This window comes from Piliocolobus tephrosceles, chromosome 21 (assembly GCF_002776525.5).
Source record: "Piliocolobus tephrosceles isolate RC106 chromosome 21, ASM277652v3, whole genome shotgun sequence".
In the NCBI taxonomy this organism is placed as follows: Eukaryota; Metazoa; Chordata; class Mammalia; order Primates; family Cercopithecidae; genus Piliocolobus; species Piliocolobus tephrosceles.
Window position 1 is genome coordinate 13,576,260 of NC_045454.1, and position 60,948 is coordinate 13,637,207.

Sequence of the window (60,948 nt, forward strand, 5' to 3'; positions counted from 1 at the left end):
TCAGAGTTCTTTCCTGCAAATCCTTTAAAAAAATTTTTTTGATTATTACTCTTGAGCATCCCCCAGTCATTGCCTAAGCTGTGAAACCATTTCTTTTCCTCTTTTTATTTTTTTCTTTTGAGACAGACTTTCATTCTCTTTTCCAGGCTGGAGTGCAGTGGCATGATCTCAGCTCACTGCAACCTCTGCCTCCTGGGCTCAAGCGATCCTCCTACCTCAGCCTCCCGGGTAGCTGGGACCACAGGTGTGCGCCACCACATCCAGCTAATTTTTAAATTTTTTTTGTAGAGATGGAGTCTCACTATGTTGCCCAGGCTAGTGTTGAACTCCTGGGCTCAAGCCACCCTCCTGCCCTAGCCTTCCAAAGTGTTGGGATTACAGGCATGAGCCACTGCACCCCCATGGGACTGACATTTCTCAGGGCTTAAGGAGAGTGTGGCACAAAGGTCAAGAACCCACTCTGCCTGAGCTCAAACTCCCAGTTCAGGAGCTTTCCTGTTGTTTTACTTTGGGAAGATAAATATTTTACCCATCAGTGTTGTCATCTGTAAAACAGGAATGATAATATTATCATTGTTATGAAGATTAAGCTAATTAATGCATATAAAGCCTATAGAAGAGACCCTGGCACTCAATTTATTAACAATTATTACTCATTCATGAACACATGCCTAATCCAACCTCCCGTTTATTCCATAAATATTTGAGCATTTGCCCAGCAGGAAAAATAATATTGCTAATGAGTGAAGGAAATCTGTTCTCCAACTGAGCAGAAATAGCAATAGCATATATTAAGTCCTCTCACGTTGGGACAATGTTAGGAAGAGTCAGGGGGTCGACACCCTCCTCTCCGCAGCCCTCCGGTTAGTTAGGGCTGAGGAAGGAAAGGGCGTTGGAAGATACCCAAACTGTGTTTCTGGTCCAGGATGAATGACAGTGGACATCCCCAGGCACCACATGGAGGTGAGACACACTCATGCCTTAAAGGAGAAGGAAAATAAAGATGGAGAGAAAATTGACGCCCCTCTCCCCCCGTTAGGAAGCCAGGAACAGCCCCGCGGAGTGCAGGGATCAGAGAAGGGTGAGTGGTGCTGCACCTGGAGCTCAGAACCCACCGCGGGCTCACAGAAACTTTCAGAGACTGAACGCCTCTCCTCTCCAGAAAGAAATAAGAGATTGGCAACAACCAGCCACCTTTTCAGTGTGTGCCAGGATCGGTCCTAAGCATTTTTACATCTATTTCTCTTACGTAAATCTCACGAAACTCCTACCAGATAGGTACTACTATGAAATTCACTTTACAGAGGAGAAACGGAGAAATTATATACCAAGATTATATTGCCAGAAGGCGGCAGAGCGTGTGGAAGGTGGGGAAAACCAGGGAACTTGAGCGCCCGGGACACCCTCAAACCAGACGTGCGACCAGGAGCCATTCCCAACTTGGAGACCCATGCACCGCCCTAAAAAAGCAAAGGGCAAGCAAAACATCGACCCCGCCCTCTGTGGCCTCTCTTTACTGAGAGCGAAGGCAGGCACCTGCGAGTCCCACGCCCAGGCCAGGAAAGCTCGCTGTAGATGCAGGGGTTCCGCACTGACTCACCTCCCAGAGGGGATTGATGACGGCTGCTTTGCCCTCCTGCAGCGGAAGTGCACAAGGTTGCAACAGCTCGTGCACTACACTTCCCAGAATGCCCGAGAGGAAACAGGCTACCTCCCCGCCCCACCAAACGGAAGTAGTCTTAGCTAACTGGTTCTCACGCACTGCACTTCCTAAAATCTTCCGCAAGGCAGACTGTGCCACTTTAAAAAATTTATTTATTTTTAATTATGTAAGTGGATTCAGTTAACTGTTCTCAGGGGCTATTAGCACTTGACCTTTATTTTTCTGTTCCTTCCCTATTCTGTTTTCTTTGTTTCCTCTCTAAAGTGACACTACAACTAAGTGTGACTGGAAAGTTTAATGTGGCTGTTTCAATGAGTGGAGATGCAAAAAAAAAAAAAAAAAAAAGAAAATTAAAAAATGAAGTCAATGCGGCTGTATAGAGAGAAAGGTGAACAGAGAATCTCAAACTGTTTTTTAATCTTACTGCATTCTTTACATGTGCCTGGATATATCTAGACAATGATGTCTATCATGAGCAAAGATGTTAAAGACTCACAAGAAAGAAAAGTAACCTTTGATCGGGTCACAGAACAACAAAATTTTCTCATTTTTGTTGGGTTTCATTGCTCACTTTGAAATACAGGGATTTTTGGCAAATGAAAGGAGCTGGCAGGGAAGTGACGGAAATATGCTAACAGTGAACTATCTAAGAAATCAAGAAACTATTCCATTTACAAACACTACAAAAAAATTATGATACCTAGGACTACACTTAACCAAGGAAGTGAAAGAACTCCAGGTTGATAACTAAAACACTGATGAAAGAAATTGAAGAAGACACAAAAAAATGGAAAGATATCCCATATTTATGGATTGGAAGAATTAATGCAGTCAACCCTTGAACAACTCTGGGATTGGGACAGTCACCCCCATCACACAGTCAAAATGCATCTATAGGCTGGTTTGGGTGCAGTCGTGTTACAAATGGTGATCACAACCAGTTCCAGATTTCTTTGTTCCTTCTTCACTCCAACTGCTTCACTTGACTAACCTTAAAAAAAAAAAAAAGTTTAAAAAAACTGCACGTACAACTTTTGACTCCCAAAAAAACAGCAAATAGCGTACTATTAAACAGAAGCCTTATAGATAACATAAACAATTAAAACATATTTTGTATGTTCCATGTATTATATACTGTATTCTTACAATGAAATAAGCCAGAGAAAAGAAAATGTTACTAAGAAAATCAAGAGGAGCCAGGTGCAGTGGCTCATGCCTGTAATCCTAGCATTTTGGGTGGCCAAGGAGGGGCAGATCACGAGGTCAGCAGTTTGAGACCAGCCTGGCCAACATGGTGAAACCCCATCTCTACTAAAAATACAAAAATTACCTGGGCTTGGTGGCACATGCCTGTAATCCCAGCTACTCCAGAGGCTGAGGCAGGAGAATTGCTTGAACCCAGGAGGCAGAGGTTGCAGTGAGCCAATATTGTGCCACTGCACTCCAGCCTGAGCAACAGAGCGAGACTCCATCTAAAAAAAGAAGAAGAAAAAGAAAATCAAGAGGAAGAGAAAATACATTTACAGTACTGTACTGATACTGTAAGTTTACACCATCTGTTTAATAAACTGTCTTTCTGAAATGGCAGGCAACTGCAGCTTCAGACCTCAATTTACAGTACATATCAAGCAATACAACTTTTATTATGTCATGACTTTTCTATGCATCTCAGGAGCACTTCCAGCATCACTAGTGGCAGTTCACATAGGTCCCATGGTATTATTCAAGATTTATGGTATTGCACTAAACACAATAAAAAATAAGAGGAAACCTTGAGATCACTTTTTACTGTAATATACAATTTACTGGAGAGATGAACTGCTCATTTTGAGATGATTAGCATCACTTGGAATTTTAAGCAGATATTCACACACATGAGCTCACCACAATAGTGACAGGAGATAGCTATTAAATTATTACAGTAGTACAGCATGTACTACAGTTAACTTTATGCAGTTTTAATATTGCATCTTTGTTTTACATTTCTCTTCACTGTGAATGTATAGTCTGTGTGTAAGTTTTGATAAGTTTTACCTTTTTGTAATAAATTCATATATATTTTATGGTAGTAAATGATAAAATAGACTAATATCTACATATATTTTATGCATTCATGATATACCTAAATTTTTAATTGTTTGATATTTCTAGGCTACATGGTTTATCTGTGAGCTTTTTCACATGTAAGTGGACCCATGCAGTTTAAACCTGTGTTGTTCAAGGGCCAACTGTATTGTAATTTGGAAAAAAACACCTAAATTATATCTTGAAAATGCTTCTTCCCTTATTTCAACTTATATTTTTTTATATCCACTCAGCTTGCTCTTGAGATGATAAATGCGATAGAATGATCATCAACAGATCAAGTCAATGTGGAATCCAAAACGAAGTAATATTTAGCAGCCTTGTAAAAGCACATGTATCAAGACTTCTTGCAGAGACTTTCTTTCCAATGTGGTTTTCTCTAGAAAGGAGAAAGTTGTTCTGTTTTATTTAAGTTATAGGGGGTGGGTATTGTGTATAGGGTGGGTAGGAAATTGTCTTCAATATTTTCTACTACAAATTTTTTAGCTCAGTCAGCAGAATTTTGTTATTGTTTTAGTACCAAAGGAATTCTAAATCATGTTTTGTTTTCATCTCAAAGTATTTTCTAACATCTCTGTAACTTCTATCCCCACTGGTTTTTATGAGTGTGCTGTTTAATTTCCACACATTTGTGAATTTTCCAGTTTTTCTTGTTACTGATTTCCCCATTTCATTTTTTTGTGACCCAAGAACATTTCATATGACTTTATTTTTCTGTTGATACGTGATTTTTTTTATTTTTATTGAGACCTGTTTTGTGCCCTAATGTATGATCTATCCCAGAAAATGTTTCATGATCACTTGAGAAAAATGTGTATTCTGCTGATTTTAGGTGGGGTGCTTTGTATATACCTGCTAGGAGTTTGGTTTATGTGTTTCCAAGTCCTCTAATTCTTTATTGATCTTTTGTCTGGTTGTTCTATCCATTATTGAAAGTGGGACACTGAAGTCTGAAAATCCTGTAGAAATATCTATTTCTCCCTTCAGTTCCATCAATTTTCACACCATATATTTGGGGACTAGCTGTGTAATGTCTGTATTGTTATATCTTCTTGCATTGACTCTTTTGTCAATATATAATGTCATTGTTTGTCTCTTGTCAAGTTTTTACCTGAAGTGTATTTTGTCAAATATTAATACAGTCACCTCAGTTCTCTTTTTTTACATCCTGCATGGAATAATTTTTTTCCATTTTTTCACTCAACATTATTTTTGTCTTTGGATTGCAAATAAGTCTCTTATAGACAGCATATAGTTGGATCATGCTGTTTTATCCATTCTGCCAACTTTTGCCTTTTAACTGGAGAGCTTAATTATTTGCTTTAAATTAATTCCTGATTTAGAAAAGGCCTTGCTTCTTTCACTTTGTGATATGTTTTCTACATGGCTTATCTTTTTTGTTCCTAGGTCTCTCGATTAATGCCTTCTTTTCTGTTTGACATTTTTGTAGCATACCTGTTTTGTTTTTATTTCCATTTTGAGACAGGGTCTCACTGTCATCCAAGCTGGAGGGCAGCGGTGTGATCTCAGCTCACTGCAACCTCTGCCTCCTGAGTTCAAGTGATTCTCATGCCTCAGCCTCCCAAATAGTTGGGACTACAGGCATGCACCACCATGCCGTTACTTTTTGTATTTTTAGTAAAGACGGGGTTTCACCATGTTGGGCAGGCTGGTCTCAAACTCCTGACCTAAAGTGATCCACCCACCTTTGCCTCCCAAAATGCTGGGATTATAGGCGTAAATCACCATGCCTGATCAGTAGTGTACCATTTAAATTTTCGTATTCCCTTTTCTGCATATTTTATTTTCTTAGTGATTAACCTTGGAATACAGTTGACATCTTTTTTCTTTTTTGAAACAAGGTCTTATTCTGTCACCCAGGCTGTAGTGCAATGGTGTGATCTTGACTCACTGCAGCCTCAGAATTCTGGGCTCAAGTGGTCTTCCAGCCTCAGACTCCTGCATAGTTAGGGCTACAGAAATGTGCCATCACACCCAGCTAATTAAAAAAAAAAAATTGTAGAGACAGGGTCTCTCTCTGTTTCCCAGGCTGTTCTCAAACTCCTGGCCTCAAGCAATTCTCCTGCCTCACCCTCCCAAAGTGCTGAGATAACAGATGTGAGCCACCACAGCTGGCCTATTTTTCCAAGTATTATTGTGAAAAAATTTAAAGATGCAAAAGTGTTGAATAGTATTAATTCAGACTATATTGTAATACATTAAAGAAGTTAATATAGTTTGAATTAATACTAACCTAGCTTCTACAGTATAAAATATCCTGCCCCCATATATCTGTCTTCCTCCCTTTAGGATTTGAAAAAATTACATCTTTATACATTGTGTGCCCCATTAACATAGATTTATAATTATTTTACTCATTTTTCTTTAAATCATATAGGAGTTATGAGCCAATAATACAATAATACTGGCTTTTGTGTTTACCTATGTAGTTACTTTACCAGTGTTCTGTATTCATTTACATGGCTTCAAGATACTATTTACTGTCTTTTCACTTCTGCTTGAAGTATTTTGTATTTCTTGTAGGGCAGGGCAACTAGCAATGAACTCCCTCAGTGTTTGTTTATCTAGGACTATCTTAATTTCTTCATTTCTGAAGGATAGTTTTGCCAGATATAGGATTCTTGGCTAACAGTTTATTATTATTATTATTTCGTTACTTTAAATATGTCATCATACTGGCTTCTGGAGACCATGATTTCTGATTAGAAATGGGTTATTAATCTTATTATAGAGCCTTTCTACATGAGGAGTTACTTCCTCTTGCTGATTTTGAGCCTCTCTTTGTCTTTTTTTTTTTTTTTTTTTTGAGACGGAGTCTTGCTCTGTCGCCCAGGCTGGAGTACAGTGGCCGGATCTCAGCTCACTGCAACCTCCGCCTCCTGGGTTCTCGCCATTCTCCTGCCTCAGCCTCCTGAGTAGCTGGGACCACAGGCGCCTGCCACCTCGCCCGGCTAATTCTTTGTATGTTTAGTAGAGACGGGGTTTCACCGTGTTAGCCAAGATGGTCTCGATCTCCTGACCTTGTGATCCGCCCGTCTCGGCCTCCCAAAGTGCTGGGATTACAGGCTTGAGCCACCGCGCCCAGCCTCTTTGTCTTTTTATGGTTTGATTATAATGTGTCTTGCTGTGGATCTCTATGCATTTATTCCTCTTGAAGTTCCTTGAGCTTCTTATGTGTGTAGATTTATGTTTTTGTAAGTTTGAGAAGTTTTTGAACATTATTTCTTCAAATATTCCTTATACTCCTTTCTCTCTCCTCTCTTATTGTGACTCCCATTGTACATATGTTGATATGCTTGATGGCATCCCACAGATATCTTAGTTCTACTTATTTTTCCTCCTGCTCCTCAGATGGAATAACTTCAATTTATTTATCTTAGTTCACTGCTTTTTCTGCTTGCTTAAATATGCTGTTGAAATCCTCTAGTGAGTTTTCATTTCAGTTATTGTACTCTTCAGGTCCAAAATTCATGGTTTTTAAATTATTTCTACTTATTCAATATCTTATTTTCAGACATCATTCTCCTGGTTTTATTATTATTTTTGTTCATGGTTTCCTGTTGCTCTTTGAGAACATTTAAGACAGTTTGTTTAAAGTCTTTGTCTAGTAAGTACAGTGTCTGTGTTTCCTTGGGGACAGTTTCTGTTCATTTATTCTGGGAATGGACCATAATTTTTTATTTGCATGCTCTGTATTTTTTGTTGTTGTTGTTTTATAATGTGGTATCTCTTAAAGTCAGATTCTTCCTCCTGCTTAGTTTGTTTTTATCTTATTGTGGATTATAATGGTTTAGTGACTGTTTAATTGTGTCTCCCAAAAAGTTATGTTGAAGTCTTAACCTGTGAACATGACCTTAGTTTGAAATAGGGTTTTTGAAGATGCAGTCAAGATGAGGGCATTAGGGTGTACCCTCATTCAGTGTGACAATGTCCTTATTAGGAGTAACATACCATATCAAGACAGAAACACATGGGGAGAATGCCATGTGACCACAGAGGCAGAGCTTGAAGTGATACAGCTAAAAGCCAAGGAATATCAAAGATGAATGGATACCACCAGAAGCTACTAAGAGGTAATGAAAGAGAGCATGGCCCTTCTGACACTTTGATTTTGGAGGTCTAACCTGCAGAAAACTGGGAGAAAATAAATTTTTATTGTTCAAGCCACCCAATTTTGTGCCATGTGGTAACAGCAGCTCTGGGAAATGAATAGTGAGTTTTCTAAACGGCTTTTTTTTTTTTTTTTTTTTTGTAAAACTGGTATTTCCTGTATTGTGTGGTATCTAAGGCCTCTATTCTTTTCACTTATTTTTACCCATTGTGTTAACAGGGATTTCCTTGAATGGATGAAAAACAAACAAAAAAGGAAAAATATTTGCCCACTCTTTGTGCAATGACTCTGTGTTGGGGCCCTCTTTCAATGCTTAACCAGGCCATTTAACAACTCTGCCAAAGCCTTCTCTTATTGCTTGCACTAAGCCAAATATCAGTCAGAGGTGAAAGCCTGCAGTCTTTTCAGGTCGTTTCTGAACACATGTTCTCCTCTGAGCATGTACGTGCCTTTCTAAATTTCCTAGTATATGTGTAGAGCTTTTCAATACCCTACTTCCTCACAGAATCTCTCTCCCCAGATTTTCCCCTCAAGTTATCATCCTGTATATTGTTTGCTTCAACAGTAATCTCTCACCTCAAGTGACAGTGGGTTGTTCATTTGCCTTTCAATGATTTAGAGGAATGTACTCTTCAATTAGCCACTTTTCCACCACGATAGAGTTCCAAGTCAGACAAGATAAAACCAAGTGACTTGCAACAGTCCTTCAAGTAGCCCTCAGACAGTTCAAAACAGAAAAATAGAATTGAGAACAAGATCTGCTCCACTGCCGCTGGAGCGAGGGATCAGTGTCCTACACTGGGAATATAGGCTGTCTCCTTCAAGACCATCACCCAGCTGCAGAGAAAAGTAAATCAAGGGCAAACAAAAGCACCACAAAGCTCCCCTACTATTTTTAAGCTGCTGTTTTCTCTATTCAACATTCCTTGGGTTGTTGTAAACCTTGGACTACTTTTCAGAGTTCTGATGACATTGAATCTGACAGGTTTTTTAAGATCATTTTTGTTGTTTTGTTTCTGTGGAAGGATGGGCCCTTGAAGCTACCTACTCCATCATTTCCCTGACATTACTTTGCCATTCTTTTTTTTATAATACTTTAAGTTATGGGATACATGTGCAGAACATGCAGGTTTGTTACACAGGTATACACATGCCATGGTGGTTTGCGGCACCCATCAACCCATGATCTACATTAGGTATTTCTTCTAATGCTATCCCTCCCCTAGCACCTCAACCCCTGAAAGGCCCCAGTGTGTGATGTTCCCTTCCCTGTGTCCATGTGTTTTCGTTGTTTAACTCCCACTTATGAGTGAGAACATGTGGTGCTTGGTTTTCTGTTCCAGTGTTAGTTTGCTGAGAATGATGGTTTCCAGCTTCATCCATGTCCCTGCAAAGGACATGAACTCATCCATTTTATGGCTGCATAGTATTCCATGGTGTATATGTGCCACATTTTCTTTATCCAGTCTATGGTTGTTGGGCATTTGGGTTGGTTCCAAGTCTTTGCTATTGTGAATAGTGCTGCAATAAACATATGTGTGCATGTGTCTTTATAGTAGAATGATTTATAATCCTTTGTGTATGTACCCAGTAATGGGACTGCTGGGTCAAAGGGTATTTCTGGTTCTAGATCCTTGAGGAATTGCCACACTGTCTTCTACAATGGTTGAACTAATTTACACTCCCACCAACTGTGTAAAAGCGTTCCTATTTCTCTGCATCCTTTCCAGCATCTATTGTTTCCTGACTTTTTGATGATCACCATTCTAACTGGCATAAGATGGTATCTTATTGTGGTTTTGATTTGCCTTTATCTAATGACCAGTGATGATGAGTTTTTCATATTTCTTGGCCACATAAATGTCTTCTTTTCAGAATTGTCTGTTCATATCTTCTGCCCACTTTTTGATGTTTTTTTTTTTTTCCCTAGTAAATTTGTTTAAGTTCCTTGTAGATTCTGGATATTAGCTCTTTGTCAGATGGATAGATCCCAAAAATTTTCTTCCATTCTGTAGGTTGCCTGTTCACTCTGATGATAGTTTATTTTGCTGTGCAGAAGCACTTTAATTAGATCCCATTTGTCAACTTTGGCTTTTGTTGTCATTGCTTTTTGTGTTTTAGTCATGAAATATTTGCCCATGCCTATGTTTTGAATGGTACTGCCTAGGTTTTCTTCTAAAGTTTTTATGTTTTAGTTCTTATGTTTAAGTCTTTAATCCATCTTGAGTTAATTTTTGTATAAGGTATAAGGAAGAGGTCCAGTTTCAGTTTTCTGCATATAGCTGGCCAGTTCTCCCAATACGATTTATTAAATAGGGAATCCTTTCCCCATTGCTTGTTTTTGTCAGGTTTGTCAAAGATCAGATGGTTGTAGATGTGTGGTGTTATTTCTGAGGCTTCTCTTCTGTTCAATTGGTCTGTATATCTGTTTTGGTACCAGTACCATGCTGTTTTGGTTACTGTAAACTTGTAGTATAGTTTGAAGTCAGGTAGCGTGATGCCTCCAGCTTTGTCCTTTTTGCTTAGGATTGTCTTGGCTTATACGGGCTGTTTTTGGTTCCATATGAAATTTTTTTTTTTTTTTTTTTTTTTTTTTTTGATGCGGAGTCTTGCTCTGTCGCCCGGACTGGAGTGCAGTGGCCGGATCTCAGTTCACTGCAAGCTCCGCCTCCCGGGTTTACGCCATTCTCCTGCCTCAGCCTCCCGAGTAGCTGAGACTACAGGCGCCCGCCACCTCGCCCAGCTAGTTTTTGTATTTGTAGTAGAGACGGGGTTTCACCGTGTTAGCCAGGATGGTCTCGATTTCCTGACCTCGTGATCCGCCCGTCTCGGCCTCCCAAAGTGCTGGGATTACAGGCTTGAGCCACCGCACCCGGCCTCCATATGAAATTTAAAGTAGTTTTTTCTAATTCTGTGAAGAAAGTCAATGGCAGCTTGATGGGAATAGCATTGAATCTATACATTACTTTGGGCAGTATGGTGGCCATTTTCACGATATTGATTCTTCCTATCCATGAGCATGGAATGTTTTTCCATTTGTTTGTGTCCTCCTCTTTTATTTCCTTGAGCAGTGGTTTGTAGTTCTCCTTGAAGTGGTCCTTCACATCCCTTGTAAGTTTTATTCCTAGGTATTTTATTCTCTTTGTAGTAATTGTGAATGGACATTCACTCATGATTTGGCTCTCTGTCTATGATTGGTGTATAGGAACGCTTGTGACTTTTGCACATTGATTTTGTATCCTGAGACTTTGCTGAAGTTGCTTATCAGCTTAAGGAGACTTGGGGCTGAGATGATGGGGTTTTCTAAAAATACAATCATATTATCTGCAAATAGAGACAATTTGACTTCCTCTATTCCTATTTGAATACGCTTTCTTTCTCTTGCCTGATTGCCCTGGCTAGAACGTCCAATACTATGTTGAATAGGAGTGGCGAGAGAGGGCTTCCTTGTCTTATGCCAGTTTTCAAAGGGAATGCTTCTAGCTTTTGCCCATTCAGTATCATATTAGCTATGGGTTTGTCATAAATAGCTGTTATTATTTTGAGATACATTCCATCAATACCTAGTTTACTGAGAGTTTTTAGCATGAAGGGGTGTTGAATTTTATTGAAGGCCTTTTCTGCATTTATTGAGATAATCATGTGGTTTTTGTCATTGGTTCTGTTTATGTGATGGATTACGTTTATTGATTTGCATATGTTGAACCAGCCTTACATCCCAGGGAGGAAGCCGACTTGATCGTGGTGGATAAGTTTTTTGATGTGCTGCTGGATTTGCTTTGCCAGTATTTTATTGAGGATTTTCACATGGATGTTCATCAAAGATACTGGCCTGAAATTTTCTTTTTTTGTTTAATCTCTGCCAGGTTTTGGTATCAGGATGATGCCGGCCTCATAAAATGAGTTATAGAGGAGTCCCTCTTTTTCTATTGTTTGGAATAGTTTCAGAAGGAATGGTACCAGCTCCTCTTTGTACCTCTGGTAGAATTTGGCTGTGAATTTGTCTGGTCTTGGGCTTTTTTCGGTTGGTAGGTTATTAATTACTGCCTCAATTTCAGAACTCTTTATTGGTCTATTCAGGGATTCAACTTATTCCTGGTTTAGTCTTGGGAGGGTATATGTGTCCAGGAATTTATCCATTTCTTCTGAATTTTCTAGTTTATTTGCATAGAAGTGTTTATTCTCTGATGGTAGTTTGTATTTCTGTGGGATCAGTGGTGATATCCCCTTTATCATTTTTTTATTCAGTCTATTTGATTCTTCTCTTTTCTTCTTTGTCTAACTAGTGGTCTGTTTTGTTAGTCTTTTCAAAAAACCAGCTCCTGGATTCATTGATTTTTTGAAGGGTTTTTTGTGTCTCTGTCTCCTTCAGGTCTGCTCTTAGTTCTTTCTTGTCTTCTGCTAGCTTTTGAATTTGTTTGCTCTTTCTTCTCTAGTTATTTTAATGTTGATGTTACAGTGTCAATTTTAGATCTTTCCCGCTATCTCCTGTGGGCATTTAGTGCTATAAATTTCCCTCTAAACACTGCTTTAGCTGTGTCCCAGAGATTCTGGTACATTGTGTCTTTGTTCTCAATGGTTTCAAAGAACTTATTTCTGCCCTAATTTTGTTATTTACCCAGTAGTCATTCAGGAGCAGGTTGTTCAATCTCCATGTAGTTGTGCAGTTTTGAGTGAGTTTCTTCATCCTGAGTTCTAATTTGATTACACTGGGGCCTGAGAGACTGTTTGTTATGATGATTTCTCTTCTTTTGCATTTCCTGAGGGGTGTTTTACTTCCAATTATGTGGTCAATTTTAGAATACATGCTCTGTGGCACTGAGAAGAATGTATATTCTGTTGGTTTGGGATGGAGAGTTCTGTAGATGTCTATTAGGTCTACTTGGTCCAGAGCTGAGTTTAAGTCCTGAATATCCTTGTTAATTTTCTGTCTTGTTGATCTGTCTAATATTGGCAGTGGGGTGTTAAAGTATCCCACTATTATTGTGTGGGAGTCTTAAGTCTCTTTGTAGGTCCCTAAGAACTTGCCTTATGAATCTAGGTGCTCCTGTATTAGGTGCATATATATTTAGGATAGTTAGCTGTTCTTGTTGCATTCATGTCTTTACCATTATGTATTGCCCTTGTCTTTTTTTTTTTTTGTTGTTGGTTTAAAGTCTGTTTTATCGGAGACTAGGATTGCAACCCCTGCTTTTTTTTTCCTATACTTTGCCATTCTTAAAACAGCTTACCCTTAATGGATTTGAAATTGGAATATTGTCAGGTACAATTGGACTGGAATGGGGAGCAAAATGTAGCAATAACTCCTGAAGTTCAAACACCTGGCAAAATGAGGTCTCTGTAACTCTAGGGGGTACAGGGGAGATGGAGACAACTGGGGATCACAGAGGATTGGATCAGTGAGCTAATGCTGGAGAGAAGAAAATGAACAAAAGTCCACAATATGAACTGCAAGATAGTTCTAATTATGGAATTCAGGAAAAAGAAACTATATCTTCACTGTTCTCATTGTGAGGGCTAGAGTTAGTCAATGACAGAAATAGGCTTTTAAGAACTTAACTTTACTCTGGATGAAAGCAGAACAAGGGAAACAAGCTTTGCAGAAAAATAGTAAGATTGGAATGAGGAAAGAGAAAATCCATTGACAAGAAAAAATCAACAGCATTGCAGTCTCTCAGGGATGAAAATACCATCCTGAGCAGCAGCAAATAACATATATGGGGGTCTGCGGACTGGGTCTTTGTTAGGTTTTAAAACTGTGTTGTTGGCCGGGCGCGGTGGCTCAAGCCTGTAATCCTGGCACTTTGGGAGGCCGAGACGGGCGGATCATGAGGTCGGGAGATCAAGACCATCCTGGCTAACATGGTGAAACCCCGTCTCTACTAAAAAATACAAAAAACTAGCCAGGCGTGGTGGCGGGTGCCTGTAGTCCCAGCTACTCAGGAGGCTGAGGCAGGAGAATGGCATAAACCCGGGAGGCGGAGCTTGCAGTGAGCTGAGATCCGGCCACTGCACTCCAGCCTGGGCAACAGAGCGAGACTCCGCGAGACTCCATCTCAAAAAAAAAGAAAGAAAGAAAAAAAAAAAACTGTGTTGTTAAACGTGTGTTTAATTTTTCTTTTCCAGTGGTGAGTCAAAACACAATGGCCAGTTAACAATACTGTTCCCATAGAGTGAGGCTGTAGGGAAATGTAATACTTTCTGAAATTGTGTAAATATAAAAATATGGATGTGTAACTGTCTATATGTATTACAAATGAGAGAATACTGAGACTCTAATCAAATAATTAAACTAGGCAAATGAAAAAATAAGGCACAGTAATGCATCTGGGGAAATTTAAATTTTTTTCTATACTAAGTAATACATTTACATGGTACAAAATTAAAATAATATAAACAATATACGTTGAGAACTCATCCCATTCTGACCCAAGCAAGGTTCTTTGACTATACCAAAAGCCCATGTACCACATGTAATCTTTGTGTTAGTTTTTTTGTTGGTTTGGTTTTTTTAGATGGAGTCTTGCTCTGTCACCCAGGCTGGAGTGCAATGGCACAATCTTGGCTCACTGCAACCTCTGCCTCTTGGGTTCAAGTGATTCTCCTGCCTCAGCCTCCCAAGTAGCTGGGATTACATATGTGCACAGCCATGCCTGACTGATTTTTGTATTTTTAATAGAGACAGAGTTTCACCATGTTGCCCAGGCTGGTCTCAAACTCCTGACCTCAAGTGATCTGTTTGCCTCGTCTTCTCAAAGTGTTGGGATTACAGGCTTAAGTCATCATGCCCGACCAGTGTTAGTTTTTCATGTATACTTTCAGTGGGTCTTTGTGCATATGAAAAATTCAAGAAGCATATATTAAGTTAAAACCTAACATTAAAGTCTTAATAATGCATACTGTCCTATGTGAAAGTGTGATTTATTTTTTCTCAACTGAATCTTTAATTGCAAATTAAAGTACAAAGATTTGAATATGAATGACATTACTGAACAACAAAATATAACCAAAGACAAAAGACATACAAATGAGCTTTTTCTAATGTATTAAAATATACACCCTTCCATCCTTTGGTTTATTACATGAAGAGTGTAGTAAGAAACAAGAGTTTCTAGGTGAATTAATATATTTCTGGGGATTTTCAATGGTAGTATCTGTATTTTTAAAATAAAAATAAAAACAATCACACCTAGACACATCACATTCAAACTGCAGTAAATTCAAAATAAAGAGAAAATGTTGAAGGCAGCCAAAGGCAGGGGATTGGTGGGGAGGCACAATACATACAAAGAAACAAAGATGAGAATTACAGGACACTTCTCATTAGAAACTATGCAAACCAGACTACAAACAGTATAGAAAGAAAAAAAATCAACACATAATTCCATACATCCCCCAGCAAATATATCCCTCAAAAATGAAGACATAATGAAAACTTTTTAAGACAAAAACTGAGAAAATTCAGTAGCAGCCAACCAGCAATACAAGAAACATTAAAGAAAGTTCTTCGAACAGAAAGGATGCTATATAAAATTTGGTAAACATGCAAAGTAATGAAGATTTCCAGAAGCAGTTAAGAATCTAACTTTTAATTGCTCTGAAAGACACTTGACTCCCTAAAGCAAAAATAATAGCAATGTATTGTGGCTTTATAGCATATGCAAGACAAATGCTTGACAACAACTGGACAAAAGTTTGAAGGGAGGAATTGGGAGTGTACAGTTGTATAAGTAAAGTAGTATATATTCAAAATCTCCGGAATCACCACTAAAGAACTTATTGATGTAACCAAACACCACTCGTTTCCCAAAACCTAGTGAAATAAAATAAATAAAATGGTATATATTATTTAAAGAGAGGCTGTTATTAACTATAGATGTATATTGTAAATTCTACAGTAAATGCTAAAACAATTATGAAAAGAGGTACAGGTTGAGTACCCCAATCTGAACATCCAAATGCTGCAAAATCTGAATTTTTGTGAGTGCTGACATGACAACTCAAAGGAAATGCTGATGGGAGTGTTTTGGATTTCAGATGTTCAGACTGCGAATACTCAACTGATAACTACAATACAAATATTCCACAATCAGAAAAAATCTGAAATCCGAACACTCCTAATCCCAAACAGTTTGGGTAAGGGATATTCAGCCTGTATAAATAAGCTAATTGTGGATACAATATGAAATCATTTTTTAAAATTAGCAAAAAAATGTGTAACAAGAGGAAAAGAAATGAAGACAGAAGGTAACCAAAAACAGATTTGTATCTGACCATATCAATTACTAAATGATATATAAATGACATAAACATACCAATTATAACAGAAATCATCAGATTGGAGAATAAAGCAACAATAATCAAATTAAAGCTAGAGTGGCTATACTATTATTAGGCAAACACGAATAAAAGGCTATAGTGGTGATATTCAAAGCAAACAAAGTAGGCATCAAAACAAGGATTATTACCAGAAATGAGGGACATTAAATAATAATAAAGAGGGAATTTTACCGAAAAGACATAAAATTAAATGTGTATGCACAAAACAACACAGCTTCAAAATATACAAAGCCAAAACTCATAAAGGCAAAGACTAAACAACCCACAATTACAGTTGGAGACTTCATTCTCATTAATCAATAAAACAAATAGGAAGAAAACCTGTAAGTCATGATGAAATCTTGCCACGATGAAAAAAAAAAACATACACCAAGATGGATCATACTCTGGGCCATGTAATTCACTGCACCAATTTAAAAGAATTGAAACCACACACAGTATATTCTCATATCACAACAAAATTAAATGAGAATCAATAACAAAACAATCTCAGGAAAGTCCCCCAATACCCATGGAAATCAAGTAACCCATAGATGAAAAAAATAACCCATGAGTTACAAGAGAAAAGGGAAAATAACTTAAATCAAATAAAAATAAAAAGATAACATATCAGAACTTGTAGAATGCCACTAAGGCAGCATTTAGAGAAAAATTTACAGCATGAAAATGCTTCTATTGGAAGAAAAGGAACTTACATCAATTATCTAAGCTTTTTTAAGCTTAATAAACTTAAAAAAAAGCTGGGTTCAATGGCTCACACCTGTAATCCCAGGATTTGGGGGAGGTCAAGGCAGGAGAACTGCTTGAGCCCAGGAGTTTGAGACTAGCCTGCGTAACAGAGTGAGACCCTGTCTATGAAAAAAGAAGAAAAAAAAAAAAGGAAAATTAAACCCCTAAGCAAGGAGGAAGAAAACAAACAAACAAACAAATAAAATGAAAGCAGAAATCAACCAAACTAAAAGGGGAACAGTGGTGAAAAAATAAAATAAATAAACTTTGAAAAGAACAAGAAAACAAAACAGAAATGACCAATTGTAGGACTGTGTTATGATTGCAGATCCTAATGACAGGCCAGGCGCCGTGGCTCACGCCTGTAATCCCAGCACTTTGGGAAGCCGAGGCAGGTGGATCACTTGAGGTCAGGAGTTCAAGACCTGCCTGGCCAACACGGCGAAACCCCGTATCTACTAAAAATACAAAAATTAGCTGGGCATTGTGGCAGGTGCCTGTAATCTCAGCTACCCAGGAAGCTGAGGCAGGAGAATCGCTTGAACCCGCCCGGGAGGCAAAGGTTGCAATGAGTGCAAGATCACGCCACTGCACTCCAGCCTGGGAGACACACACACACACACCAGATCCTAATGACATTAAAATGAAAATAAAGAAATATTATGAAAAACTTTATGCCATACGTGACAATCTAGATGAAACAGACAATTTAAAAAAGAAAACCTACCAAAATTCATCCAAGAATAGACATCTTGAATATTCCTATACCTATTAATGACATTGAATTCAAGTTAAAACACCTCCAGAAACACCACCACTAGGCCTCTTATATGTATCAAACATTTAAGGGAAAAGAAACTACCAATACTACACAAACATTTTGAGGAAAAAGAAGAAAACAAAGAGGAGAAAAATACTTCCCATTTTATAAGGCTAGCATTATCTTGTTACCAAAATTAGAAAAATGCATGAAGACAACAGATCAATATTCCTCATAAACACAGACACAAAATTCCTCAACAATTACCAGCAAGCAGAATATATGAAAAGAATACTGCACCATGATTAATTGGTTTATCTCAGGAATGCAATGTTTTTACATTTTAAAATGAATGTAATTCACCATATTAATAGACTAAAGAAGGAAAACTCTTCAATCATCTTAGTAGATGCAGAAAAAGCTCTTAGGGAAACAAGCAAAGAAACAAAAACCGTATTGGAAAAGAAGAAATAACTGTCTCCATTTGCATACAACATGATTATGTATAAAGAATGAAAACATTACCAGAACTAATAAATCAGTTTCAAAAGGTCCTGAGATGCAATGTTAACATACAATGTTAATATAAATAAGTTGCATTTCTATATACTATTATGAACAAATAGACACTTACAATAGAACAAAATTTTCAGGAATTTTTAAAGTACAAGTCTAACAAAACATAGGCAGTATCTGTGTACTGAAAAATACAAATCAATGATGAAATAAAAGACCTAAATAAGAGAAGAGACATACCATGTTCACTGATTGGAAGACTAAAGAAGTCAAATCTTCCAACACGCTTCCCATTAAAAGCCCTGCAAATATTCTTTAAAAGAATCAACAAGATGGTTCTACAACTTACACGATAAAGCAAAAGAACTAGAATAGCTAAAGCAATTTTGAAAAAGCAAAGTTGGAAGATTCGTGCTACCTGATTTAGAGAGAGTTACTAGAAAGTTATGTTATTAATCAAGAACAACTGGCTGTGTATGGTGAACAGACATAAAGATCAACGAGCAAGAATAGAGAGTTCAGAAATAGGCCCACTCGTATATGGTCAATTGATTTTTCACAAAGATACAAAGTCGATTCAATGGAGAAAAGATCATTTTTTCAATAAATGGTGTTGGCATAACTGGACATCTATAGTTTTAAGATGAATAAACATGTTTTATATTATATGCAAGTATTAAAAATGGACCATACATCTGTATGTAAAACCTAAACTTATAAAATTAGAAGAAAACATAGGAGAAAGTCTTTGAGACCTTGGATTAGGCAAAGGTTTCTTAGATATGACACCAAAAGCATGATACATCAAAGAAAATTATGATAAATTAGACTTCACAAACATTTTAAACTTCTGCTAACCACAGAGTGAAAAAATTTTGCAAATCACATACCTGATAAAGCACTTGTATCAATAATATACAAAGAACCCATAAAACTCAATAAGAAAACAAGTAACCCAATAAAAAAAAAAAAATGGGCAAAGTATTTAAATAGACTTTACCAAAGATATGATAGTGGAAAATCAGCACATGAAAACCATGTTTAGAAAAATGCAAATTAAAAACACAGTAAGATACTACTAGGGTAGAATAGCTAAAATTAAAAGAGACCGACCATTATACATTTTGATGAAAATGTGAAGAAAACATGTACACTGCTGGTGAAAACATAAAACAGCACATCCACTTTGGAAAAGAAGTGGAAATTCCTTAAAAAGTTAAACATGGCCGGGCGCGGTGGCTAATCCCAGCACTTTGGGAGGCCAAGGCAGGTGGATCACAAGGTCTGGAGTTCGAGACTAGCCTGGCCAGCACAGTGATACCCCGTCTCTACTAAAAATACAAAAAATTAGCCAGGCATGGTGCCGCATGCCTGTAGTTCCAGCTACTTGGGAGGCTGAGGCAGGATAACTGCTTGAACCCAGCAGGCAGAGGTTGCCACACCACTGCACTCCAGCCTGGGCAACAGAGTGAGACTCCATCTCAAAAAAAAAAAAAAAAGTTAAACACAATGTTTGGGGTGATGGGCATCCCAACTACACCAATTTGATCATTACACATTGTACACATGTACTGAAATACCACATGTACTCCTCCAAATTTGTATAACTGTGATAAATAAAAATACTAAATTAAAAATACAATAAAATTCACACATATACTTACCATATGATCCAGTTATCCAACTCCTAGCTATTTATCCAAGATAAAATATATAGCCTAGAGTTATATATGGTGTGTGTGTATATATATATATATATATATTTTTTTTTTTTCTGGACTATACATATCTCCATGCAAACACTTGTACACAAACAAGTGTTGACAGCATGTCATAGCATTTATAATAGCCAAGTTTGAAAACAACTCAAATCCCCATCAACAGATGGATTAAAAAAAAAATTGTGGTATATCTACACAATTACAGTAATGATCAGTAATGAAGAATTAATTCTATACAGACCACAAGGATGAATCTCTTTCTGCCAGAAGTTAGGGAAAAAAAGAGTATATACTGTATGGTTTTCATTTGTTAGAATAGTAGGAAATGCAAACTACTCTACAGAGACAGAAAGCAAATCAGTGGTTGCTCGGGGATTGGGGAGGAGCAGAATGGAGATTAAAAGGGCGATATGAGGTGACTTTGAAGAATGATGGATATTTTTGCTATCTTGATTGTGGTGATGGTTTCAAAGATATACATACTAAAACTTTAAAAATCGAACACTTTAAATACGTACAGCTTATTGTATGTTAATTATACCTCAAAACTTAAAAGGGGGAGGGAAAAAGAGAAGAGAAATATGGGTATAAATCGCTGAAGGGCTCTCCAACTTACAATTTTCAAGTAAATGGCTATCCTAAAACCTGCAGTTTTAAGATGATTATTATCTCTGAGTCAGGGCCCCAAGCTGGAGTGCAGTGCAACATCACAACTCACTACAGCCTCAACCACCTGGGCTCTAGCAATCCTCCAACTTCAGCCACTCAGCCTGTAGCTGGGACTACAGGTACATGACACCATGCCCGGCTAATTTTTTGATTTTTTTGTAGAGATGGGGTCTCACTGTGTTGCCCATGTTGCTCTTGAACTCCGGGGCTCAAGCCATTCTCCTGCCTCAGCCTCTGAGAGTGCTGGGATTACAGGCATGAGCCACCATGCCTGGCAAAAGCTGCATATTTTTAAATAAACCTGATTTTGTGGAGGAACTACCAAGTAAATAGTTTCAGATAAGTCCTAAAAAGGATTCCTTCCTCAAGTGGACTGCAAAATTATAGTTGGAAGAGGTACATTCGGTTAGGTTACAGCTACTAGGTTAAAGTTTCAAACATGGCTTTTTCAACATTTGAGTTAATTTTTCAGTATTGGATTTTCAATCATCAAACAAGAAGAAATATTTTAAAATGGCATCAACAAGGTCAGAAATGTAATCAAGGAAGTAGAAAATATAAAACATATCTCTTAGATGGGGGTGTCCAATCTTTTGGCTTCCCTGGGCCACACTAGAAGAACTGTCTTGGGTCACACATAAAACAACTGATGAGCTCTAAAATTTTTCAAAAAAAAAAATCTCATGTTTTAGAAAGCTTATGAATTTGTGTTGGGCCACTTTCAAAGCTGTCCTGGACTGCAAGTTAGACAAGCTTGCCTTAGATTGTTGACTTATTATAGGAAAAGCCTGAGTCGAAATGGAGCAAAAGACTTCCTAGGCAAATCTGGTACTTTTTGAAGGATATTCCATTCTTACATTTGTACTTTATTCATGTGAAATGGGATGCATGCTCTACAGAATGTAAACTTAGGGGTTCTGGCCTTGCAATGTAATTTATGCAAACAGCATTTAAGAGTAGCTTTGAAGTCAGCAAGATAGACCTGAGTTCAAACTGTGGTTGTGGCATTTACTACTGACTGACTTAGGGAAGGTACTTAAACCTGTAAAACCTAAATTTACTTACAAAAAAAAAATACAAACATAACATTTATTCATAGAACTGCAGATTAACTACACATTCGACACACAGCACATTGCTTCATACATGGTCCTAATTTTCTGTAAAAAATATGCTTGTGTTTTCTTATGTCAATTTGAGCATTTTTTTAAACCTAAAAGACTTGAGAAGTGCTGAATTGAGATCATACATATCTTTAGTACGTATGTATCTCAGAAGCAAGGCTTCCGAGAAACTAAAATTTGCTTAGACCAAGGAATGGCAAACTTCCTAAAAAGGGCCAGACAGTAATGTTTTGGGTCTTGTGGGCCACGGATGGTCTCTGTAGCATATTCTTTTTTTTTTCTTATAACTCTTTAAACATTTAAAATCTCAGCTCTCGTGTTGTACAAAAAGAGAACACAGGCTAGATTTGGCCAGCAGGCTATAGTTTACTGATCCCTTGTTTAGAAATTTCTAGTATGAGTTAGCAGATATCTAGTAATAGTGACATCTATGTTGAAAATAATAGTTAACACTATACAGATCTTACTATATGCCAGGCATATAGTTTTAACCCTTAGCACAGAACTAAAAGATATTATCCTCAAACATTGACGACACAAGCAAATTGAGGAATAGAGAGGTTAAGCATTTTGTCTGCAGTTACACAACTAGCAAATGGCTGCACTGAACAAGAAAGTCTAATTCCAGGGTTGGCTTTTTCTTTTTTTCCTTTTTTTTTTTGAGATGGAGTTTCACTCTTGTTGCCCAGGCTGGAGTGCAATGGCGCGATCTCAGCTCACTACAACATCCACCTCCTAGGTATAAGCAATTCTCCTGCCTCAGCCGAATAGCTGGGATTACAGGCGCCCACCACCACGCCTGGCTAACTTTTTGTATTTTTAGTAGAGACAGGGTTTTACCGTGTTGGCCAGACTGGTCTGGAACTCCTAACCTCAGGTGATCCACCCACTTTGGCCAGCCAAAGTGCTGGGATTAAAGGCGGCAGCCACTGCACCCAGCCAGCTTTTTCAAGATGGGGTCTCACCGTCACCCAGGCTGGAATGCAGTGGTGCAATCATAGCTCACTGCAGTTTCAAACTCCTGGGCTCAAGTGATCCTCCCGCCTCAGCCTCTTGAGTAGTTGAGACTATAGGTGTGAACCACTGTGCCTGGCTGAGAGTCTGCTATTATACTATACTACTTTGTTACCAACCTTTTGACTTGGTCTCTTTAACACTAGTTTCTCCTAGAATGCCTTGGTCCTCTCAAGAAGCAGTAGAGGGATGTGGTTTGAGACTTTGTCAAACTACCTCTGAGAAGGTTAAGAAGAGAATGAGAGGTAAATAAAGCAATGTTAATCAGTGGCATCAGTGACACTCCCAGGCTAGGAGAGCTCTGCAACAGTTCACAAGAAACCATTCCTTAACATTAACTGTGCTAGTACCTGCAAGGAAACATTGACTGGAAGGCTCTCATCTGAATATATATATATCTTTGGATATTTCTATCAGATACTTTTCTTCATGATCCTACGGGAACATTTTATTTGGTTTAAAGGGTCAATACCCTGAGAATGCGAAAAATTGTAATGTTTGGGAGACTATGCCATTCAAAAATCATCTCTGGCATCAGTCATCCAATACTCCCATTCTCTCCAAAAGACAGAACCCCCAAGTTCTAGTTGGATGCATGTCCACATTCCCCAGTAAATATATGAATGATACTGGGAGACAAATATCTGATTCTTGAAGAATGAAGATGCAACACAGAATAGGGGTAAGGCTAGAAAAAAAACCCAAACACTATGATATTAAGAACTGGAGATAAAAGCAGGAACTCATCCTTAATTCTTTCTACCTTTCTACTTCTCTTCCTGTCTATATACCTCTTTCCCCTCCTTCATCCCCTAGTGGGGGGGTGGGGGGGAAGGCACATCTATTACAGCTATTACCCAGGTCTTGATGTTTAACCACCATCCCCCAATCAGAAGAATCTGAGTTCTCAAACAGCAAATTCCATGGATGGGGCAGGAACAATACAAGATGAGCTTGGAATATTGTATAGTGTAGATGTGCTCAAATTTATTTAAAAATACATGACGGGCAAACAGGACAGAAGGGAAACTTCCTTAGAGTAGAACAACAATCTAACAAGTGTTGGAGGAATGATGAAGGTTGAATATATCACCCTTCTACACCATCAGAGCAATTACTGATTTAGGCCAGACGTAGAGAATGCTTAAACTAGTGGAGGAAATTTTACGAAAAACAAGCTATTTATAGAGTCAGGAAGTGTCTCCCCACAAGTTGCCTTTGTAATTATTAATTACAAAGAAAAAAGTAGTAATTTCACAGTGGAAAAACCCAGCACAGCCCTCCCCAATCAAGTGTTCCAAGTTAACATCACCTATAAAGGTACAAACATACCGTGTTTCCTGATGTGCTGCACACCACTTAGAGTCCTCAGGGAAAAAAATGTAATTCAAATCCAATTGTAAGGAAACCTCAGGCAAATCCAAATTAAGAGACAGTCTACAAAATAATCTCAAGAATATCAAGGTCATTAAAAACAATGAAAGAGGTAGCAATTCAGATTAAAGCAGTCTAAATGCAATGTGTAATCTTTGACTCTCGAGCAGAAAACCAATAAATATATTATTGGGATAACTGTAAGATTTAAATAAGGTCTGTAGGTTACATAGTGTTATGTATCAATAGTAAATTTTCTTTCTGGGTGCAGTGGCTCATGCCCATAATTCTAGCATTTTGCAAGGCTGAGGTGGAAGGATCACTTAAGTCCAAGAGCTCGACACCAGTTTAGACAACATAGCGAGAGCCCATCTCTACAAAAATCTTTAAAATTAGGTGGGCATGGTGGTCAACGCCTGCAGTCCCAGCTACTTGAAAGGCTGAGTGGAGAGGATCGCTTGAGCCCAAGAGTTCAAGGCCGGGGTGAGCTATAATCATCCCCCTGCACTCAGCCTGGACAACAGAATGAGACCCTGTCTCTAAGTAAATAAATCACTGGAATGTTGTATTAAAGCTAAGTAGATATCCTTGTTCTTAGGAAAGCACACTTAAGTATTTAGTGTAGGGAGAAGGATATAACATATTCATATGGCAAAACTTTATGTATAAATGCATATAACATGTATAAGTATGGGTATATATATATATGCTCATACTTATTGAGAGAATAATTCAAACATGTTAACAACTGGTGAATCTGGGCAAAGAGTATATGGGAGCTTTTATATAATTTCTATAATTTTTCTGAAAGTTTTAAATTATTTCAAAATAAGTTTAAAGAAATATAAAAATATACATAAAGTAAAATCCCATTATTTAGAGAGAACTATAAGTAAATACTTATTCATCTATGCGTTTTTACAAAATAGGATCACATAACAATCTCACATTTTTTTTTTCAAGTTAATATACTCTGAACATCTTCCAACATCCACAGCTAAAAATTTACCTTTTCCCATTTGATGTCTGCATAGTGTGCTGCTGGATTGGTAAAGCACAAAATACTTTGGCAATCCAACTACTTCTGTTTGCTATTAAAACAATGATGCACTGACTATCCTTTATTTGTTTATTTATTTGGGACGCAGTCTCACTCTGTCACCAGGCTGGAGTGCAATGGCGTGATCTTGGCCCACTGCAACCTCCACCTCCCGGGTTCAAGCGATTGTCCTGCCTCATCGTCCCAAGTAGCTGGGACTATAGGCACGTGCCACCACGCCTGGCCAATTTTTTTGTATTTTTAGTAGAGACGGGGTTTCACCATATTAGCCAGGATGGTCTTGATCTCCTGACCAAGAGATCATGATCCACCCGCCCTGGCCTCCCAAAGTGCTGTGATTACAGGCATGAGCCACCATGCCCGGCCATACTATCCTTTAATATACCTCTATGGCAGACATATATTTACTTCTGAAGATCAAAGACTCATGCCTGGGGATATATTCCTTAATTTTAAATCTATGTACCATATAAAATAATCATATTATGACTCCTTAGTTACAGAAGATTTTTAGTCAGTAATTTTATTCATTATTCATAGCTTTACAGCTTTCATGAAAATAATGATCACTGTAGGTATAAAATGAAAATTAAAAGGAATAATAAAACTCTCCCTGGCCAAAAAACCAGTTAGCATATGGCAAATATCCTTCCACACATTATCTTCAGGCATATATTCACATTGAAAGGTGATCATTTATATTAACTAGATCTTACCAAGAGAGCAACAAGCCCCATTTTTCCCCTAAATACGAGTTCTATTCCTGTTCATGGTTCTGTGTCATCATCTTGATGGATTTGTTAGAAAGATTCCAAGCGTGAATAAACCCCCTTCCACTCTCAATACTTTTATAGGGTTTACCATCAGCATGCACTCTCCAAAAACTTGAAAAGGTCCATTCAGACAAAAGTTGGTAACACACTTCTCATTTCTAAAGCTTTTTGCCAGTATGGACTTTCTGATGATATGTAAGACGTGAACGGTGACGGAAGTCCTTATCACATATGTCACATTTGTATGGTTTTTCTCCAGTGTGGACTCTCTGATGGGCTTGAAGACGTGCACTCTGACTGAAGCCTTTACCACACTCTTCACATTTAAAGAGTTTTTCCCTGGTGTGAACACCCAGGTGGACTCGAAGATTTGAGGGGAGACTGAAGGCCTTACCACACTCCTCACATATGTGGGGTTTCTCTCCTGTGTGGACCCTCTGATGATGGCGAAGATTCAAGCTCCTACCAAAGCCTTTCCCACACTCTTCACATTTGTAAGGTTTTTCTCCAGTGTGGCCTCTCTGATGGTATATAAACTGCGAACTGTATCTAAAGCCCTTTCCACACACATCACATTTGTATGGCTTTTCCCCCGTGTGGACTCTCTGATGGGATTGAAGACCAGAGGACTGACTGAAGCCCTTACCACAGACACCACATTTGTATGGCTTCTCTCCAGTATGGACTCTCTGATGTACCCGGAAATCGATGGCCTGACTGAAGCTCTTATCACACTGCTCACATTTGTAGGGTTTCTCTCCTGAGTGAACTCTTTGATGCGCATGAAGATTTGATCTCCAACTGAAGCCCTTCCCGCATTCGTCACATTTATATGGTTTTTCTCCAGTGTGAATTACTTGGTGTAGTTTAAGATTTGAACTATAACTGAAATCCTTACCACACACATCACATCTGTATGGTTTCTCTCCAGTGTGGACTCTCTGATGGGTTTGAAGCTTTGAGGACTGACTGAAGCCCTTCCCACACGTTTCACATTTGAATCGTTTCTCCCCAGTGTGGACATTTTGATGGACTTGAAGATTTGAAGCCTGACTGAAGCCCTTACCACACTCCTTACATTTATAGGGTTTCTCTCCCGTGTGAACTCTGAAATGAATATGCAGATCTGTATTACGGGTAAAGCCTTTCCCACACGCCTCACACTTGTATGGCTTCTCTCCTGTGTGGACTCTCCGATGGCATATTAATGGTGAATTGTGGCTGAAGCCCTTACCACACACATCACATTTGTAGGGTTTCTCTCCAGTGTGCACTCTCTGATGGATGTGAAAATGTGCAGCCTGAGTGAAGCCCTTACCACACTCCTCACATTTATAGGGTTTCTCACCTCTGTGGACCCTCTGGTGAACACGGAGATTAACACTCCAACCGAAGCCCTTACCACACTCTTCGCATTTGTATGGTTTTTCTTCAGTGTGGACTCTCTGATGGCACTGAAAATTTGAACTTTGACTGAAGCATTTACCACATTCCTCACATTTATAGGGTTTCTCTCCAGTATGAGTTCTGTAATGAATGATAAGACCCGTGCTGCTACTGAATCCTTTGCCGCAACTGTCGCATCTATAGGACTTTTCTCCTGTATGATTAGATTGGTAAGAATGAAAAGAGCTCTTATTGAAGCAATCACCAGATTCATGACATCTATTGAGTTTCTCTCCTGGGTGAATTCTCTGAAGAGTTTGCAGATGTGAGCTTTGACGGAGGCATTTTTCTCCTGTGTGAACATTCTGATGAAGGGGAAGCCCTGGGCTATAACTGAAGCCCCTTCCACACTCACCACATGGATGGGGTTTCTCTCCTAAGGGTAATTTCTGATTGGTGCCATCACTAATGATTTTGCCATATTCATTACCTTTGCAGGGTTTTGGTTCTGTGTCAGTTTTAATATGCTCATGAAATGGTGACTTCTTCATGAAGTCTTCATGTATATGCAGGTTATTTTTCACATCAATTTGCTTACCTCTACTCTGAATCTGTGACTCACTCAGATATATAATCCTGCAAGAATGCTGGGTTCTCCAAAATGAAAACTCTTGATTTTCAATATAAATCCCTTTAGGGTTCATTATATTGTTCTCATTTTCAGAAACCTGAATAGAGTCACCTTGTAGTAACTGGGAACTCTTCCCCTGAAGACACCTGGTTAATTCCCTTGCAACCTGTTTCCAGATTTGCCAGCAGGATAGCTCTTGATTTGAAAGGTATTTTAACGCAAATTTTTGGAGTGTCTCCATCTTATTTTGATGCTTGCTGCCTATAAAAAAAAAAAAAAGGCAGTATTTAGAGATGAGGGCAGTAAATGCTTTCTTCAGAAATATCAGAATTTCACACTTAGGTCATGGAAGAAAGCCTTGATAAACCAGGGAAAAAGTGACCTTGTCCTTACAGCATCGTGTATTCTTTTGTCATGTTTTTCATACAGGTGTAAACAAAGAATGGGGTCAACAGGCTCCCATTCACTAAGTATAAACATGATCCATTTAGAACCGTAAGTCTAACAGTTCAATATGGGAGCTAAAAGCTAAAATCAGGTAGCTGCAGGGCAACAAAAAGACAATCCACATTGTGACCTACAATAACATCAGTTAATAGCCTACTCACCTCTTCCTCAGTAGGCTTATGACAAGTGGGATTCTAATAACCAGTTAGGTTAGAAAAGTTCAGACTGTAGGCATAAAATAGTATTTTAGATCCTGTTAGAAACTATTATCCAACAGGAAATTTGGGAAGGCAGTTGGAATAAGATCATTGTTCTAAAACCTGGTAGAAATCCAGGTCTCTGGACAAGTGGAAAAGGGAAAGTTAATCTTGTGTAACTAGGAGAGAACTTCGGAGAGGAAAGAAATAGAGCATAATGCAAACTCTCAAAGCCAACACAGAAGACGGAGAGAGGGAGAGGTATGTTCAGCTGGGAAACTTCCTCCCAGAAAGCAGGGAGCCTTGCTTGTTCTCTTGTTCCTGTCAGGTCTCTGCTCACATATTACATGTTACTCTATCCATGATGCCTTCCATAACACACGATCTAAAAATAAATCAACAGTACCACCACACACCTTTTTTTTTTTTTTTTTAAACAGAGTCTCGCTCTGTCGCCCAGGCTGGAGTGCAGTGGTGCAATCTCAGCTCACTGTAACCTCCACCTCCCAGGTTCAAGAGATTCTCTTCCTCGGCCTCCCAGGTAGCAGGGATTACTGCCACATGTAGAGCATGCCACTACACTCAGTCAATTTTTGTATTTTTAGTAGAGATGGGGTTTTGCCATGCTGGCCAGGCTGGTCTCGAACTCCTGACCTCAAGTGATCTGCCCACCTCGGCCTCCCAAAGTGCTGGGATTACAGGCTGAGCCACCACACCTGGCCTGCCATACACCTTCGACTCTTCCCAGTTCGATGACCCTGCCTGACTTTTCCCCACAGTACTTATTATTTGATTTACTATATACTTTCTTTTTTTTTTCCTTTGTCTCTTTAGACCCACTAGAATGTAATAGTCATGAAAAAACACGCATTTTGTTTTCTTCATTGCTTTATCCCCACTGTAACAAGGGTTTTCAAATTGCTGCGATGCATTAGTGCACCATGAAACCAAGTATATAACTTGTGACCAAAAAAAAAAAACCAGAATAAGAACATGCTTAGTGTGTTAAAAGCAATAAGAGTACCACTACAGGAAATACTTGTTTTAGTTTGTAAACATACACATAAATACAAACATATTTATGCTTAGTCAAGATATAAAATTATACTTATGTTGAAGGTCATGGTTAGAAACGTATGAAAGACTTCGGCTTAAAATGTTTCGGGGGTGGTTTACCAAGTCCTAATCAAGTAATTTGCCTAAATGAAATGTTATATTCTAATAATACAAACTGAAAAAAAATATTGACAGGTATCTACACATTTCTGGATATGGCAGGATGAGTAATGACACACGACCCCCAAGAGACGTCCACATCCTGAACGCTCAAACCTGCGAATAGTTAATGTTATGGCAAAAAGGAATTTACAAGCCAGGCGGCTCACACCTATAATCCCAGCACTTTGGGAGGCTGAGGCAGGTGGATCACTTGAGGTCAGGAGTTCGAAACCAGCCTGGACAACATGGTGAAACCCCGTCTCCACTAAAAAAAAATACAAAAACAATTAGCCTGGCGTGGTGGCGGGCACCTCTAAGCTACTAGGGAAGCTAAGACGTGAGAATCGCTTGATCCCAGAAGGCGGAGGTTGCAGTGAGCCAAGATTGCGCCACTGCACTTCAGCCTGGACGACAGAGCAAGACCCTGTCTACAAAAATTTTTTTAAAAAGCAATTTATAGATATGATTAAACGAAAGCTCTTAAGGAGATTATCCTAGATTATCCAATGAGCCTGAAGTAATCACAAGTCCTTATAAAAGGGAAAAGGGAACCGTCCCAGATTTCACCCTATACATCTCTCCCTTTTGCTGGTTCCAATGTGTATCTTTTTTGCTATAATAAAACTGTAAGTCCAGGCCGGGTGCAGTGACTCACGCCTGTAATCCCAGCAATTTTGGGAGGCCGAGGTGGGCAGATCACGAGGTCAGGAGATTGAGACCATCCTGGCTAACACGGTGAAACCCCGTCTCTACTAAAAAATACAAAAAATTAGCCAGGTGTGGTGGCGGGCACCTGTAGTCCCAGCTACCCGGGAGGCTGAGGCAGGAGAATGGCGAGAACCTGGGAGGCGGAGCTGTAGTGAGCCAGGATCGTGTCACTGTACTCCAGCCTGGGTGACAGAGCGAGATTCCGTCTCAAAAAAAAAAAAAAAAAAAAAAAAAACTCTTAAGTCCAGCACCTTCCCGAATTCTGTTAGTCATTCTAACAAATTATCATGGAACTCCCAAATTTGTAGCTACTTGGTCAGCGGTGAGCAAAATTATCTGGGAATCCCTAAACTTAGAGCTGGTATAGAGAGCAGTCTTGTGGAAGACTATGCCCTTACTCTGAAAGTCCAGACTAACTTCAGGTGTTTGGTACCAGAAGTCACCGCAACATGTAAAGTGCTTCTCACATGGCTTGTGGTGGAAGCTAAGATTAATGTATGTGGATGCAAATTACACTGGAAAACCAATTTAGAAATTCTGGTATTTTCTTTGCCTAATCAGGACTCACCTCAACTCCACAGGTATGTCAGTGCCTTTGGACTTCTGGAAATGTCCAATTCAAAACTGCTGAAGAACTACTGTATGTAAGTTATATAACTGTTTGGGTATTAGAGGGAAGGGGAAATGGGAAAGTGGGAAGTCAGCTGTATGGATAAGGCAGTTTTCACCAATGAGTAAAGCCAACTTGATACTGATACAAGGAAACTGATGAACTGTAATACCTGCCAATTGCCATTGATAATTTTTGATAGTGTAGTTACACATTCCAACAGCTGTGAATAGCTTTTATCTTCTGAGGTTAGTAGGTTTGAATATTTACATATCCAAAAATGTCTTAGAAATTACGAGTTATGTTAGACATCCACTAGAAGACAGTGTTCCCAAATAATTAATCACACTGCTGTGCTCTCAGTCTATGAGTTAATTCTCAGAGTAAAAGGGATGTGATGTCTACTTGTCTCCATTCTCTTTAAGTTTTTTGTTAATAATTCTTATAAAAATAAACCCTTTGGCTGGGCATGGTGGTTCATGCCTGTAATCCCAGCACTTTGGGAGGCTGAGACAGGCAGACCACGAGGTCAGGAGTTCGAGATCAGCCTGGCCAACATGGTGAAACCCCATCTCTACTAAAAATACAAAAACAAGCCAGGCGTGGTGGCAGGTGCCTGTAAGCCCAGCTACTCAGGAGGCTGAAGTAGGAGAATTGCTTGAACCCAGGAGGCAAAGGTTGCAGTGAGCCAAGATCACACCACTGCACTCCAGCCTAGGTGACACAGCCAGACTACATCTCGGGGAGCGGGGGTGAGGAGGCAGGGGAAGCCCTTTAACATGTGTTCCTCTGACTAATGAAGAATGTTTCAGAATATTACTTGTACACGGAGCATGGTTGCAAAATCCTGAAACATGTTGAAGGTATCCAAGAAAAACCTTTGATATCAGGTGGCAGAAAATGCTACAAGATTTGGTAAAAGAAGGACTTTGTTTATTATGCAAAAATGAAAAGTAACAATACCTAGGATAATTCCCGAGGTTAAGTTTGCATATGAAAATGAGACCCACTAAAGTGAAGCAAGTATCTAACATTCCTAAACACATCAAACACGAAGCAGCATGTAGACCTAAAAAGGGAGATGAACCAAAGATGATGAATTATATCCATCAACTACTCAGAGAGTTCAGAGTCTAGTCTATCATGTTAATAGATAAGCTTCCTTGTTTTGTTTTTGGGGTGGGGAAAGCATATAAATTTACATCATTCGCGGTGTCTCACGCCAGTAATCCCAGCACTTTGGGAGGTCAAAGTGGGTGGATCAGGAGATCAGAAGTTCGAGACCAGCCTGGCCAACATGGTGAAACCCCATCTCTACTAAAAATATGAAAATTAGTTGGGCGTGGTGGTGGTCACTTGTAATCCCAGCAACTTGGGAGGCTGAGGCAGGAGAATCGTTTGAACCTGGGAGGCGGAGGTTGCAGTGAGCCAAGATGGCGCCACTGCACTCTAGCCTGGGTGACAGAGCAAGACTCGGTCTTAAAAAAAAAAAAAAAAAAAAAAATCACATCATCTAGGAATACCTAATTTTTATTTTTAACTTTGTGTGTGAGACAAGGTCTCATTATGTTGTCCAGGTTGGTTTCAAATTCCTGGGCTCACTTGATCCTCTTGCCTCAGCCTCCCAAGTAGCTGGGACTACAGGTGTATGCTAACATGCCTGGCTAATATTTTTTTATTTTTTTGTAGAGATGGAGTCTCATTGTGTTGCCCAGGTTGGTCTGGAACTCTTCAGCTCAAGTGATCCTCCCACTTCAGCCTCCCACGTAGCCAGGATTACAGGTGTGCACCACCATACCCAGCTTACTTTTAATTTTTAAGTAAGCAGACCTGAGGAATACGCAAATTAAAGAGAAAGCAAAGAAGAGAGAAAGGAAAGGTAAGGGGATGGAAAATGGAAAGAAGATGGTATTTTAAATTAAAATGGTAAATTTCAACATAGAAGACCTCTCTAATGATATAACATTTGAGCAATGACTTGAGTGCAATAAGTAAGGTGCTGGGGAGACTCTCCACCAAGGCAATGAGGACAGCTAGTTAGAAGCCATGGAACAGAAGGGAACTTGGTATGTTTAACAAATATTCCAAGGGCGGCCAGCATGGCTGAGATGATCTAAGCAAAGGGAAAGGAATGGAAGATCAAAGAGAAACTTGGTGAAATCTGACCAGGAAGGGTCTTGCAGTTCAGTACAAGGACTTTGAGTGAAATGGGAAGGTTGTGAAGGCTTCTGAGCAGAGGAATGACATAATCTAATGTGTTCTTTAAAGAACCATTCTGGGCCAGGTGCGGCAGCTCACATCTATAATCCCAGCACTTTGGGAGGCTGAGGTGGGAAGAATGCTTGAGTCCAGGAGTTTGAGACCAGCCTGGGCAACACAGCAAGACCTCATCTCTACAAAAAATAAAAAATTAGCCAGGTGTCATGATATACACCTACAGTCCTAGCTACTTAAGAGGCTGAGGCGGGAGGTCCACTTGAAATTAGGAGGTTGAGGCTGCAGTGAGCTACAGTCATGCTGCTGCACTCCTGCTTGGGTGACAGGGTGAGACCCTGTCTCAAAAAATAAAGATATTTAAAAAAATAACCACTCTGGCTAACATTTAGAAAGTAAACTGTAGGAGCACAAGGGAGGAGGTGGGGAGACCAGCATGGAAGCTGTTGTTATAATCCAGGTGAAAGATGACCACATTCGGACCAGGGAGGTAATGGACATGGTAAGATGCAGACTAACCAGTACCTGAAAGAACAGACACAGGGTTCTCACCAGAATACCTACTTCTTTGGGTTTCTGTTTCCATCATCCAAAGCTTTTCTTCTGCTTCCAATTGGGATACCATATCTGGTTGGAAGGGAAGATGCCCTATGAAAATGTAGATTTATATGTATTTAAGATGAACACACAACTAAAATACATTTTTGTCTGAACCATATAAGCCTCACAACCTCTAGAGTGATATTTTATTACTTATTTTATTTATTTTTTATTTTGAGACAGAGTCTCACTCTATCGCCCAAGCTAAAGTACAGTGACACAATCTCGGCTCACTGCAACCTCTGCCTTCAGGGTTCAAGCAATTCTCCTGCCTCAGCCTCCCGAGTAGCTGGGATTACAGGCACCTGCCACTATACCTGGCCAATTTTAGCATTTTTAGTAGAGATGGGGTTTCACCATGTTGGCCAGGCTGGTCTCGAACTCCTGACTTCAAGTGATCCACCCACCCTGGCCTCCCATATTGCGGCAATTAAAGGCATAAGCCACCATGCCCGGCCTCTAGAGTGATTTATTTTAAGATGTTTTTAGATCATGAACTATAATAAGAAATTTAGGTTGTGGCCTAGTTCATACACATATATATGTGTGTGTGTATATATATATATCTCAAGTTATACTTAGCCAATGTCTGTTTTCATCACATTTGCAACACTGTATCTCACACCATTCACTGAAAATTGTCACAGTTTTTGATGCAATGTGAGCTGTTCCTGATAAGGAACTCTGATATTTTCTATCCTTATCTGTTTTATTTCACTGAAAAAAAAAAAGCCAATATAATGCACTAAGTTAATGTATTGATGGGTTTCATTTGAAACACAAGGTGTTTGAAAGATAAAGCATAGAAGCTAAATTGTCCATTTGTGGTTCATTTAAAACAGGGTTTTGCAACCGCGGCACTATTTTGGACTGGTCAATTCTCTGTTGGGAGCACTGTCCTGTGCACTGTAGGAGATTTAGCAGAATTCCTGGCTACTACCCACAAGATGCCAATAGCACCCCTCCGTCAGGTGTAACAACCATTTCCAGACATTGCCAAATATCTTCTGGGGGCGAAATCACCTGTGGTTGAGAACCAGCAATTTAAAAGGACAGAATTTTGCCTGAACAGAAAGACTGGAAAAACCTATGCTGTTTTCCCAGAGATTAAAAGACCTTTCGTCTTCAAGAGCAAGGAACTGTTTTAAAAGGTTTAAACCCTTGAACACCTGAGAGCAAAGAGATTCTCAAGGGAGTTGAAATTCAGGGTCAGACAGTGCCTGTCCTCACCCACTGCAACCAAGTTCTTGAAGTTCTCCACCATGACATCTCGGTACAGCTTCCTCTGGGTAAGATCCAGCAGTCGCAGTTCCTCCCTGGAGAAGACTACAGCCACATCCTTGAATGTCACAGCCTCCTACAACGTCAAACAGATGTGACCTCAATCTTACAACCAACCTCCACTGGAAGAAGGGTGGCATCAAGAAGGAAAGAGCACTACAAAAAAATTGTTATAGATTCCAAGAGATCTGTCCATTTTCAGTTGTGATAGTTTTCCCTCTCTCACTATCTCCTACGCCTGTCCCCACAAAGCCTGGACTTTATCAGTGTTTTTTGTTTTTTTCTTTTTTAAGACGGAATCTCACTCTGTCACCCATGCTGGAGTGCAGTGGCGCGATCTCTGCTCACTGCAACCTCCGCCTCCTGGGTTCAAGAGATTCTCCTGCTTTAGCCTCCCAAGTAGCTGGGATTACAGGCATCCACCACCATGCCCGGCTAATTTTTGTATTTCTTTAGTAGAGACGGGGTTTCACCATGTTGGCCAGGCTGGTTTCAAACTCCTGACCTCCAATGATCTGCCCGCCTCGGCCTCCCAAAGTGCTGTGATTACAGGTGTGAGCCACTCCACCTAAGCCCTATCGTTGTTTTTAATGTTTGCAAAGCTCACAGGCCTTCAGCAACCCCCAGGACGGGTATATAGCTATTCCTGTGCTTTCAAGGCACATGTCACATCCACCTACTACAGGATGCACAGCTGCTTAAAGCACTGGCTCTGGAGTCTGGCCAGGTTCAAATTTCAAGGTTTTGCCTTTTACTAGTTATAGGACCTTGGGCAAATTCCTTAATCTCTCACTAACTCAATTTCCTCTTCTTTATCATTGTATCTAAACTATAAGGTGTATGAGCCTGACACAGAAGGAGCACTTCAGGCCAGGAGTTTCAGGCTGCAGTGAGCCATGATTGTGCCACTGCACTTCAACCTGTCTCACTTTTTAAAAATAAATACACTTTCAGGCTAGGCGCAGTGGCTCACACCTGTAATGTCAGCACTTTGGGAGGCCAAGGTGGGCAAATCACTTGAGGCCAGGAGCTTGAGACCAGCCGGGCCAAGATGCTGAAACCCCATCTCTACTAAAAATACAAAAACATTAGCCAGGTGTGGTGATGTGCATCTGTAATCCCAACCACTCAGGAGGCTGAGGCAGGAGAATCACTTGAACCTGGGAGGTGGGGGTTGCAGTGAGCCAAGATGGCGCCACCGCACTCCAGCATGGATGACAGGGGTGAGACACTGTCTTAAAATAAATAAATGTTTAAAATTAAAATAAATAGATCATAAAGTGTTTGAAAGGATGAGATGAATGAATATATGTAAAGCACTTTATTACATACATAAAGTGCCTGGCACACCATACGTGCTCAATAAATTCAAACAACGAATATCTTTCTGATCTCTTTTGTCCCATTTTGTAACTACATACTATTCCTTGGAACTGATGATTTATCTTTAACCAATCCAAATGATGTACAATTAATTACAGATTTTTATTCTAACCAATACTGCAAAGATCCTTTTACAGAGATCATGGTCAAGAAGAAGGAACTGCAAAGTCACAGAATATTTACTTTAAAAATTTTGGGCCGGGCGCGGTGGCTCAAGCCTGTAATCCCAGCATTTTGGGAGGCCGAGACGGGCAGATCACGAGGTCAGGAGATCGAGACCATCCTGGCTAACATGGTGAAACCCCGTCTCTACTAAAAAATAAAAAAAGCTCGCCGGGCGAGGTGGCGGGCGCCTGTAGTCCCAGCTACTCGGGAAGCTGAGGCAGGAGAATGGCATAAACCCGGGAGGCAGAGCTTGCAGTGAGCTGAGATCCGGCCACTGCACTCCAGCCTGGGTGACAGAGCAAGACTCCATCTCAAAAAACAAAAAAATAAAAATTTTGGAAATGTAATGGAAGATTTTCCTCTCCAAAGGTTTTCCCAGTTCGCTTTTCATGCAACAGTACAAGCATTCCTGAATCTCTAGACCCTGGCTAAATAGGACTCAGTTCCTTTTTCTAAAAAGGTCAATGACAATGTAAGTAAAACCAATATATAAATAGAAAGCTATTTTATTAACATTTTCACAGATTTACTACTGACCATCTTTTTTTTCATAAATTTGTTTCTTTCTTTTCTTTATGACACTCCTACTCATTTCTTTTGCTCATATTCCAGTTGGAATTTTCTCTATATTACTAATCTTAACAGGAATTTTAGCCATTAGACCTTTACCTAATGTTTACGTATATGCCACCGGTTTGCTGCCTGATAGCTTTTGCTGTAGGGAAATTTAAAACACTTACATAAAAACTGTGCTTGAGTATCTACGTTCATGGAATGACTAAGAGACAAAACTAGAAAAGAGAGAGGCATTGAGATGGAAACTGGATGAGGGGCATTGCTGGGGTCTATCCTCCAAAAGGTAACATCAGGGTCAGCTGCACTGGTTCACGCCTATAATCCTGGCACTTTGGGAGGCCAAAGTGGGTGGATCACCTGAGGTCAGGAGTTCGAGACCAGCCTGGCCAACGTGGTGAAACCCTGTCTCTAATAAAAATACAAAATTAGCCAGGCATGGTGGTACATGCCTGTAATCCCAGCTACTTGGGAGGCTGAGGCAGGAGAATCACTTGAACCTGGGAAGCAGAGGTTGCAGTGGGCTGAGAACATGCCGTTGCTCTCTGGCCTGGGTAACAAGAATGAAACTCTGTCTCAAAAGAATAAAAAGGTAACATCAGGTACTTCTATGATATGCACTCATATCTGTGAATGGAAAACTCTTTTGTTCTGTCTACCTTTACATGAAAATAGAATACCAGATATTCCTAATAGTTGGAAGCTTCAGTGTCCAATGAGTCAGCTACCTGGGAAATTTGGGGCAGCTATAAAATGTTCCCATAACCTGTTTCTTCCTATTTAAACTGCAGATAAATCATCTCCATCCTCACATCTGAAAAATGCAATGACAGATGGAAAGGGCTGGCAAGACATCTAAGTACTACTAGACCCGAAACTTACATACATGTAGTTACTTTGATGAAGTAAAGTCATACAAGAAATAAATGAGTGATAAAAACATAAACAAGAAAAAATATATAGCTCTTCTTCTCTGAAAGCATCTAATAAAATTACACCATGTCATTCTTTAGATGTTCTGTTTACAAAACACCTGAGGGAACCAACATGAAACTGAGACATGAACCTCTTCAATGCAGAGTTCCTAAAACTTTAAGGACAAATAATATTGAATTCCACCAGAATTTCTTTTGATGGAATTGTTTTTATGTGTAGGGAAAAAAAAGTCACTGTATTTACTTTGAAGTAGTAAAATTCTTAAAATTTCTGGAAGGCTAAATAAGGAATAGTTTCTTTTGTTGTTTTTTAAGGGCACTGCAATTCAATGGCTTATGATGTAATCACATAAATGCAGGTGATGCAATTAAGTGGAGAATACACACTTGAAAATTTCATCTACCCAAGTATTGCAAAATGTGTATGAAAAAGGAACATGGGAAAATGAAAAAAGCTAGTTCATAAGTAGGATAGTAGTGTAGATTATTTTTGATTAAAGCTTCTATTATTTTTTCAAACACTGTTTTGTAAAATAGTAAAGGTGATAAACTAAAACAAACAAAACACATACATGTTAGCATACAACATGCTCTGAAGATCTGTTTTCCACTAACCTTTCCAAGAAAGAGAAAAAATAAATCTCTAATCTTTGATAAATAAATCACACCTTAAAGACAGTAAGGAATCCTTTACTTACCTGAAACTTGGTCATTTTCTCCTGCTCCTTCTGGGGAAGGTCATAGTCCTGAGATGGCATAACTGGGGAAGACCAAAGATGCCATGAGACACGAGCCTGCTGTTAGCCCATGTGGACATATAAGGAAATTACAGAAATAGCCCTACTTCAGACAGGTACAGCCACATACAGCTTGGTAAGCAGAACATGGACTGTATTCCAGCTACAAAAAGGCATGATAGTTCAGGGCCATTGGGCAGTGAACAGTCTGCACAAGTGCAGCATCCCTGCTACAAGGATATCTGATGGCAGAGACAGTAGGAAACAAGAGGCAGTGTAACAACATATGAGGGCTCTCAAGTCAAGTATCTGGGTTTAATTCCTAGAAATGATACTTACCAGCCGTGTAACCTTGGGGATATTAAAAACCCTCTCTGTGCCTCACTTCTCTTATGTATACAATGAGGACATAGTAAGAATCATAAATCGTACCTCCCTCATAGGGTTTTTCCAAGGATTAAATAAGTAGATGGGGAGTTCCAAGAACCAGGAGTCCCTTTCTCTTATAGTTACAAAAAAGCAGATAAGGCCTGGCATGATGGCTCCTGCCTGTAATCCCAGCACTTTAGGAGGCCAAGGAGGGAGGATCACATGAGGTCAGAAGTTTGAGACCAGCCTGGCCAACATGGCAAAACCTCATCTCTACCAAAAATAAAAAATTAGCCAGGCGTGGTGGTGCATGTCTGTAATCCCAGCTACTTGGGAGGCTGAGGCACGAGAATTGCTAGAACCTGGGAGGTGGAGGTTATAGTAAGCCAAGATGGCGCAAATGAACTCCAAACTGGACAACAGAGTGAGACTGTCTCAAAAAAAAAAAAAAAAAAAAAAAAAAGCAGATGATACTTTGTATCATACACTTGGCTTGCAAATATTGCTCTCCTATGAAAGTCACCTTTAATTTCTGATAAGCCAAAATCTGACTTAAAATTTCTTTTTATTAATTTGTTGCCCAGCTAGTAATATTTTACTGACACTGATATCAGTTTTCTAAAATGTACCATTCCAGGTCAATTTACTTCATTAAGCCTGGAAACAATCATTGGTAAATCTCTTTTATGTGCACAGAGAAAAACACACAGCAAAGGGAAAGATAAAGACACAAATGAAAAATCAAGAAACATGAAAGATAAATTGAGAGGCTTCCATATTTGTCTAACAGGAATGGGAGAAGAGAATGCAGGATGGAGGGAATGACTGAGAGGTCTTAATTTCAAGATACAATTGCTGAGAATTTCACACAATTGATAAAAGATACAAGTTCGCATACAGAAATTCTGAACAGTATAAATAAAAATAAACATACTCCTAAACAAATCACAGTAAAACTCAGGAATGCAAAAGACTAAACAAACATAAAGAACTGGAAACAACAATCACCTTAAAGCTCCTAGAAAGAAAATATAGTTCACCTAAAAGAAATAACAATTGGCTTGACAGAAATAGGGTAACAGAATGGAGATTTAAAACAAATGAATATTACCTCCAAAATAAAGAAATTGTCAACCTGAATTCTATGTTCAACTAAATGATAATTTACATGAGAAAGAAACAATATTTTAGCTGAAAAAAAATGAAGAAAAATTTGTAACCATGTGAACCCTAAAAGATGGACTATAAAAAGCAATGGTAAGAAAACATTTGTGACTATATTGGTAATATAATAATCTTTGTTTAAAAAAAGCCAAAGAACTATAATGACAAATTTTGAGGGTGGTTATAATAAAAAGTAGACCTACAAAAACCTAGTCTTCTTAAAAAAAAAAAAAAGGTACATCATCTTCTTTTTCTTTTTTTTTTTTTTTTTTTGAGACGGAGTGCAATGGCGTGATCTCAGCTCACTGCAACCTCTGCCTCCCAGGTTCAAGCGATACTCCCGCCTCAGCCTCCCAAGTAGCTGGGATTACAGGTACACGCCACCACGCCTGGCTAATTTTTGTGTTTTTAGTAGAAACGGGGTTTCACCACGCTGGCCAGGCTGGTCTCAAACTCCTGACTTCAGGTGATCCACCCGCCTCAGCCTCCTGAAGTGCTGGGATTACAGGCATGAGCCACCGCGCCTGGCCCCATCTTCTTTTAGATTTTTTTTAGTCTCAATATTCTTCAGAATAAGAACACATGCTGATTAAATTTAGTATTTGCTAAGAGAATATTTTTAAAGTTAGAAGAATGACACAAAACCATATAAACCCCAGACCAGTTAGCACAAATAAAAGGGAGTAAGTTGAACAAAAAAAATACAAGAAAGGAGAACAAAGTATACACAGAGATAGTAAAAGCAAATTATCCCAGACTGCACTAAAAAAAAAAAAAAAATTACATAAATATATTCTAAAAGACACTACGAAAACATAATGACAAAAAGTTTGAAAGAAAAAGACCAAAAAATGATATACTGTACTGAGCAAATGGCAAAATAAAGCTTCAGTTTCAGAAGTCATGGTAAAACATGAAAAAAAACTGACCCCAGCTACTCAGGAGGCTGAGGCAGAAGAATCGCTTAAACCCAGGAGGCGGAGGTTGCAGTGAACCAAGATGGGGCCACTGCACTCCAGCCTGGGCAACAGAGCGAGACTCCATTAAAAAAAAAAAAAAAAGCCGGGCGCGGTGGCTCAAGCCTGTAATCCCAGCACTTTGGGAGGCCGAGACGGGCGGATCACGAGGTCAGGAGATCGAGACCATCCTGGCTAACACGGTGAAACCCCGTCTCTACTAAAAAAATACAAAAAACTAGCCGGGCGAAGTGGCGGGCGCCTGTAGTCCCAGCTACTCGGGAGGCTGAGGCAGGAGAATGGCGTAAACCCGGGAGGCAGAGCTTGCAGTGAGCTGAGATCTGGCCACTGCACCCCAGCCTGGGCGACAGAGCGAGACTCTGTCTCAAAAATAAAAAAAAATAAAAAAATAAAAACCTGACCCGATGTCTGGTATATGCTTTAAGACAACCGTCTGCAGCCTTTTTGGCACCAGGGACCAGTTTCATGGAAAACAATTTTTCCATGGATGGGGACAGGGGAGATGGTTTGGGGATGAAACGTTCCACCTCAAATCATGAGGCATTAGTTACATTCTCATAAGGAGCGCACAACCTAGATCCCTCGCATATGCAGTCCCTCCTATGTGAATCTAATGCCCCGCCAATCTGGCAGGAGACAGATCTCAGGCGGTACCACTCCAATCACCTCCTTCTGTGCCGTCAGGTTCCAAACAGGCCACAGACTAGTACCAGGTCTGCTGCCCAGGGGTTGGGGACTTCTGCTTTAAGACAATCTAGTTTTCTGTTTTTTTGGTTTTTTTTTTTTTTTAAAGGAGGGGGAGGTGGAAGGAGACAGTCTGCAGCAAATGTTGTGTTGGTTACATGGGATTCACTGCACCACTCTTTTGACAGTTGAATATGCTTGAAATTTTTCAGCTGGGCGCAGTGGCTCATGCCTGTATTCCCAGCACTTTGGGAGGCCGAGGTGGAGGGATCACCTGAGGTCAGGAGTTTGAGATTAGCCTGAGTAACATGGTGAAACCCCGTCTCTATCAAAAATACAAGAATTAGCTGGGAGTGGTGGTGCACACCTGTAATCCCAGTTACTCAGGAGGCTGATGCAGGAGAATCACTTGAACCTGGGAGGTGGAGGTTGCAGTGAGTTGAGATCGTGCCATTGCACTCCAGCCTGGGCAACAAGAGTGAATCTCCGTCTCACACACAAAAAAAAAAAAAAAAAAAAAGAAAGAAAAAAAGAAAATGTTCATAATATATTAAGAAAAAACCTACACAGAATACCAAACCTATTTTGAGAAATATCCATAGCAAATACTAAAGAGAAACACAATGAAGTGTCAGCAGTTTTATTATAAGTAATTTTTTCTTTATTCTTATGTTTTCTGAATCACTGTCCAATAGAAATATACTGAGACACATACATAATTTTAAATATTCTAGCAGTGACATATAAAAAAGGCAAAACAAAAACAAAAACAAAAATAGGCGAAGTTAATTTTAACAATATATTTAAGCCATTGAATCCAAAATATTACCATTTTGACAAATAATACAAAAAATTGTCAGTAAGCCACCTTACACTTTTTGTACAAAGTTTTTGAAATTCAGTGTGTATTTAACACTTATAGCACATCTCAGTTTGGACTAGACATATTTCAAGTGCTCCTAGGGCACACAAGGCTTATAGCTACTGGATTGGATAGTGCATCCTATAATGAGCATTCATTACTTCTATAACCAGAATATGACATATTTTGACATGGAATGAAATTAAGTAAGTGAGATGTTGTAAGATTTTTCTAAAAAATTCAAAATTCATCAGTGCAGTTTTTGAGGTCTTCCACAGTAAAATCTATACCTACATTCCCAAGGCTGATTTCCAATGACTCACCTGTAGCCATATGGATTACTATTTAAGATAACTGAAGATGACTATATCATTAAGATCACAGACACTGAAAAAGGAATAGAAAATAAACAACAACAAAAACCAAAGAAATAAAAACAAACAAAAAAGATCACACACTCTGAAAAGGAATGCTTGGGTTCAATCTCAAATCCACCTCTTACTATCAGTTGAAAAACTTCGGGAAAGTATTTAATAACATAAGCTCTGCCTAATTTCCTCATAACATAATAACTAGACCTACTTCATCAATAGCTATGGTCCACAGACAAAAGGCTTAAAATCAAAGTGGTAAGATGTTATTGGTAATACTCATTTCCAAATAGCTTTCCTACCCACTCTCACATTTATTCAACAAATATTTCATCATTTTTCAGTAGTAACTTACTGAGTGAAGGAAACTTGACTAACTGAAAGGGCAGAAAACGGAACAACAAAGTACGTTCAAGAGCAGGTACCTGGGGCTATGCTGGGAGAAGCCAAGAAGTCCCTCCTTCCTCCTCTTTGCGAATTAAGAGCCGGTGAATAAAAGGATGCTGTCAGTTAGCACGATGGAGTCTCCATCCCGGATAAACGGCAGTAAACATCCCCACGCATTGGAGCCCGATGACTCAATCCTTCCTAAAAAAAAAAAAAAGATTGGTAAAAGTTCGGAAAGTGCTCGGTCTCCTGAAGGATACGTCATGGCATAAAGCCCTGACCTTTCTTCTCTCTTCACTGGAGCTTCCAGTAAAAAGGGCGCTTGTGAGGTAATCACTGTATCAACAGCACAAGCCAACCCGGTATCTGGTGCCACCACTGTTCTAAGGTTTCACCCATATTATCTTGTTTAATTCTAATTACAACCCTACCCAGTAACTACTATCTTTACTGCTATTTTAAAGATGAGGAAATAGGAGCGCGTATCATAGTTAACTCGCTGTTTATTATACCCACAGAAGTAGCGACGCTGCTCGCCAAGTGCAGGAGGAGAGCAAACTTCCACCCTCGGCCTCTCGGCCTCCGCCGCGGCCGCAACCTCTCCATCCTAAGACTGATGGCTGGGGAGCGCCTACTCCCAAGCGGAGGCTGAAAAGGTTCAAGAGGGGTCGTCGTGGGTGACGGCTTGACTCACCTCCCAGACCCAAAAGATGGTGGCGGCCTCGCTTTCTGGGGCGGAAGTGGCTTTCCCTGCCCAGAGCTCTTGAACTACCCTTCCCAGAAGGCCCGCGCTCCTGCGGCCCAATTGTTTCCGGACAGAGTGCTGGAATACGTTTCCCAGAACTCCCAGGAGGAAGAATCATCCAGGTACCGCCCTCTTCGCGCCTAAAAAAAACAAACCAAAAAAAAAAAAAAAAAAAAAAAAGAAGAGAAAGAGCGAGTGAGAGAGGGTTACCGAGAGTGTGACAAAAGAACCTCCAAATTCTCGGAGCTCCCGGACTACAACATCCAGAATCCCCTTTATGGCTTCTTGCTGTTTAGCCAGGCCGAAGCAGTTCTCTGATGTCAGTGGAATTTAGGTTTTTCTTATTAACAAAAATTAACAGCAAATGTGTGAAGAATTGGAGCCCTAAAATAAAAAAAGATTATAGGCCGGGCGCGGTGGCTTATGCCTGTAAGCCCAGCACTTTGGGAGGCTGGGGAGCTGGAGGGGGCGGATCACATGGTCACGAGTTCGAGACCAGCCTGACCAATATGATGAAACCCTGTCTCTACTAAAAATATAAAAATTAGCCGGGTGTGGTGGCGCGCGCCTGTAGTCCCAGCTACTTGGGAGGCTGAGGCAGAAGAAACACTTGAACCTGGGAGGTGGAGGTTGCAGTGAGCAAAGATCTTGCCACTGCACTCCAGCCTGGGTGACAGAGTGAGACTCCGTCTCAGAAAAACAAAAAACAAAACAAACGATTATAAGAAACAGATCATGTGATCCTGTACTAATAGAATTATACCCACCACGTCCCCCTGAAAGGCAGGGGAAACCCTTTTTCACATTTAACAGGATCAACTAATAGGAAAAGTATTCTTTAGTTACAAAAAGAATGAAAGAGCAACCAAAAAATGCAAGGAAGGCAGAATATATTGTGGATTTCCACTTTTGTTAATAGCACAGTCATATAATTCAGAGCAGCTTGCTTGCTGAGGATAGCTAGACATAGAAAACACAGGCTCTGGCATATTGTATGATCAACTCCTCAAAGCAACTGAGGCCACTGTAATCATTCCTCAAGGAGTTTCTGACTCTGAAAGATAAACAAGTTTATTACTTCAGTGTTTAAACCATGATCTTTATTTGCTTAAATGTATGATGGAATTGATGTTTCCAAGAATTGAGAGTTGAAAGAAGACAGCAATACCTAAAAATATCCACATATCCACTACAATACATGTTTGCAGTTCTCATTTACTAAATATATATTCTTTATTCTGTTATATACAACTATCTCTTATAAAGAACAAAGTATGTGCCAGAAACTAGTCCAAACTATTCAGACTCTGGGACTCTCACTATATTTTCACAACTTTTTTCTTTTTTCTTTTTTCGTGTTGTTGTTGTTGTTAGATGGAGTTTGGCTCTTTTGCCCAGGCTGGAGTGAAGTGGCACAATCTCGGCTCACTGCAACCTCCGCCCTCACTCAGGGTTCAAGCGATTCTCCTGCCTCAGCCTCCCGAGTAGCTGGGGTTATAGGCATCCCCCACCACCACCACTGCGCCCAGCTAATTTTTGTATTTTTAGTAGAGATGGGGTTTTGCCATCTTGGCCAGGCTAGTCTCGAATTCCTGACCTCAGGTGATCCACCCACCCCAGCCTACCAAAGTGCTAGGATTACAGGCATAAGCCACCGCACTTGGCCCATTTTCACAACTTTTTAAAGACAAATAATGTAATGTAATGTAATGTCCTCTAGTTTACTCTTTGGGATCCAGAGGCAGAGAGAGGTTAAGTATATCTCCTATAATAGAAATTTGATTATTTTCACCTGCATGTCTATCCAGTGCCCTTAAGAGAAGGTTCAAATGCTTTAACAAGTCACACAAACAGGAATTTTCCAGATCTGTTTCTCTCTTCAAATCCACTTTCCACTCTACATGTCCAGTCATAGTGGATTATTTGTACTCCTACAAAAAGCCTCTAATTCTTTGTATTTGCTGTCCCTTCTGTCATAACCTGCTACTCTTTTCCCTCCTGGGTGACAGTCTTCATCCATAGCTTAAATATTCCCTGCTCTAGGAAGACTTACTGTAGGTTCTTGCCTTGTAAACTAATAAAAGTAGTGTGCATTAGCCAAGATTACAGACTTAGTATGAAGCTGCCTAGATTAAAATACTAGTTGCTTCTATTTCTTCTGTCCCTTTTTTCTTCATTTGTAAAATGGAGACTATAATACGGTTGATATCAGGTATAAATGAATAAATACACATAAAACATTGGAAATTCTGCCTGATTCATGACTACCCTATAAAAAGTTAGCAAATGTTAACCTCAGGTGATAAACACAGGACACATAAATTATGGATGGAAGGTTTCTACAAAATTTTGCTTTGATCATTAAAATATTATCAATAACCACACATCATCTTTTGATTAACTGTGAAAAAACTAGAAGAATATGCAAATGCATCCCACCAAAAGTGAGATAAAGGGTCACTAATATTGACATTATTTCCTTTTATTTTTTCCTAAATCCACTTTGGGAATTCTGAATGCAATCTAAATTATCTGCAGGTTTCTGTTTCAAGATACTGGGCAGCTCCACAAACCATAAACACTAACCCCCTCCTTGCCAGTCTTGTGCTGGGTACTAAGCACATGGTAAAGAATGGAGCATAGTCCCTGCAACAAAGTAACATGCAGCCTAAGGGAGAAACAGATCAGATCTAAAAGACCCTAAGTAAAACATTCCAAATAAGGAAGCCAAATTCATAACTATTCCTTTCCAAATCTCAATGTTTCCCTCTCCCTTACGTTTTTCACATAACTACCTTCTTCCTAGTTTCCAGGAAAGAAAACTGAAGTTATTTGCTTCCTTTGCTCTTCATTCATAATTACTTTGTTAGTTACTTTTAATTTCTACTGACTAGGATTTGGTTTTGATTTTAAATAGTCAAATTCCTCCTCTTCCCACCAAAAACATATGTGGGAGAAGAGTAATAGATGCAATAAGATAGGCAAAATGTTTACAAGAGTTAAAGACAAATGATGGCGGGGTTGGGGTCATTAACACTATTTTCTCTATGTGTATGTTTGGGAATTTCTATAAGAAAAATTACAGAAATACCATGTGGGTGGTATGACACCAATGAATAAATGCATTTAAAATGTTAGCAGTGGTTATCTCTAAATCCTGAGATTATGGGTTAAAGGGACAGGGTCTCGCTGTCATCCAAGCTGGAGTGCAGTGCCCTGATTGTAGCTCACTGCAGCTTCAAACTCCTGAGGTCAAGCGATCCTCCCATCTCAGCCTCCCAAGTAGCTGGGACTATCGGTATGTGACACCACACCCAGCTAATTGTTTAACTATACAGCAGTGAATATAGGTAACTTTCATTTCCTTTTATACACTTCTGTATTTTCTAATCTCTCTATAATGGTCATGCATTATTTCTATAAGGAGAACAGACTCTAAAGCCCCAGATCACCTTCCAAACCTGATAGAAAAAGACTTCCACAAACCATATACACGATAATTTCGCATGGTTCTAAGAAAAATGTACAGCGTGGAAAATATGAACACAGACTTGAGGCTCCAAATTCTTGGGTTCATATGGACGTTCTGCCTCTTACTAACTGAACGTTTTAGGGTTCGTCTTCCCTTTTCTTCTTAGAGCATTTCCATAAGAAACCTAGTGCTTCTAAATCCTTTCTCTAACCTTTTGATATGCATGTAAATTTCGTTAGAGGCTATGTGAGCCTCTAGCCAGGTGTACGACCTAGAAGTATTTGTGAAAGTTCTGAGATTTGTCCCTTTTGAATATAAATACCTGAGAAAATAACAACTCGCTGTCCCTGTCACTGTAAGAGTTTAACCATGGTGCCTCTCTTTAAACTGTAAATCGGCTAGCAGATGAGGTAAGAGAAGTTTTATTATCACTTCGGATAAAGTTAGTTAACTAAGACTGGATTCTCAAGTAAATTTAGAATAAATGTATAAAAGAATTTGCAGTAAATGGTGAGACCAAGTCCTCTTATTGAAAAATCATTAATCTTGAGAACTGATGTACAGAGTGGTCAAAAGTAAAACTGTATAAAAAGTTTAAAACTGCTTGACTATACACATAGGGCGGAATTTTTTAATATTTTTCTTCGATTGCCTACTATACAGTGGTTGTCCTTATTCAGTAATAAGACAGCTTTCTTTTCTACATTGCGTAGAGAGGTCTATTATCTTCGTCTTTCTGTTAGAACGTAGTGGTACCTACCACATAACGCTATTTTGGATATCTAATGAATAATTCGTATAAAAGTATAAGGACCTTCTACTGATGACTCTACTTCAGAAATGAGGAGAACGGCATAAAGATTAACTCACAAAACGTTGTAACACTAGTAAGAGGCAGAGCTGCCAAGTAGGTGGGAGAGGCTGGCTGGGGAACGCCAGGAGACCCTCTAACCAAGCGACAACCGACACAGGACGCTCCCAACCCGGGGACGCACGAACTGCTCCAAACGTGAGGCTCAGTCGAGGGGAAAGAAAACAAACTGCCCCCAACTCTAGCCTCGAAGCTGGCCACAGCTTCTCAGGCCCTCCTCCAGACGAGGGCCAGGGCCCCGCTTGCTCCCCAACGAGGTTCAGAAAACTTGGAGGGTCCCTGCGGATCCAAACACTTGTCTCCTTGAGCCCTCTTAGAGCGAAAAAGCCTTCCGGCAACTAAAGAGAAACCCTGGACCATTTCCCACAATTCCCTAGCTCGGCCATCCAAAAGCGGAAGTGCCCCAGGCTATGCGGACCCCTGACTACACTTCCCAGAATGCCCCAGGGGGAAAACGGCTATAGTTCCGCCCCTTGGAGCGGAAATACTTCCGAGTAACCTGAGCTTCCGGGTATCCTAGAAAGCCAGAGCGAATCTTAGCCAAGATTTGCAATTTAAAGTGGAAGTGTCTGTCTTGGTGGTACCTACCGATTCTGTTGTTCAAGGACCTCGGGGAAGAAGTTACGGATCGGGAGAAGGGTACCTAGTAAAACTCAAAGAGCTGCCCTACAGGAATAAAGATAAAAGGCAAATAGATCGTCTTCACTAGGGGACTAAAACAAAACTTGAAATCACATTCGTACCTGAAAACAGATTAAAGTAAACCTTTTCTGTTAGTGTTTGCAGGTACATGACATAAACAAATAAAATATTCTTATAGAGAAAGAGACTGTCGCCTAGGCCTCATATTCTTTCTCTGATTTTAAAATATATTAATATTGGACAAAGTACAATAGTCCTTGAAGAAAAGAACATTTTAAGATATACAAAGAAACAATTCATAATAATGAAAATTTTCTATTAACTATAACAGCCGTATATAATACAAAGCAAACTTTATAAAGAAAAATTGGCCGGGCGCGGTGGCTCAAGCCTGTAATCCCAGCACTTTGGGAGGCCGAGATGGGCGGATCACGAGGTCAGGAGATTGAGACCATCCTGGCTAACACGGTGAAACTCCGTCTCTACTAAAAATACAAAAACTAGCTGGGCGAGGTGGCGGGCGCCTGTAGTCTCAGCTACTCGGGAGGCTGAGGCAGGAGAATGGCGTAAACCCGGGAGGCGGAGCTTGCAGTGAGCTGAGATCCGGCCACTGCACTCCCGTCCGGGCGACAGAGCAAGACCCCGCCTCAAAAAAAAAAAAAAAAAAAAAAAGAAAAGAAAAAAAAAGAAAAATTGATTGATAGACTCATAAGGAGAAAAACACTTATTAACAGGAGAGCTTTTAATACATAATTAGAAGGAAACACAGAAAGCCTTGAAATCATATACAGGTCCTGGAGTTAACAATGGTTCACTTAAGATTTTTCGACTTCATGATGCGGTGAAAGCAATACACATTCAGTACAGTGCCTATACAACCCTTCTGTTTTTCCCTTTCAATACCTATTCAATAAATTATATGATATTCAACACTTTGTTATGAAATAAGCTTCTTTTTGTTAGATAACGTTGCCCTTGGATCACCTGAGGTCAGGAGTTTGAGACCAGCCTGGCCAAATGGCGAAACCCTGTCTCTACTAAAACTATGAAAATGAGCCAGGCATGGTGGTGCGCATCCATAGTCCCAGCTACTCCGAGGCTGAGGCAGGAGAATCGCCTGAACGTGCGAGGCGGCGGTTGCAGCAGCCAAGATCCAGCCATTGCACTCCAGCCTGGGCGACAGAGCGACTCCCTCTCAAAACAAAACGAAACAAAAAAAACCTTGCCCAACTGGGGGCTAATGTAAATGTCGTGAGCACGTTTAAGGTAGGCTAGCCTAAGCTATGATGTTTGGTAGATTGGGTGTATTAAATGCATTTTCGACTTGGGATACTTTTAAATTACAGTTCATCATAATGTAAGCCCATTGTAAGTTGAGGAGCATCTATCCTAAAACAGGAGAAAAGCTGAACAAAAAAATAAAAATATTCGTCTCAGGAATTCAATAAGCAAATATCAAAACCACAGTGGGTAGATGGAACGAAATGATGAAGATAATAGGAAATGCATGAAATAGAACACGAAATGGAGTGGATCTTAAAAAGCAAAATGATCATTCTATAAATAGAACAATAAAATTGACAAAGTCCAGTGACAGTAAACAAAAAAGACAGAAATGACATATTACCTATTTCAGAAGTAAAAGGGAGCATCACTAAATATATTAAGAGAATATTATGAGGAACATTATGATGATACATTTGAGAAATATAAATTCCCACTTAAAACTAAAACATGCACAACAATTAACAAAATGTTGAAAATTTATCTCTCAGAATGAGAATGGGAAAAGAATGCTAAATATCACCACTTCTAAACAAATTGTACTGAACCTTATATCTAGCAACTTGGTCAAAATAATTTTATTATTTATTTATTCCTTTCTTTCCCTTATGGAACACTTTCATTTCCTCCCGCAGCCCCATATTTTGTTTGTTGTGTTTCTCTTTGTGTGTGTTTTGTGCAAAGTGCATGTGATGTGGTTGTGTGTGCACGTTTTTAGTTTATATAAGTGGTATTAGGTCATAAAATTAATGTCAAGACTTTTGAAACTCAGCAGTATGTTTTAAAGATTCATCCATGTTTCTAGTATATATTAACCTGTTTTATAGGATTAATTGTCCACACCCAAAATATTTTATCTATTTACTATTCCATGACAGAAACCTGGATTGTCAGTGGCAATAACAATGCTAGGAACATCACTATACATCTTCATAGAAATGTGTGACAATTTATTTAGGACACATATCCATAAGTGCAGTTGTTGGTTCATAGCAGAGTGATATACTTACACATTTACAAATAATATTAATAGCTATATTGCTCTCCTGAATGGTTAAACCATTCCACATTCTCATGAGCACTAAATACAGTTTGTTGTGCAACCACCCATTTCCATATCATCATTTGCCATGATCAGTCATCCTATGTCTTGCCACTCCATTAAACACATACTGGTATTTCACTGTTTTGATTAAATTTATCTGATTTCTAATAAGTTTGAGCATTTTTTCAAAATACAGCCTATTCTGTAAACTGTATATTTATGCCCTTTTCTTCTGTTACGGGTGCCATATTTTCCTTGTTCACTTGGATTATATACCATGAATATTAATACCTTATGCATTTGAGACATAGCAATACCTACTACTTGGTATTTTTTGATATTTCTTATAGAAACTTTATTGAGATATAATTGAAATACTATACAGTTTACCCATTTAAAGAGCACAATTAAATGAATTTTATTATATCCACAGAGTTGTGCAACTATCACTGCAATCAATTTTTAGGACATTTACATAATCTCAAAAAGATACCTGATACCCATTAACGGTCACTTCCAATTTTTCCCAAACTCCTCAGCCCTAGGCAATCACTAATCTACTTTCTGTAGATGTACATATTTTGAACATTTTCTGTCAGTGTACTCACACAATATGTGGTCTTTTGAAACAAACTTTCTTTACTTAGCATAACATGTTGAAGGGTCATCCATGTTGGTGCATGAATCAGTTATTCATTTCTTTTCATGGCTACATAATGTGCCATTGGATGAATACACAACATCTTATTTATTCATTAATGGATATTTTGGATTGTTTCCACATTTGGCTGTAATGAATAATGTTGCTTTCAACATTTATGTACAAGCTTATATGTAGACATAGGTTTTAATTTCTCTTGGTTGTATATCTAGGAGTGGAATGCTGAGTCATATAATAACTCTATGTTTAAACCCTTGAGAAACTGCCAGACTGTTTGCCAAATAAATTGCACCATTTTACATTCCCACAAACAATGTATGAGGGTTCCAATTTCTCCACTCTCTTGGCAACCGTTTTATTACCTGTCTTTTTTACTGCAACCAATCTGGTGGATAAGTAATATCTCATTGTGGGTTTGATTTGCATTTCCCTAATGACTTATGACATTGCCCATCTTTTCATGTGCCTATTGGCCATTTGTATGTCTTCTTTTGAAAAACGTCTATTCAGATACTTTGGCCCATTGTTTAATTGGGTTATCTGTCTTTCTAAAGTGTTGAATTACAAGTGTTCTTTATATATTCTAGCTACAAGTCCTTTATCAGATATATGATTTACAAATATGTTCACCTATTATGTTGGTGTCTTCAGTTTCTTGATGGTATCCATTGATGCACAAAAGTTTTTCATTTTGAGGAGTTCCAATTCATTCATTTATTTTTTGTTGTTCCTTGAGCTTTTGATGTCATAGCTAAGAAACCGTTGCCTATTTCAAGGTCATGAAGATTTATACCTATGATTTCATCTAGTTGTTTATAGTTTTAGCTCTTACATTTAGGCCTTTTACCCACTTGAATTTTTGTATCTGGTGTAAAGTATGGGGTCCAACTTCACTCTTTTTCATGTGCACATCCAATTTTCTCAGCACCATTCACCATTTGTTGAAGAGACTGTTCTTTTTTCATTGAATTGTCTTGGCACCTGTACTTGATTTTAATATTCACATACTGTGTCTCACATTGAATAAACATCCTTAATTTTGAGGAAAGAAATTTAATAAACATTTTCCTTAATTTCTGTGCTTTTGAAATTCCTAGGTTTCAAGAATATTCTCTTACATTAAAAAAATTAACTTTCTAAATTTACCTTTGCCATTTAGGCCCTTTAATCCTTTTGAAGTCTATCTATGTAAATATTATTAGGTAAGGATCTTTTATTTTCCTGCATATATTTAAAAACCTTAAAAATAATTATAATAAATAAATAATCATATTCATGGATAGACAATTTAATATTTTAAACATGTCAATATTCTTCCCCAAAGTAATCCATCATATCAATGCAAACCCAATAAAAATATTAGAATTTTCCTGGAAATTGGCACAAATATTTAAAAATTTGGAGTAAAATCTGAGAACTAAGAATAGTCAGGATAATGTGAAAGAATAACAAAATGGAAGACTTACTTTATGAGATATTAAATCATATTATAAAGCTACAATATCAGTGTGGCATTTGCTTAAAGATATATAAAGGAAGAGAATAGAGTGTAGATCAAAGTAAATACTGTCATTTCATTTGTGAAAAAGATATGCTGCTGTACAGATTTTAAAAGTTCTTTTTAATATGTGCTTCTGGCCGGGCGCGGTGGCTTACGCCTGTAATCCCAGCACTTTTGGAGGCCAAGGTGGGCAGATCAGGAGGTCAGGAGATGGAAACCATCCTGGTGAACACGGTGAAACCCCGTCTCTACTAAAAGTACAAAAAATTAGCCAAGCGTGGTGGCAGGCGCCTGTAGTCCCAGCTACTTGGGAAGCTGAGGCAGGAGAATGGCGTGAACCCGGGAGGGGGAGCCTGCAGTGAGCCAAGATCACGCCACTGCACTCCAGCCTGGGGGACAGAGCGAGATTGTGTCTCAATAAAATAAAATAAAATAATATGTGGTTCTTCATCAATTAGATACCCACATGAGAAAATATATATTAGTCTGTACTTCACAGAATTCACAAATACAACTTTCAGAAAAACTGTAGATCTAATTTTGGAAAGTAAAGCAATGACACTGAGGGAAACAAAAGAAACTGTTTGTTGCCTTGAAGTAGAAAAAAATATTATATGAGACCAAAATAATCCACAATTTTTAAAAAATTAGTTGACTTAGACTATTTTTAAAATGAAGAATTTCTCTTAATTAAGGCACCAATGAGAAAATTGAAAGGTAATTCTCAAATTGAGAAAATTTGTAAACCATATATATGACAAAAGATTCATATCCTGAGCATATAAAGAATACGTAAATCCTAAAATCTATAAGAAAAAGTCAGGCAAATAGATAAGAAAAATGTAAAAATAACTGAACAGATAGTTCAGAAAAGATGACATAAATACTCAAAAATCAAATAAAAAGATACTCAAGTTCCTGAGTCATCAAAGAAACTCAAAATATTGTGAGAACTCCACTACATTCCAACCAGAAAGGTGAAATTAAGAATTAGGCGGATCACAAGGTCAGGAGATCGAGACCATCCTGGCTAACATGGTGAAATCCCATCTCTACTAAAAATACAAAAAAATTAGTCGGGCGTGGTGGCGGGCGCCTGTAGTCTCAGCTACTCGGGAGGCTGAGGCAGGAGAATGGCGTGAACCCGGGAGGCGGAGCTTGCAGTGAGCCGAGATCGTGCCACTGCACTCCAGCCTGGCAGCAGAGCAAGACTCCATCTCAAAAAAAAAAAAAAAAAAAAAAAAAAAAAAAAAAAAATTAAGAATTAGGTTGACAAAAATGCAAATACTTGGATCGTGTAGGAGTGTAGTTTTATACAACCACTTTGCAATATAGTTTTGCAGTAATTACTGAAGCTGAGTAGTTTTAATGCTACTACTAAAACTTTTAGTGCTATTACTAAAACTGTCCTATAACCCTTAGATCCATGCTTATATATATATATTATCAATAGAAGGAGATTCATATGTTCAGCAAAAGACATGTTTTTCATGTTTCTACAAACACTATTTTATTTTATTCATTTTTTATTTATGTATCTTTTATTTTTTAGATGAAACCTTGCACTGTCACCCAGGCTGGAGTGCAGTGGTGCGATCTCAGCTCACTGCAACTTCTGTCTCCCGCGTTCAAGCAATTCTCCTGCCTCAGCCTCCTGAGTAGCTAGAATTATAGGCACATGCCACCAAGTCAAGCTAATTTTTGTATTTTTGGTAGAGACGGGGTTTCACCATGTTGGCCAGGATGATTTGGAACTCCTAAATTTGTGATCCACACACTTGTGATCCGCCCACCTCGGCCTCCCAAAGCTCTGGGATTACAGGCGTGAGCCACCGCGCCCAGCCTACAGGCACTGATTTTAATAACCAAGGACAAGAAACTACACAAAATCTATCAACAATTAAATGAATTAATAAGTTATGTGATATTTATACATTAAAATAATACACATTAATGAGAGTAAACCAGTTATATTCACTTCCAACAGTATGGATAAATGTCATGGACATAATGTGGACAAATAAAACACAAAATTGTACATATTTCATTATTCTAATTATATGAAGTATAAAAAACAGCAAAGTAAATCTATGCTATTATAAATCAGAATAGTGCCTACCTTCAGAGAAAAGTAGGGATTTGAATTGGGCATGAACGTTTTTAGGGTGATGTGCTAATGCACGTTCTCTCAGAAATAAAAATGCAGCCAGGCGAAGTGGCTCACGCCTGTAATCCCAGCGCTTTTGGAGGCCGAGATGGGCGGGATCACCTGAGGTCGGGAGTTCCAGACCAGCCTGACCAACATGGAGAAACCCCATCTCTATGAAAAATACAAAATTAGCCAGGCGGTGTGGCACATGTTTGTAACCCCAGATACTCAGTAGGCAGAGGCAGGAAAATCACTTGAACATGGGTGGCCAAGTTTGCACTCCAGCCTGGGCAACAAGAATGAAACTCCGTCAAGAAAGAAAAGAAAAGAAAGAAAAGAAAAGAAAAGAAAGAGAAAGAAAGAAAGAAAGAAAGAAAGAAAGAAAGAAAGAAAGAAAGAAAGAGAGAGAGAGAAGCTGGAAGAATTAATTGCCAGACCACGATGTAAATCTAACACTGAGTAAAGAACAAAAGGCAGCCTAGGGAACAAAGTGAGACTCTGTCTCTACAAAAAAATACAAAAACTAACTGGGTGTGGCAGCACGTGCCTGTAGTCCCTGCTACTTGGCAGGCAGAGGCTGGAGGATCACTTGAGCGGGGGAGGCAGAGGTTGCAGTGAGCCAAGATTGTGCCATTGCACTTCAGCCTGGGTGACAGAGTGAGACCCTGTCTCAACAACAACAACAACAACAACAACAACAACAACAACAACAACAACAACAAAGGAAGACTGGATACAATCATTCTGGACTTCCATACAGCCTAAGAAAAGTTACATTAGGCTGGGTGCAGTGGCTTACACCTGTAACCCCAGCATTTTGGGAGGCCGAGGCGGATAGATCACCTGAGGTCATGAGTTCAAGACCAACCTGGCCAACATGCTGAAACCCTGTCTCTACTAAAAATACAAAGATTAGCTGGGTGTGGTGGCGTGCCTGTAATCCCAGCTACTCGGGAGGCTGAGGCAGGAGAATCCTTTGAACCCCAGAGGCGGACGTTGCAGTGAGCTGATACCGCACCACTGCACTCCAGCCTGCGTGACAGTGAGACTAAATCTCAAACAAAAGAAAGAAAAGTTACATTAAAGAAAAAGCCATTAAAGTCAGGTATTCACAATCTTATCTACCCAACAGAGAAGATACATGTCTTCCTGAACAGGTCTACCTTAGAATCCTTATTGCTCTCAGACATTGATTGGGAGCAGCAGCCCTTAGAAAATCTGGTCTTGGTTCTAACACAGGATTGACCTTAAAACACAACAATAGGGGTCTTTGGTTACTTGCATTAAAATATTTGTGAAGTACATTTTCATGGCTACCACACGATGGTTATGTGCAGTTTCTTGATACAGATGCTGGTATTTTGAATGTGTTGAAAATTAAACAATCATGACACATATGACATGTACATTTTTCTACATCTATTTATACTTCAATGAAAATTTAAAATATGTGGTGCTATTCATATACTGGAAAATTCAATGTTGTAAAGCTATCAGTGCTCCTTTGAATAATCTATATATTTAAAAAAATTCTTAGCAGTTTTTTGGTGAAAACTAGCAAGCTGAGTCTAAAATCTGTAAAGAAAAGCAACAGTCAAGAATAACCAAAGTATCAAAAGAAAATAGAAAGAGGTGGGTTTATGCGATAAGACATCAAGACTTTTTATGTATTTGTAGTAATTAAAACAGTGTATTATATATGCAATATGAATAGACTAATGGAAGATAACAAAAAGTTCAGAAACAGATTTACATATATCTAGTCATTTGATATTTGACAAAGATAATAACTGAAATGGAGAAATCTCTTAAGAAGTGAGGATAGGTCCTTTGTATATTCTTCAATGGAAAAATAATTCATCTTGACCTTTAGCACGACTCATATGTAAATATCAATATGAGACGGAATATGGATCTTAAAGGATTTTTAAAAATAGTTACTAAAATATCTTTGTGGGCTTCTCTAATGTTGGCAAGGATTTTTTAAAGCACCAACTGAAAAATGCAATAGAGAAACTTAAAATGAGAATGGTTGTTCACCAAATATACCACAAGGAAAGTGAAAATGCTGGCCACAGTTGAAAAGATAATCACAATACACACACACATGTCAAAAGGCTTATAAGCAGAATATAAAGAAATCCTATAAGTACAAGAATAAAACTGACAACCAAATAGACAAATCAACAAATCACTTGACTAAGTAAGCACTATACAAAGAAGAATATACAAATGTACAACAAGGCTTCAGATACATGCTCTGTCTGCTCAACTTCATTAGTCATTACAGCAGTATAAATTAAACCCTCAATGAGACAACTCTATCAACACACCAGAATGACTAATTTAGACTCATGTCTAATTGACATGTTATATCTTTTGACCAATGTGTCCCAATCCCTCCACTCCAACCCCTGGAGTTGGAGTAGCTACTCTAGTACCCCTAGAGTAGCATTATACTCTACTTCTTTTAAAATGTTAAAATGATGAATTTAAAAACAATTTAAATCTGACAACACCAAGCATTGGCAAGGACATGAAGCCGATGGAACTCTACTATGGTCCTTGTAAAAATGTAAATTGGTATAATCACTTTGGAAAATGTTTCACAGTATCTGCTAGAGATAAATGTATGCATTCTCCATGACACAGAAATTCCACTTCTAGCAAGCAGAAACACACACACACACCCCTGAAATATATACAAGATTTCACCCATGGGATGTATGTGCCTATACTTGCCCTACAATAACAAAATAAGTAAACAATTGCTATAAAACAGCAGCACAGTTCAATCTCACAAACATAATGTTGAGCAAAACAGAGACACAAAAGGATATATACAATATGATTTCATATATATAAAGATATACAAAAGGAAAAGTAGTCAGCTGCGATAGAAGTTAGGAAAGTGATCATGGTTGAGAGAGAGGGGTAGTGTCTGAAAAGGAGCAGAAATGGTTCAATATCAGTCAGGGTTCAATCAGGAAAGCGGAATCACTAGGATTTTAGGGACAAGGACATTTTAAAGTAGAAATTAGGTATACAAACATGGGAAGACAAATCAGAGATGGTAGGACTCTGAGAACTGAGGCATGTCTCACTACTGAAATGGAACTGTTAACAGGAATCATGGTAAGTTTAGTGAATTCTATGAACATGAGCCCAATGAACGCAATTCATTTTTTGAAAAATGACTCCCCTGGTCACAGGCAATGCTGGGTGGAATTCCATAGGAGAGAATAAAACATTTTGTAAAGTCCACAGGTGATGCATTTATCAGAAGCATTGGAACAGGAAAGGCAAATTCCTATCTAGAGTAATTGTTTTTTCCATTGAAAACAAAGTGCTATCTCCTTCATGATGAAAGTGGTTCAGTGTAATCAAATTCCAGCAGGAGGTTGGTAGTCCCCTTTGAAGAACAGTGCCTATCTGAAGCCCAGTGTTAGTCTGTACTTTTGATAGATTGGCCATATAAATGTGATTGTAGCCAGATTGGATTCAGTGAATGGAATTTCATAGTACTGAACTAATAAGCTCCATTTCCTCCACCATGACTACACTGTTCATGCACCCACTGGGAATGGACATGGTTGGCTAGAGAAAAATCTTGAAGAACATTCACAGAATGGTCATCTTGATCACCTGATTTTTAAGCTCATCTTCTTGTGAGTTTGCTCATTATTGACAATTAAATAGGTCACAAGTAATTTTATACTCTGCTCATTAAAAGTACAGGCTTGAGCCACCGCACCCGGCCCCAATATTCCCACTTGTTAGAATTTTGAGTAGTGTACCTCACAGTTTTTTTTTTTTTTTTTTTTTTTTCCAGAAGGAAAGATGCCAGGGGAACGAATAGTTTTGCTGGGTGGTCATGGACTTCAAATAAGCATGATTGATAATTGGTGACAAGGCAAGGGAATATTTTCTTTTACCACTCTCCTTTGGGGCCACCACAGCATGAGGCTGTAGTGTGCCAGCTGTCCAGTTTTAGGTGATGCTAGAATATTATGAAGAATTACCTATAAACCAGGTCCACATGTTTCTTCTTCATTCAACTGATTATAGCAAACTCCTCATGAAGTCAAATGTATGGACTAAAAGACTGGTGTCACCATAGCAGGACAAATGGAACCAGGGAAGGTCATGGAAAGAAGGTTCTCATGCACATATGCCTGATAAGAGGAACTTTTGCACAAAAGACTGCAAAAATCACAACCTTGCACAAAGGCCACCACAACCTTACACACACAAAAATACTTTGGTTAGGACAGCTGCCCAGCAACTGGCTGTCCAACCTTGAATTACTACCACCTTTGTTATTGATCCTTGTAGTCAAAGATAATTGTTTCAAACAACTCATGTAACCCTCCTCATTTCTCCTTTAAAAAGTCGTTGTCTTTCTTTACCTCCCTGAATACACCCACTATATTCCCATTGCAATACTCATTCCTGAATAAATACAATTTTCTTTTTAGACATCTTCTCTCTGTGTCTGCTATTTAGGTTGACATAAAGTTTGTGTCAAGAAGTGAGACTGAAGTGAGCTGACCTCAATTGGGCCAGCATCCCCTGGAGTCTAGTGAGATACCAATGTTGACCCCTTTTGAGCCCTCTGCTTCTATGGCCTTCCTTTTCTGCTCTGGTGAATCTTCGCTTAGATTCTCAGACGTCCTTTGTACGGTAAGTTCTTTTGACTTTATTCAGGATCTGGGTTTG

At 39.0% G+C, this 60,948-nt stretch overlaps 2 protein-coding genes across 9 annotated transcripts in view; both read right to left on the bottom strand.

The window, feature by feature from the left end:
• Nucleotides 1-1,653, bottom strand: part of ZNF233 (zinc finger protein 233) — a 15,095-nt gene extending 13,442 nt beyond the window's left edge. The window contains 1 exon segment of the mRNA XM_023190468.3: nt 1,601-1,653. The gene's annotated coding sequence lies outside the window, so the exon portion shown is untranslated.
• Nucleotides 1,654-25,684: 24,031 nt separating this feature from the next.
• ZNF227 (zinc finger protein 227) lies at nt 25,685-44,614 on the bottom strand. Of its 8 annotated transcripts, none has more exons than XM_023190460.1 (6): nt 44,554-44,614; nt 43,898-44,060; nt 39,007-39,068; nt 35,202-35,328; nt 33,936-33,998; nt 25,685-28,238 (listed from the first exon to the last, which is right to left on the bottom strand). In XM_023190460.1, the coding sequence occupies exons 3-6, from the start codon at nt 39,064-39,066 to the stop codon at nt 26,119-26,121; spliced, it is 2,370 nt and encodes a 789-aa protein (XP_023046228.1). In that variant the 5' UTR covers nt 39,067-39,068; nt 43,898-44,060; nt 44,554-44,614; the 3' UTR covers nt 25,685-26,118. The 8 variants fall into 8 exon arrangements, with proteins under 8 accessions (XP_023046228.1, XP_023046226.1, XP_023046227.1 ...); XM_023190458.1 differs by having other exon boundaries at nt 33,936-34,019; XM_023190459.1 differs by lacking the exon at nt 44,554-44,614 and adding an exon at nt 44,376-44,547 and having other exon boundaries at nt 33,936-34,019.
• Nucleotides 44,615-60,948: the final 16,334 nt, after the last annotated feature.

Coding starts and splice junctions, on each gene's coding strand:
- ZNF227 (XM_023190458.1), bottom strand. CDS start 39,066: ATGCCATCTCAGGACTATGACCTTCCCCAGAAGGAGCAGGAGAAAATG. Junction 35,329..39,006: donor AGAAAATGACCAAGTTTCAG/GTAAGTAAAGGA, acceptor TTGACGTTGTAG/GAGGCTGTGACATTCAAGGA. Junction 34,020..35,201: donor CAAGAACTTGGTTGCAGTGG/GTGAGGACAGGC, acceptor ACATTTTCATAG/GGCATCTTCCCTTCCAACCA.